This window comes from Quercus suber, unplaced genomic scaffold (genome assembly GCF_002906115.3).
Source record: "Quercus suber isolate HL8 unplaced genomic scaffold, Cork oak 2.0 scaffold_3A:, whole genome shotgun sequence".
NCBI lineage: Eukaryota > Viridiplantae > Streptophyta > Magnoliopsida > Fagales > Fagaceae > Quercus > Quercus suber.
Window position 1 is genome coordinate 338,055 of NW_027071808.1, and position 72,089 is coordinate 410,143.

General features: G+C 36.9%; 2 protein-coding genes and 1 long non-coding RNA gene across 4 annotated transcripts in view; 1 reads left to right on the top strand and 2 right to left on the bottom strand.

Annotated features, from left to right (window-relative positions):
• The first annotated feature begins 1,980 nt into the window (after positions 1 to 1,980).
• On the top strand, positions 1,981 to 27,988 carry LOC112017081 (uncharacterized). The gene is given in 19 exon segments (XM_065770228.1): positions 1,981 to 2,354; positions 3,601 to 3,957; positions 4,048 to 4,150; positions 4,813 to 4,920; positions 6,885 to 7,066; positions 8,142 to 8,355; positions 8,867 to 9,124; positions 9,258 to 9,404; positions 10,916 to 10,994; positions 13,750 to 13,863; positions 13,952 to 14,118; positions 15,175 to 15,293; positions 21,768 to 21,891; positions 21,980 to 22,051; positions 22,126 to 22,252; positions 22,494 to 22,608; positions 26,855 to 27,045; positions 27,153 to 27,265; positions 27,426 to 27,988. Coding segments are annotated over 18 exon segments (2,844 nt in total). The 5' UTR covers positions 1,981 to 2,354; positions 3,601 to 3,625; the 3' UTR covers positions 27,705 to 27,988.
• A 35,073-nt stretch (positions 27,989 to 63,061) lies between these two features.
• On the bottom strand, positions 63,062 to 64,413 carry LOC136066244 (uncharacterized). Of its 2 annotated transcripts, XR_010627705.1 has the most exons (4): positions 64,318 to 64,413; positions 63,468 to 63,545; positions 63,273 to 63,388; positions 63,062 to 63,203 (listed from the first exon to the last, which is right to left on the bottom strand). It is a non-coding gene; the product is annotated as an uncharacterized LOC136066244 (long non-coding RNA). The 2 variants fall into 2 exon arrangements; XR_010627704.1 differs by lacking the exon at positions 63,273 to 63,388.
• Positions 64,414 to 71,879: 7,466 nt separating this feature from the next.
• LOC112017086 (uncharacterized) overlaps positions 71,880 to 72,089 on the bottom strand; it is a 1,293-nt gene continuing 1,083 nt past the window's right edge. The window contains exon 1 of the mRNA XM_024049549.2: positions 71,880 to 72,089. This exon is cut by the window's right edge and continues 1,083 nt beyond it. Within this exon, the coding sequence (XP_023905317.2) occupies positions 71,880 to 72,089 (210 nt within the window).

Consider the following 72,089-nt stretch of genomic DNA (forward strand, 5'->3'; position numbering starts at 1 on the left):
ACAAATGGAGGGCTAGGATCAGGAAAATGGGCATATATATAATGGGAGAGATCCTCCAGGGGAGGGGGATCAGAAAAATCTCTATCAATAACACTGCAGTAAGAAGAACTGAAATTGTATCAAAGTCTAAGAGAATTGTATTCAAAAGCTATTCTCCTTGGACATTGCCAAGTAAGGATTTCTTTACATTGGGCTTGTCTCTTTTTGCTTTCCTATTATCTTTGATTCCCCGTGTGTGTTGTTTGATCCATTGAAACCTAATTTTCAAGCTCATCTTCTACAAATTCATTGTATTGAGCTCTTTGGATTTGAATCCTTCTACCTTTTGGGCTCAAGAACCAAAACACCCCTTACAGTTATTAATTAGTAAATTATATTTTATTGAAAATTGTAGTATTAAATTTCATTTTAGTAATTTGAAGTATTAAATTATATATTTGTAAATTTGTAGGATTAAATTATAATTTTTTAATTATTAAATTCTATTTTATTAATTTGATGAATTAATATTATTTTATTAAAAAAAATCTGTAAAGAGCTTTTAAGGCGAGCTTGATTTTTGCCACAACAAATTATATTCCCGTCATAATAAAGCTTAGCCTACTCTTTCTCCGTTTACTATTGGCTCATTTCCTTAAAGGTTATCCTCAAAAGAATGGTTGCCTTTTCCACAGTATTCTCTAGGCTGCCAAGTTCCAACTTTCCACAATGCTTTCCCGAGGAAGCTTGGCTCCTCGGGAGACACCATTCGTTCGTAATTATTTGTCCTTGTCCTCGACCCATTGACCCCAATACTTATTACACCGTTTGACCATCATCGGGCTCTTATATGTCCTCGAGCATGGCCCACGGCCCAACATTCCTGCTCGGCTCATTAATCCTCACAATTATTATTATTATTATTAAATTAGAATTTTTCTTTTCAAATTATTATTATTATTATTTTTTAAACTAACCTATTCCAATTGTTTGTTTGTCCTCTAAACCAACAAAATAATCGAAATACCCCATTAAACCTAGAAAAAGACCTAAAAAATGACCAATACCTTAAAAAGACCTAAATACTCCTCTAAACCTAGAAAATGACCGAAATACCTCTCTAAACATAAAAATGTTTGAAATATCCCCTGAAACCTAAAAAATAATCGAAATACTTCAGACCCCTAAAATATGACCGAAACACCCTCCTTAAACATACAAATGTTCAAAACAAAACCGAAACCTAAATAATGATCGAAACACTCCCAAAACTTAAAAAATGATCGAAATACCCCAAAACCTCAAAAATGACCAAAATACCCTGAGGTTTCAAGGTGTTTCGGTTATTATTTAAGTTTCAGGGGTGTTTTGGTCTTTTTAAGGCTTCGGGGGTATTTTGGTCATTTTTTAGGTTTTTAAGAGTATTTTAGTCATTTTCTTAGGTTTCGAGAGTGTTTCAGTCATTATATAGGTTTCGGGGGATATTTCGGTCATTTTAAGGCTTTAGGGATATTTTGGACATTTTTATGTTTAAGAAGTATTTTAGTCATTTTTTAGGTTTTAAGGGGGGTGTTTTGGTCATATTTTAGTTTTTGGGAGTATTTCGGGCATTTTTTAAGTTTAGGGGGCATCTTGATCTTTTTCTAAGGCTTAGGGTGTATTTTGGTCATTTTTTAGGTTAAGGGGGTATATTTTGGTTATTCTTTTTGCTGCTTTTTTTTTTTTTTTTAATCACGTTATATGTGGTTGTAATTTGAAGGGTGTATCGGTCATTTTTTTTATTAAATATATATTATTAACAGCATCATTTAAAGTTTTACTAAAATAATTTTAAAATAAATTAATCAAGAAATATATATATATATATATGTATATGTAAGCCCAACTAAAATAAAAAAATAATTTATTGTGGACCTATAAGCATTATTACATACAACCAACCGATATATTATTATAGGTAAAATACATTAGGTAAAGGCAAAAATACACTTTCGGTTCCTGCATTTTAGGCCAATTCTCAATTTAGGTCCTAAAGTCAGTCTCTGATTTTTTAAAATCAATAGAGAGAGATATCAATAGGGAAAAGCTGCTCCAGAAAACTTAAAAAACAATTCGGTCTTAGCGGCTCAAGGGAGGTATTTCCAGGCGGCTCTGGCCACTACTAGGCCGCTCTGGCCAAAACTTGGCTGGGTAAGTTCACAAAATTTTTGGATTTTCCATCTAAGTTTTGGTGTTTCTCTCGATTTGTCTCTGCTTATCGCTCTCCCTCGCTTTGAGGATTGACGACAATAGTGGATGGATGGTGAGTTAACAGAAGATTGAATTAGAGAGAGGGGGAATCTTTCGCCACTGTCTAACTGCCTGAATCGCCACCGGTAACTTGTTTTTCTTTTAAATTATAGATATATTGTGTGAAAAAGCCTTGTTTGTTTTAGTGGGTGTGTGAGATCTTACCTTCATACATATTCGTTGCTCCATGAACTTTCCAATTGATGTGTTTTACTTCACAGACGCCTAGCAAAAAATGTTTTAGACTTTTAGTACAATAAAATCAACAGGGTTTAATTTGTTGATGCGTGTGTTGTATTTCTAGCCTTTGTTTTGTAGGTACGCGCTATCACACACCACCTATTTGTTGAATTGCCTGACTGAAAATACATAATTTTCAGTTCTGTTTGCTCAAAACCATCTTTTGTTCCACAATCCCATTTGTGTTTTTGGTGGAAATAGCCTGGTTTATATAAATGCACGTAATTGAAATACTCTCAAGCCAAGTCTACAAATATTATAATACGTTTGTCTCCTATAAATGTTGAAAACTTGATTGTTCCAACATCATAAATCTAGATTAGTAAAAATAGTTCCACAGTTATAAACCTTTAATTAAGATAATGGTTTTTTTTTTTTTTTTTTTTTAGAATTAAGAAGATTGAGTTTCAAAGCATTTAAAATATTGTGGGAAAACATAAATATTATACAACAAAATGAGTATTATAAATAGGTCTTTAAAAACATAGAAATTATTTTAAATAAATTTGCAAAGTATCCACGCATCACGCGGGATATTTTCTTGTTTGAATTCAATAGGATTGCTTTCATCTTCTCTTGGTAGCCCTTGATGATTTTCTAGGTGGTGTACATATTTGATTAATGTCCCATAAATTTTTCTCTGTAAACATTTGAGGAAAGTGACAAGGGGGAGTAGAAGTTTCTACATTTTGTAGAATTCTCATTTAGTTTCATATTTTCTTGCTTCTACTGCTATTGATTCTTGACACTAATTTCATATTGCTTACAAACTGGCAGAGGAAAATCAATGAGCCTGTGAGCCAAAACGGGGGGCCAGTGTTATTTGATTTTTATAAAACCTCCTCCCCTTGATGTTGAGAGCATCTAGACTATAACACATAATACATTTGTCCCGGCCAATTTTCACAAGGCACATAGGCATGTGCTGCATGCCTCTATGCCTAGAGCATTCTAGATGCCTCAAAAGTCAGACTGTGCATAAGATGAACAGGACTTTCTTATGTTGCCAGTTCACATTGACTATTTTTTATGAATCTTAATGTGTTTGGTATAGATTGCTAATCTTGTTTGGATTTTATTATCTGCTTTCAGGAGGTGAATTTAATATTACATTTAAATGGAGGAAGTGGAAATTGGAATTAGTGAACTTGAAGAGGGTTTGCTTGCTGTTAGCACTAAAGACAACAAGAAAGTAGATGTTGAGAAGGAAGAAGAAGAGGAACAAGAAGGAGAACAACAAGAAGAAGATGATGAGGATGATGATGATGGCAATGAAGACGACAATGAAGGTGAAGGGGAGTATATGTTCAGATTTAAAGACGGGATAAACCCTTTTGATTTTGTGGAAGATAATGTTGATTCTGGTGTCCAACCTTATGAGCAGTTTGAGCGACTTGAGTATGAAGCTCTTGCTGAGAAAAAGCGAAAGTTACTTGCCGATAGTCATTGGTAGAAACTCCATTTCTTTAGTTTTTTCATGTGACTATGAGGTTAGAATTTGTGTTATTTACATTTATTATATCAAACTCTTCCAAATAGTGAAGGATCAATGAAGAAGGCCAGACAAGAAGATACATTTGGAGCAAGCATAGATGAAATAATGGGAGCCATGAATTTTGGTGTTCGAAGGAAATCGAGGAAGGCGGGTTTTTTTTTTAACCACTGTTATCCCTACTTCACCAATCTCATAATGATAAATGGTCACACAATTCACATTATTAGACATGCAAATGGTGCCTCATGTTATTTTTTGATGTCAAGGAGAGCTTCTTATACATTGCTGTCTTCTTGACATTTTCTTTTTAACTTAATGACTTTAACTCTATTATTGTTTGTTATCATTAAAAGTTAATAATTTTGAAAGAATTAGGACTAGAAATATACCTTTATCTCAAAAGATGGTTTAGGAAATTTCATAAGTAAACTACAATAAAATGTTGGTTCAAAGCATTAGCTTTGGTTTGATTTAGCACTCTGGACTTTGAATCTAGCGACCTGGGTTCGACTCCTAGTAGGACCTCAATATTATCATCTACTTTACTAATCAAAAAAGATTTAGTCACACTAGAGCATAATTTAGTTCGCGGGACTTATGAAAGCTTACACTAGAGTTGTTCCCTTATGTCGTGCTTTTCTTTTTAATGAATTGCTTATAAATAAAATTATAAAAAAAATTGCTAATGGTGATTTTATGTGTGTTACTAGTCTAATTTTTTATGTTCGCCCTGCTCCCTTCACAAATAAATTGCAAATGGTGATTTTATGCGTGTTACTTGTCTAATTTTTTTTGTGTGCCTCATGCAGCCTAAGAAAAGAGGTAGGCGGAAAGGATCAAAGAATAAACTCAGCCCTGAAATTACACGGATGCTTGGTGATGCTACCCTTCATTATGCACATGGTCATTATGAAGAGGTAAGATGCTTGATGAATTTTATTTTTAAGCATTAATTTTGGTCACTCACTGAAATTGTTAGTGGGTTCTATGATGTGTTCCTCTAGCATACTAAGACATAGTCCCTGTAGTCTAACGATAGCCATATGTTTTAGTTAATATGTAAGCTTTTAGATTCTTTCTCATTCACTATCCATTTCTTCTGCTTAACACTCTTACAGATTTTTACCACCATAATATGATGCTGGGACCATTGTTTGTGTAGTTATTTTGTGGACATGATTACAATGTTATTTTTCGTCTCTATTGTGCCCTCTACATCTGACTTTGATTTTCCTCATATGCCAAAATTTAGTGTTACATTTTGAATGTATTTGTGGCTCAACGCTACTCAACTCAACCTTCCCCCCACCTCTAAAAAAAGAAGAAAAGATTATGTTATTAGCCTTCTCCCCTTTTCACCCCTTGTGATGGTGGGGAAGATAGCTTTCCTGAATACATTATATGATTGGCTGGAGGCTTTGAGAAGCCATTCTTTTATTAGTATTTTAGACTTTATTTATTGCCGTAATTTTCTTTAACTCTGCTGCACTACTTCTACATTTCCTGTGTACTGGGTAGTGCTGTCATATTTTTCTTTTTCACACACACACACATATATGTATATGTATGTATGTATCTTATAGATCTTGGTGGGGTTAGTTGAGTGATTCTTGATTTTGTTTTGAACTATTTTTAATGGTTTAAATTTTGTAAAATATACTTGCATTAGAAATCTAGTTGCTGCCATAACACATACTGCGTATTCTGTTTGCCATCATTTTGAAAGCTTTTTATTGTGAACCATTGCATTGTGTCCTTGGTTATAATATTATTTTATCGCAGTGATCACCAATTAGAGTTTCCTAAAGTCTAAATGGAAAATTCTATTTTAGGAGTGGGCTCTTTGGCATGGCAGCTTTAGTTTCTTTCAATTTAGTAAAGGTCAATGTTTTGAATTCCGTTCCGTTCTAGCCGAAATGGCCAGAATTTTTCGTTCTGGTGGGTAGTTCGGTGCAAGTGACCCCCTAGTTCCGCGTTGTCCTAAATTCCGGCTAGTGACGGCCTGATCCGGCGTCCCAGGTGAAATTTTGGTATTCTGGGCGAAATGAGCGTTTCGGGCCAAAATATGAATACTGGAAAATTTTCAGGCAGTGAGAGTGAAATCTTGGGGAAGAAAGGATGTGGGAGACAAAATATAAAAGAAAAAAAATTGACAAAAGGAAACTATGAAGTATGAACCTGGATCTGCAACAAGAAAACACAGGCGTGAGAACTTAGAAGAACTGATCTGAAGGTGATAAAGATGGTGGGTGGAAGTAAAGGTGCAGACTGCAGAAGGAAAAAACAAACAAACAAAAGGAAGAAAAAGTAAAGACTAAAAGGAAGAAGAGTGAACGTGCGGTGGGAGGTTGGAGAGAGGAGGAAATGTAAATAAAATAAAATTGTTTGACTTTGATGAGATGTTGAAGTGATAGTTGGCAGGTGAGGGGAGAGGAAATACGTGGGAAATAAAAAGAACAGGAAATATTTTGTTTTGGGTTTGGGCTTAAACTTAGCATTTAGTCCATCTCAATCAACCCAAATTAAAATATAGCCCAAAAAAGATAGTTATTTTATTATTATTATTATTATACAAATAATGGTCAAACAAACTAAAACTAAGAATTTTATTTATATTTTGAGAAGCTATTGTATATAAGTATAACTATTTTTACTATCTTTATATATATAAAAGCTAGTGTGTATATGTGTGTGTGTATACGGTGAGTAACCCCGGAACGGTGCACCGGCACACACCGGTACCGGAATATTCTGTTCCCATGGCCAATCCGGAACAGAATATAAAACTTTAGTAAAGGTTCTTCATCTAAGGTTGTTCTATCTCAACCTTTATCCTTCGATAGCTTTTGATTGCTAAAACTTCTAAAATATATTGTTGCAGGCCATATCAACGTTGCATGAAGTTATTAGGCTAGCACCAAATTTGCCTTATCCGTATCATACACTTGGACTTGTCCATAATCAACTTGGTGAGGATAAGAAAGCCTCAAATTTTTACACGATCGCTGCACATTTAACTCCAAAAGATTCATCTCTTTGGAGGCTGCTTTTTACAAAGTCTATGTAAGTTTCCCCATGCTTGTCCATTCATTATCCATTACCTGATCTTTGTTGATGATGAGAATGGAACAACTTTTCTTTATGATGATAGATGTTCTTGTATTAAAATAACTTAAGGAAAAGTACACAAAATGCTCAGGTGGTTTCCCTACAAAATATGGAACCTCCTGGAAGTTTTGAATGTAACATTTAACCCTCTTGTGATATTGTTTTATATGTAAACCATTAAACATCGATGGAAATAAATAGTGAGTTGCTCATTTGATAAGATGTGTCCATATGTAGAATTGCATTTTCACGTAAAATGGTACCACAGGGTTTTTTGTTACATATAAAACAATAACATTGAGACAGTGTAGTTAAGGGTGAGTGGGGCGCTTGCCTAAGTGGCCCCTGAGAGGCGAGGCCCTGCTAAGGTACCTCAAAGGCCTCAAGGCAATGGGCCTTTAATGTGACACTTGCCTTTGGCGCCTGGTGAAATGGGTCAAAACATTTTTGTTATATGGCATTTTTGTGAATTAACACACATTTCAAGTTTTTACTTTTAACAGTGTGTTTGGTTAAAGGTTTAGGGAGGAAGGGAAAGAGGAGAAAATGTCATTTTCCTCTCTTTGGTAGGGGACAGAGGATGGAAGTAAAATGGGGTTGTGGGAGTTTTTCACTTTGGCCCACAACTCTTTTTCCTCTCCAAAATGGAGAGATTATACCCACTTTTCCATCCCTCTCTTTTATTAAGCTTGGGATTGGCTGCGAACAAAATATATGATACTAAAAACAAATATAAGTGGAGTTAAAAATATCTTATCCAAAAAAACCTCCTTTAATTAAGGTTTTTTTTTTTTTTCCTTGGTTTGTCATTAAGTTAAGGAGTTGTAACTCTAGGACATGGTAAGTTACCCAGTAAGAAATTTCTTTTTAGCAAATAATGTAGTGAGGATACCCTGTTCTTTTTTTCGAGTGATAGCATAGTTTTTGACATGTTCAAATTTTTTGTTTTTTTTGTTTTTTTTGTTTTCTGTGTTTATTCACCTCATTGCTTTTATATGCACGAAAGGAATGGATTGATTATTAATTATAGACATTTTATCAAATGCCGTGAACAAGGAAACATTGGTCAAGCCAGTTATTGCCTTTCTAAAGCAATAATGGCAGATCCTAAAGATGTTACTCTAAAACTTCATCGTGCATCACTCCATGTTGAGCTTGGAGATTATCAGAAAGCTGCAGAGTCATTTGATCAAATATATCAACTTAGTCCTCAGAACATTGAAGCATTAAAAACAGGGGCAAAGGTTTTAACTTTTTCTTTGTGTTTAAAAGGCCTCTTGAATTTGATTTGAATATGAACTTGTATGCCATAAATTGCATTGGTCTTACTTTTTATTTTTATTTTTATTTTTTCTTTTTGATTGATATTAATGGCTCTTTTTGTTCTTTAAATACTATTTTTGGATATTCCCAATGCTATTTTTCATATCTATTTACGTTTTTTTTTTTGTAATTTACTTTTTACCCCTAAATGTTCCCTTCTAAATTTAGCATCAGTGAGATTTTGGATTTCATGTTTTCATTATTGAACTGATTAAATTTGTAAGCATATATTGCCCCTGGTTCTAGAGTTTCACAAAGTTGAATATGTTATTTTGCTTTTCCTTGCAGTAGTGAGTTTTTTCGAGCATTTTTTTGAAGGTGACTGTGATTTGGTAGTTTTGCTCATATCTCATGCCTTTTTTAGGGCATTAATTAGTCTGACATAAGTTTTCTGTTCTATTGATATTAGTTTTTTTCTTGCTTTTCATTCAGTTGTACCAGAAAGGTGGTCAGCTTGAACATTCTATCCGCATTCTTGAGGATTATGTTAAAGGTCATCCAAGTGAAGTTGATACAAGTGTGATTGATCTGCTAGCTTCCATATTCATGGAAAGTAATTCTTATGACAAAGCTCTCCAACTCATTGAGCATGCAAAGCTGGTCTACTATTCAGGAAAAGAGCTGCCCTTGAATTTGACAATAAAAGAAGGAATTTGTCATGTTAACCTTAAAAATATGGAGAAGGCAGAGGTTGGTTGTATGTGTATTTTTCTTTCTTTTTTTACTTTTTAGTCTTAGTTCATAGGTGATCACTTATACTGGACATCTTAAAAGGGATTAAAAGATAATAATGTTTTTCACTGAAGATCTTTTGCATTTATAGGTTCTCTTCAGTATTTTGCAGCGGAAAAGTGTAAATGATCATTCTCATTTGATTGCTGAAGCTGCAGACTCATTAATGAGTCTTGAACATTATGCCTCTGCATTGAAGTACTATCTGATGTTGGAAGGAAGTGCTAAAGGTGACAATGTAAGTAAAACAATGCTTGATATAAGAAACATATGCATCTTTCTTGCTGCATCTTAGGTTGTCTGCTGCTGATAAGGCTTAGTTATTAGATCTCTTCTCTAATGTCCCCACCTCCTCCACCCCAACCACCACCACCATTTTTCCCTTTCTTCCCACCTCTACACTCCCCTCCCTTGTGCTTTCCTCCCCAATTTGGATTTTACCCATATCATTATTCCCCTCCTACATCTCTGCCTACCTCATAAACTGATAAAAAACCTTATACTCTACATTCACAAGTTCTGTTTTGATATTGACTTATAAGTGATCACCTTTCATTGGTCTTTCAATGTCTTTGAGTCTTTTGTATATGGTTTTTTTTTATATTTTTTATAGCAATATAGATTTATTGATATCAAAAAAGAGACACCCAAGTACACAGGGAGTATATAGGGGTGTATAGATCAAATACAAATTACATAAATCAAGTAAATCCAAAATTGAAGAAAAGGACTGGTTCTTCCACACTGATAGCCAGTCCAATAAGGTTCTAAAAAATAATAACTTGAGATCAAGCAGAGAACACTCACTATCTTCAAAGCACCTACTATTCTTTCCTTGCAAATACACCACATCAAACAATGAGGAACAACGATCCATATATATCCATTACAATGACGGCTAGGCCGACCTTGCCACTAAATAACAGACTTTGGCATAAACCAGCATTCTATAAATAAACCCGTAACTCATAGCCCACAAATCCATAGCAACCGGACAATTAAGGAAGAGATGATCAACAATTTCACTATTACACTTGCACATAAAACACCAATCCAAAACGCATACCTTTCGTTTCCTTAAATTGTCAATTCTCAGACTTTTCCCCAAGCCAGAAGTCCATAAATAGAAAGCCACTTTAGAATGAACCTTCTATTTTCAATGCTCTTCCAAGGGTAGAATTGGTCACTATGGCCAGCTAGAAGATGGTAATACGCACAAATCATAAACCCTTTAGTCCTAACAAGTAACCAACACCTCTTATCCTCCCTAATCCTCCATAGGAATGTCATAAATGGTATCCATGAAGCTCGACAAAGCTTCCAATTCCCAGTCATGCACAACCAAGAAAAATGTAAATCCCAATGAAGGACTCCATTGGTGAACTTCATAAGATCAGCCACACTTTTTTTTTTTTTTTTTTTTTTTTTTTAAAGGAAAAAAAAAGGAAAAATCTTAAAAGATCAGCCACACTTGCCTCCTTGTTTCGGCAAATCGTAAATAATTTGGGATAGCAATTGCGTACCCTCTGGGTCTATTTTGAATAATTTCATATATATTACAAAAATTTATGGTTCGTAAACTTTTGGTTACAAGATTAATGAGAAGGCTTTAACTATTCTTACACTGGTATTGGTTGTCTTGGTAGTTTCTTTAGTCAGTTTCCTTGTGTGTTTATATTATTGATCTATTTTGCACATTGACTTGTTGTTAGCTACTGATATATTTATGTTGTATTTCTTTTTGAGTAGGGTTTTTTATATCTGAAAATTGCTCGGTGTTACTTATTCTTGAAAGAAAGAGTGCAAGCAATTTTCTTCTTGTACAAAGGTAAGGTGATGAACTTATGTAAAACTTTTCAATTGAACCTATGAAGGAAATGGATTTGTCACCAAAGTGATGATTATGATAGCTTGATGGGTATTTGACCTGATAACGAGCTATAGGATTGGATTATATGAGCATGTGTATGGGTGTTTCAATTGCCAAATTTTGAATAAAAAAAGTATAAAGAGAAAAGTAAGGTAGGACGAGCATTGTTCCAAGTCTTTAAGCACAATAAAAGAGGTTAGATGACATAGGACAAATTAGAGAACTTGTCTATGTGTGGTTGTGGTTGGGTAAGGTTTAGTAGGATTTTTGGGTTTAGAACTTTATTAGAAAAAGGATTAGGGTTCAAGAGAGAAAGGGCCTGTTTGGTAGCGATATTTTATTATGGGTGATTGAGTTACAATTCCCAAATTAGGGTGTTTAAAACATGTATTTTAGAAAACCCATCCATACCAGTTTTTACTTTTCAAGTGACATTGCTGAATGGTCGTTTTGTAAATAAGTTGAAAATTGTGGGACCCATTGACAAGGCCAAACTTTTTTTTTCTCCCATGGGCCCACCTGTTTGTCCTTCTCTCGTCTTTTTTTTTTTTTTTTTTTCTTCTTTTTCTCTCTCCTTAATTAAAATAGTATTCTTTTACTATACAATCATCACTTTTTTAAAATAGCACACATTCCAAACACACAATTATGTTTTTTCATATTTTAAAATATGTTATTTGAAATATGATATCAAACACTCTTTTTTTGCATTATGAATACTTTAAACATGTTTTTCTACAATACTTTTTAAACCACAGTTTTCACATCATTTTGAACACTTATACTTAAACATTGCTACCAAACAGGGCCAAAATACTTGGTTTATGGTTGAAAAGAGAGAAAATAATCATAAATAGACTTTTTTTTATATAAAAAATGTGTGAACAGTACCCATAAACTAAATAAGACTTAGTTATAAATAAAAGAAAGCCCAAGGCTCATAACTATACCTCATACCGAACAATCATAGAGTACCCTTGACTCTAGAATGACCTAATAAAACATAAAATATAAAAACCTAGTCAGCTACCATGGACTTCTATTCTTATTCTTATGCTTTGCTTTAACCTTAGACTTCCAAAGAGGATTTAAAAAAAAAAAAAAAAAAAAAGATAATCAGAGAAATATTGTTAATGAAAATAGTAAGAAAATAAAACAAGTTGTTCATGATGATGAACATCAGGATAAGGAAAAATCAAACAACAAAAAAAGGAAGGAAATCAGGAAGCTAATCTAAGGGAGAACATAAACTCAAAGAGAGAGGATGAATCAGTAAAACCCCAACAACGAGACCAATCAAAAAGACTGCGCTTGCATAGAACTTTCAACTCTTCCAATGTCTTCTTAGTTTCCTGAAAGGAATGACGATTTCGTTCCAACCAAAAAATCCACATCAAACAACCTAGAATCGAATTCCAAATATCCAAAGTATGATTCCCAAGCCATTGATGCTAGAAAAATAACAATCCCACCACCGAACTTGGCATGACCCAATATCCAAAGAGGATATAGTTTCTCTAATCATGCTATGGTTACGCCATCATGAAATAGAATATATGAGAGGGACAAAGATAGTGACTTATACGCGGTGTAAAAAAGGGAAGAAAAAATAAAGAAGACTCATGTTAATTTGCTTTAAAATAAAGAAGACTTGCGAGTAATAATTATAAGTAGTAAATTCTGTTCACTTGACTAAAAGTGAGGAAAAAAAAAAGAGGAAAGAGAAATTGAAAGTATTGAATTGGAGAGAGAGAGTCATTTTAATTTGCTTCATACATTATGCCTATTATTTTAATACCGGACATTTCTATTCATTGAACTAAAGTTTGGTGTTCATTTCCACTTCATGTAGTGGAAGCCTAGGAGGTGGTAATGGAAACCAAAAAAAGAGTTTCTTGAAAAGTTGTGTTAATTTTGTTTCTATATCATGTCTGAAAACTAATATCTAATAAATTTTATTTGAACTATAATCTCTTCATTGGGATTGAGTCAAGTAAACTGTGTTCTTTGAACTTTTTTTTCTTTTTATAAGTAGTAATAGTTTTATTGAAGATGAAAATTACTCTATTTTCACAATGTTGAACTTTACAAAAGGTAAACTTAAAAAATTACAACCATGTTCTTTGAACTTGAATTGTTGGCTAGCATGCTTTATATTGTGTAGTAGAATTCTAACAAGCTGTAGGAACATTTCTCTTTCATTACTACAGTTGTGATTGACCACTCTCTCCCTATGTTCCTTAACTCTCTCCTTTGTAATTAGTATCTTTTCCTGTCTTTTTTCTTTCCTCTTTTTCTTATCTTTTTGTATTTTGCTCTCTGCCTTATGTTTTTCTGCATAAGGTAGTGTTATTCAATATATATCCTTATTATTGATCAAAAAAAAAAAAAAAAATACTATGCAAAATTAATTGCTACAGTACACTGATAATTAGTGTGGCTATTCCGGGAAAATGCCTACATAAGTTCTGCGGTTTGCTTCGTTAGAAAGCTTGGATTAATGTGATAAAGTTGCATGAGCAGTGAGAAAATGTTTGTCTTTCTTGATGGTGGAGTTTATGTGTTGATTAGCGGAATCTGACATGATCTTACTGATAATATAGAATTGTTCTATCTTCTGCGAGATGTTATGTGTCATTGTATTATTTAGAAATATTTCTATATAAAAAATTATAATCTGTTTTCAACTAACTAATTTTCCAATCCAACTCAGCTCTACAAATGCTTGAGGACAATATTGATGCCTGATTAACTCTGGCTTCCCTCCTTCTAGAAGAAGCTAAAGAAGAAGAAGCAATTTCATTACTTGCTCCGCCAAAAAATTTTGGTATTTAATTTTGAAATGTTCTATTATAATATTTGTTATGACAACACGTTCTTCTTTCCTTATAATGTCTTTTGGCTTATATGTGTAGACTCTATTGAACTACCTCCTGAAAAATCTAAACCCTGGTGGCTAAATGAAAAGGTAAAACTGAAGCTTTGTACCATATATAGAGCTAAAGCGATGGTTGAGGACTTTGTGGATGCTATCTTCCCTTTGGTCCGTGAGTCATTATATGTTGAAACTCTTCATCCTAAGGTAATTATGAGAAACCATTCAAAGCACACACACATGCTCTCTCTCTCTCTCACACACACACACACACACACACACACACACATATACAGACCCACCAAGATGTATATTATTGGTGAAAAAAATAAAGAGTTACCCAATCACTGTTGCCATGTTGGAGAAATGATTCTCCTAAAAGATTAGACTGCCAAGATGTTCACCAACAATGTGTGTCAATCTCAAACCTTGACATGCATGCTTGAATTTGCATATAGATTCTGGAAGGGAAATAGAAACAGAAACTTAAACAAGTTAGGGTTCACAATATACAGATATGAGACTTTGTCCTCAAGGGGAGAAAGGGAAATTTCGAACTAGGCTTCATGAGGCGGGGTCCCTAACCTTGGGGTTTTTCACAATATTCAAATATAGGGCTTTTTAGATAAAAAGGGCTTTCAGACCATGCTGTATAATATCGGAAGTACTTGTCGGCATCATAAATCCTACTCTGAATAGAAATAGTATGAGGAAAGGCTTGACTGAGAAGGAGTGAGAGGAAGAGATCCAACTCTAGGCGATTTTAACTTCTTTGAATCACATTTTAATGGACTTAAAATCACACAGCAAGAGACCCAATTCATTGCAGATTGAGTTGGGCAGAGGCTTCACGTATTCACTTATTGATATCATCTAGTGTTCATATGCACTTTTGTATTTTTTTCATGTATTCATTTGTTTTCAATGAAATTTTATTTTATATGTGTGTGTGTGTGTGTGTGTATTGTGCATCTTAAAAATGATTTATCCCAGTCATTTAGAAATGAAAGCATCTTGTGTTATTAGCATGTTTTTACAAGCAATCTTTCCAGGTAAAACATGCAATATATTATCATTTATGTGATTTTTGGGCTTAATATATGAGGTGTTTGCTGGATTCCTGAAATTTGACACGGGGAGAATAATCCAAACTCATTAATTGTAATTGCCTATTATTTGGAAAAGCTCATTATTATTTTTAATGTCAGATGCTTTATTGGCTTTATTGTTGTTGTCAGTTGCTCATAATTGGTGATTTTTTAGGTTAAAGTAAAAAAGAGGCTCTCAAGAAGAGTTCTGTTTGAAAGGGTTAAAGTACTGAACGATTGTGAAACTGAGAATGTATTTCGTGGATTTAGACCAGTAGCTCATTCATCAGATCTGTGAGTTATGAATTTCATCTTGTTCAGTCTTGTCTACGTATGTGTGTGTGGGCATTTGTAGTACTAGGACTATGGCATTTGGTTGTTTCTGATTTGTTATTTATCAATATTATATAATATACTGTATACATATTTGGCATAATAGGCACCCATCCTTGAATCTCTCCAATTTGATCAATCCAAAACCATCCAAGGGGGAGTCACACCTCTTAGTCTTACGTGGGATAACTTTTGGACATACTCAATATGCTGATGAATTCTTCTCCTTTGAATAAAATTCTTTGAACTTTTATCCCAAAAAAAAAAAAAAAAAAAATCCAGTACACCACAAATGGCTTGTAGTCAGTTTAGGAATAAATATTGTCTGATATTGCAGATTTTACGTATTCTCTAGCTGCTTTTGCTCTAGTATGTCTTGTGATTTCCGGTGCACTGTTTGACATTTGCTAAGTTGACCACTAAGCATGCATCATAACTTAACCCTTTGACTATTTGATCATCTTACAAATTATTTATCATCTATGAATCTCGGGTACCATTTGTTGTGCTTGAATAGCCTTTAATGTGGGAGTACCATTATACCAGCTTTAATGTAGGAGTACCATTATACCAGCTTTAATTGTTTCCTTTTGGATGAGTGTCAGGCTAAGCGCGGTCCAACCTCAGATTGATAGCCTTTTAAAAGTTTACCGAACAAATTACGCTTTAGAATCCTAGGACTATTCTGTATAAGTAATATTTAATAGAAGTATAGAACATGGTAGTACATACCTGATATAGAATAAAAAAAATCGTTCTAGATCTTAAGAGTTTAAGAGTTCAATGAACACCATCAAATTGAGAAGGAAAGAATTGGTAGATACCATTCAATCTTAGTGACCGTTTGGATCCCACATCCATGTTTAGCGTTTAGTGTTTTGCCTTTTTTTTTTTTTTTTTTTCTTTTGGATGAGTGTCAGGCTAAGCGCGGTCCAACCTCAGATTGATAGCCTTTTAAAAGTTTACCGAACAAATTACGCTTTAGAATCCTAGGACTATTCTGTATAAGTAATATTTAATAGAAGTATAGAACATGGTAGTACATACCTGATATAGAATAAAAAAAATCGTTCTAGATCTTAAGAGTTTAAGAGTTCAATGAACACCATCAAATTGAGAAGGAAAGAATTGGTAGATACCATTCAATCTTAGTGACCGTTTGGATCCCACATCCATGTTTAGCGTTTAGTGTTTTGCCTTTTTTTTTTTTTTTTTTGACCAACGCCCATGAACAGTGCATTAAGGCAAATGAACAGTGTTTTCAGCGTGAACAGTAACCTGAAAATTAATTTTTTATTGTTTTCAGTTTTCAGCAAAATAAGCGGTATTCGAACGCACCTGATTGCTTCCCAAATACTGTCTTACAAATGCTGAGCCTTCATATATCACCACTTGGAGTTATATGGGAAGTGCAAAGAAATATTTAGTTTAATTTTAGTTTTGTAAGTCAACTGTATTTTTTATAGGTCAATTACAATTTTATTAGGTATTAGTATTTTTATCCTTAAAGTCAAGGTTATTTGTATAACTCAATTATTAGGATTTCCCCATTCAATTAGAATTAGGGTTTTCTAAGTCAATTAGTATTAGGGTTTACTTTTAGTACTCTATATTAGCATAATTTTGTTTTCCTATGGAGAAGTATATTACATAGTTTGATTATGTTAATTTTTTTTTTTTTTTTTTTAGTTGGCTTTATTCTATGTCAATTTGATTGTAATCCATGCATCTATTTTCTTGTATTTTTTGTGGAATTTAATGTATATGGGTTTAGTCTAGAGTTGGTGAAGAATTGCACATTCAGTGGAACTCGAGACTGACTCACGTGTAGGTTAGGACTACAACACCCGCAAGTTGACATGTGAGGAGCACGTGAGGAATTTCAAAAGTCAGTTACAATTGTGGTAACTTGCAAGTAACTCGCGAGTAGGCCAACCCACGATTTACTCGCAAGTAACTCGCGAGTAGGCCAACCCATGAGTAGTGTTGTTAAAAGAATGATTAAGCTCAAAGCTCAAAGCCCCAAGGCTCTAGCGCTTTTTGCCTCAAAAGCTAGGCTCATTCAAAGAAGCGCGCTTCAGGCGTGCTTTTTTGCACTTTTTGGAGCTTTTTATATTTTTCAAAAAAAAAAAAAAAAAACTAGAACTGAATTAAAACTATAGGATCTTGACATTATTGATATAAGCCATTGATTTTGCATATTTTTAGTTTAACTTACTTATCAAAAAACATGATTTTTTGAGTATAACTTGTCCTAAAACCCTAACCACAACCTCCCAGTTCTTCTCTAGTTTTATTTTTTCTCCTTGAAACAGTAACCCACCTAGCTTCTTGGTACTAATTACCATGTTGCAATGTCCTCATATTCTTAGCTCATTCATAAAAAAAAACGTATGATATAATATATGTGGTAATTGTTTAGTTACTTTAGTGGTTGATGTTGAACATAGTAGACTAATTCTTAACTAATATTACTAATTAGTCATAGCGCATTATGGATATAGGAGATTTAAGAAAGGATGTTACATGGAAGTACTCATATATTTCTTAGTAATAATAATTTTTAAAATTTTAAAATTATTTTTTAAAAATGTGCGCTTCCCTTCAATCAGGCGCGCGCTTGCACTTTGTGCTTTGCGCTTTACGCTTTGCGCCTAGGCTTCAAGAGGCCTTTACACTTAGCCCCTCGCTTTTACCAACACTGCCCACGAGTTACCCACAAGTTACATTGATAGCTCATTTTGTTGGAAGTTGTGCCTCTTTTTCCTCTTATATATATAGATCTATTTTCCACTAATTTTAACCTAGAGATTGAGGGTTTTACAGATTAGAAACACCCACTTTTAAGAGGGAGCTACTCATCCCTTAAGAGAGAATTTCTCGTACTTCCCTCTCCCAATTTTCATTCCTTGAGAGGAGATTTACCCAAACACAACCTACACACAATTTTCATGGATTATTTTCAGTGGTTTGGTGATGACTCCAACCAACATTAGGATTTGTCTCATAGAGGTTTTCACTCTTGGTTGGTGCTAACTCATAGGTTCTCTATCCTTTTTTTAGTGTTGCATCATTTTGGCATGACACATAGAGGTTTTCTCTCTTTGTTGGTGCTAACTCGTAGGTTCTCTATCCTTTTTTTCTTGTTCTTTTTTATTGTTGCATCATTTCAGCTTTGTCATGCATCAAATTCCATATCCTAGCAATGGGATATTGAATCGCTGACAAAGCCATAACTACCAAAAAATGACAAGACCATTGCTGGCAAAAGCCAAACCATCAATAGGTCCCAGCCAAATCCCCAATGCCACTTCCCAGCACAATGTGACCTGATTTGAAAGGCCAAACAATCCAAAATCATCGACTTACAACAACTCCAATAGACTATCTTGTCCCTTGTCCTTGCTCACATCAATGTATCCACTAGACTAGCCACCATGTGTCGCCAATTGCCATTGCAGTTCCAATCGGCACCTGCAGCACCAGGCTCAATCAACATGTGATCCAACGCATGAAGGTCATATGGTAGTCTCTCTTTTGGTATTTAAACAATACAAAGCTCGTAACTTGTGAAGTCCAGGCCCATGCCTAGTGATGGTTTAATCAGCTCTCTAAGTCAGCAAGCTCTGGTTCTTGTTATAATTATTTTCTTAACTTTATTCTAGTGAACCATGGTAATATTTGAGGCACCTACTTTTGTTGGTCATCAAGACACAAGGATTTTCACTAATTGTTTAAGTGGGATGAACTAATTCTTTGCACAAGTAGGTTTATCAAATAACAAGAAAGTTCGGATTGGTGCTACATGTGTAAGAGAAATGGTGAATCGGTTGACCATCTCTTCCTTCATTGTCCTTTTGCTATGGATCTATGGTCTATGGTTTTGGGCCTATTTGGAGTAACTTGGGTTATGCTGCACACTATTTTGGGGCTGTTAGGGTGTTGGCAAGGCAGCTTTGGTCGTCATCGAAATGGTTATATTTGGTCCATCATTCCTCATTGCTTAATGTGGTGTCTTTGGAGGGAGAGAAATAGTAGATGTTTTGAAGATATTGGGAGATCTATTCCGGACCTCAAGCTACTCTTTTTTGGAACTTTAAGGGATTGGTTGTTTGCTTTGCAAAAACAATCATTCCCTTCTTTTATTGATTTCCTAGACTCTTGCAATATTTGTATTTGATTTCTTCCCTTGTTTATTCCCTGTGTACTAGGGTGTTCCTTTTTTATATCAATATAACTTATTACTTATCAAAAAAAGAAAGTTTGGTTTTGGAAATTTGGGAATGAGATCACACATTTATTGAGACGAGCTATACAAATTATGGGGAGGAATGGGAAGGTTGGAGTTCGAAACTGGTCAAAGACATGGGTGTAGTCTATGGAGAAGTATTAGGGAGGGATGGAACCATGTTCTTCAATTTGTGTGTTTCGAGGCGGGGATGGCACCTGGTAAGGTTTTAGCATGATATTGGGTGTGGGAATCATTCTCTAAAAGAGATGTACCTTGATTTATATGCATGCTCACTTGATAAGTATATCTTTGTGGCCTGAACACACCAAATTCTCTTCCAAGCAAGGTTTCTCTTTGGTTGGTTGGTATTGCATGTGCCAATGTAATGGGGAGACGGTGGAGTATTTGATCCATTGCGAGTGCATATGCTTTATGGAGTGTAGTATTTAGAGCTTTTGGGATTCAATAGATGGAGGAATTGTTTCAGGCTTGGAAAGCACTTATCGGATAGTTAGAACTTTGTCCTGTTATGTTTGATGTGGCTATTGTGGAGAGAACAGAATAGTCGTATTTTTGATACATAAACATCAAAGGCTCAGTTTAAATCATTGTTGAATCGAAATCTTTTGGATTGGTCTCGTGTGTGGGGTCTTACAAGTAGATTAAAGGAAAGTCTGAAAAAAAAAAAAAAAAAGGAAAAGAAAAGACTTAAGTAGAAATTTCCTTTTAGATTTCACAGAATCAGTTTAACTCTTATGCATAATTTATTTGTAATTCTTTTAGGTTAGGTTGTGTTCATTATCATGAATATGAAGTAAATTTTTCTATTAATAAAATATCATTACATTTTTATTTTTCTTAAGTTCGGTTTTCAAAGATGAAGCTAATAATTGGAGCCCAGTTTTTCTGGTATGACCTCTTAACAACATTGTTCTCCTATGGAGAAGTATATAAAAGTTTGATTGGATAATGAAATTTCTATTGGAATTTTTCCAATGGTTTGGTGCTGCGTCTGCTGACTCCAACAAACCTGAAGTGTTGACTCCTAGATGTTCTTCCTTGTGTGATACTAACTCCAAGCAAGCCTAGTTCTTATCTCCTAGGTTATCTATCCTTTATTTTCTATTTTCTATTTTATTGTTGCATCATTTTGGTTTGTCCTGCATCATGATGTCTTCTTAACTGTCCCTTTCAGCAAGCCAACCAGTTGATCACCATTCTTGGCATATTCCCAATAATATTGAACAAGCAGAACACGAATTTCTAAAGATCTTTGCTATACTAAATGAATAAGAAGATGATATGTTGCCTCCCTTTTAGCTTTACACTTCCAACACCAATCAGCCACTATAATCCTCCCTTTTTTAAGATTTTCCATTGCTAAAATCTTCCCACTAAGAAGAGTGTCTCATTACTTTGGCACTGGGCAAGAAAGTATTTAGATTTTCGGGGAGAATATAAAGTATTGCCATGTAGTTTTATTGAATTTGGAAAGGAGTTCTACTGTTGTCTACATCCATGTACAAGGGTAGCGGCTTTTTGCATTTTATTATAGAATTCTTATTACTAAAAAATTTTGAATGGAATTCTGAGTGCTTATCTGGCATTGGGTTGGGTAAGAATATAAATGTTTCATAATTGTTTTTGTAGTTTTGAGAAGCCTGTTGGTGGGCTTTATTTTGTGACAAACGGAATATAAGCTTTGCCTGTGTTATCTAGTTAAAGAAAGCCCTTTTCTGGGACTGTAGTGAAAGTTACATTCATGTGGCACTAGAACAGGTGACCTGTGCATGCTGGAATGTAGCTTTTAGTATGTTTGGCTGAAGTTTACATGGACATAATTTTTTAAACCAATCATGCATGATTTTCTTTGGCTTACAAAGACCCATAATACTTAAGGTTGAGTTTTACCCCAAATCCAGTTAATTTGATTGGTGCTATATTTTTTCCAGTGGACTCACAATATTTTAGTGTTAAGTTCTTTTCCTGAACCATTGAATACTATTGTCTACGAAATATATTTATTTTACATAGCTTTCATGTTTTTGTTTAATCTACTATAGTTTGAGTTGTTTTGGCTTTTTTAATTCGTATTTTTATTATGTGTTCATGCTTGCACATGCTATAAAGGTAGGACCATTTTCTCCTTTATTAATCTACTCTGCTCTGCTTTCAACTACTTTTTGTTCAATGCTCTGAATTAGGTCAAAAGCTGCCAGAGCAAAGCGGTTACTTCAGAAGAAGGCAATAATAAGGGAGAAGAAGAAAGTTGAGGCACTGGCTTCTGGTGCTGATTGGCAAAGTGATGACTCAGATGATGACCCTCTGGTAAATTGTGAATTGTATTTAGTTATGTTGTGACTTGCTCGAGGACTCAATATTTTGAGTGATAGAATCTTATATGTGATGCATTCAGCAGGAAGTACACCGAGAACCTCCCCTTCCTAATCTTCTTAAAGACGAAGAGCATCATCGCCTTATAATAGATGTTAGTCATGTTTCATCCCCTGTTCTTTTGTGTACCTTATTACTGCTCTGACTTCTTCGTTGCGTTGTTTATAGTTGTGTAAATCATTGGCTTCTTTGCAAAGGTATTGGGAGGCATTGGAGATTATTAATCTCACTCTAAGATTAGCTCATAGCATGCTGTCTGTGGAGAAGGAGGAAGAGCTTAGATCTCTTGGAGCTCGTAAGTCGTCAACTCCAAAGAACTTGTTCTTTTTTTGAACTCCCCACATTCTCATTTCTTTCTTGGTCTCCCCTCTTCTCCTTTAAATTGATAATTACGTTATTAGTCCAAAATATGTAATCCCATTTAGAAGGATTCCTTCTTTGAAAGATACTTTGATTCATTTGTTCTTTGAAGAAGTAAGATTTGTAATTTTTTTTTACTCTGGCTAAGGTGTAGTACCTTTGTTGATGTTTTACAGAGATAGCTTACAACACCACAGATCCTAAGCATGGATTTGACTGTGTAAGATACATTGTTCAGCAGCATCCTTACAGCCTTGCTGCCTGGAATTGCTATTACAAAGTAATTTCAAGGTACTTCACCTTTATATATGTGCAATATACGTCTATAATAATTTTTCCTCATAGGAAATAGCTTCGTTTTCCATTTAGGTACCCTATATTATTATGTTATTTTCTTGTGTGTTATTTTATGGAGTCATGTCATGAAACTTTGGGAGAGAGTGTTTGTATATAGAGTAGCGTGAAATAACACATAGATAATCAATTTTATTACATGCTATTACATTCAGTTTTGGAAACTATTTTCTTAGTTACTGAATAGAAAAATATTAGAGGAAATGAGTAAAAGATCTTTATATGAATTTTATTGACCTCGAGAAAGGATATTTTATTGGGCTTTGACGGGGAAAAAAGAAAAGTTTCAATGTATTGTGGATTGGTGTTGTATGTGTACTAAAAATGGTGAGATTGTAGATCATTTGTTACTTCACTGCCAAATTTATATGGAGTGATGACCTGCTGTTTTGTGGTTTTTGGAATGAGAGGGGTTATGCCAAAGTGACAGTATGAGTTTTTAGATACATGATAGAATGATGAAGAAGAATACATTTGGTCAACCCTCATTACTTTGGTGAGGATCTATAGCTGACCTCAAAATTTTGGATCTAACTTCATTGTTAAATTAATATGGAGCTATGACCTTTTTCTTGATAGGTAAGAAATTTTATTAGAATTGGGCAAGGCAAGGATTGGAGCTTCGGTTAACTTCCTTTTCAGAAGTTGGAAACTTTCTTAGGCTTCATCAGTCCAAACAAAGGACTTTTGTTTGAGACAATTGGTGAGAGGTGTTGCAATGGTGAACTTGCTAATAAACCTTCTATAGAAGGTAGTAGGGCCATGGAAACTCCTGACCTCATGCACACTAGAAGGTGTAAGCCAATCAACAATTTCCTTATTCTTGTTTTCATCCATGAACACTCCTTTGGAAGACACAACATGCCCCAAGAACATCACTTGATCCATCCCAAAGCTACATTTCTTCATGTTACCATAGAACCTCTCTCTCCTCAAGATGTTGAGCACAAGCTGTAAATGCCCCAAGTGATCCTCCAAACAGTGGCTATACACCAAAATATCTTCAAAATACACCACAACACAAATCCCTAATAACGGTTGCAATATATGTGTCATCACCCTCGTGAAAGTGCTTGGTGCATTTGTCAAACCAAATGGCATAACAAACCATTCAAATAATACACGATGCGTCTTGAAGGCCGTCTTTGCAAATCGATCTTGGAAAACACCTTCAAACCTGCCAAGCAATCTAGCATGTCATCCAATCTAGGAATTGGGAAACGATACTTGATTGTGATTTTCTTGATAGCTCTACTTTCCACACATCCTCTGAGAACCATGTTTCTTAGGAGTCAAGAGAGCGGATACCCCTAAGCAGAAGCTCTCCCCTTAAGGCGAATAACAATTAGCTTCGTTTTCTTTTCATCCATAACTTCTTAATATTCAAACACCCTTTCAATGGTGTTAAGCCAATCTAAAATTCTTTAGGTTTGAGACTCCCTTGCAATTCTGGAATTTCAATCTTAAAGTTGTAGTCAAGCCTTGGCTCATTTCTTTCCACATAAGGCCTACCCTGTGGAGGAACTCCAAAAAGATTCTCAAAATGAGAATGAGAGTCATTGGACTCATTAGTGGCCTCATGAGGTGGCTGCATACACTGCACCACCTCTACAAGTGACGCAATTGTCTCCTTAATTCTGCAATCTCATCTCCTCTCTCTATATTTTGATTTCATCCACCATTCCTCCCAACCGGAGGATTGGCTTCAACTCCTTCCCTAACATTTATTTGATCCCCCCTTATTCCTCCTCTTTTTCCACTCCTTTGGGCCATTAGAAGCTTCACAATCTTTGAAAATTTGTAAATAGCAGTAGCAACATAGATTTGATTGGTATAAGGAACCTAGATCTGAATTCTAGGATCTTGAATGGAGAGAGAAAAAAAAGAAACACAATGAAATCTAGGGCTTAAATGATCAAATTAGTAGGGAAAAAAGTGGACCAGATCTTTGTTCTGATACCAAATGATGAAAAGCAAGGTCAAATAATTGAGAACTTGAACTAGAATTGCCTAAGAATTAAAAATCAAAGTTGGAATTACATAGAAAAACTGGAGAAACGAAGTTTCTGTCTAGGTTTGAACTAAGTTAAGTTACATCAAAAAACCTAATTCTACTCTTACATAAAAAGCCTATTTATAATCTTTAACTATTAGGAAATAAACTAACTAATAGTTACAGCTACGAAGACTATCACAACATAAGTCAAAGCTGAAATTAGTGAGGGTTTTAGATCGATTACTGTCCTTTCAGAATCCTCAAAACACCAGTTGTTCTGCTCCCACCAAATACACCACATCAAACAAGGAGTGCCAACCATCTAGGAAATATTGTTGCGATAATCAAACTTCCCTTGCCAACATGCTAGAAGGTCAACCACACACTTCGACATTACCTAATAGAGACTAAACAATGTGAATACCATAGACCAAAGTTGGAATGCAATAGGACAATGCAATAAAAGATTATCTACTGATTCCCCACTGCATTTACACATGTAACACCAATCTAGAATCCATAATTTTCTCACTCCACTCTTTAGAGCTAGATTTGTGACAATGAACTCTCCCTTCCCAACAGCTTTAGCTTCTAAGCTGCTATCTTTGGCATAACCCAAGATACTCCAAATAAAGTAAAGAGAGCAATGGCTATGGTAGACTGATGTTGCATGTGTAGTAGAAGTGGTGAGATTATGGATCGTTTGTTGTTGATTTCCAATATTGCACATGCATTGTAAAATTTCATCTTCTTGGCATTGGGGTACAATGGATTATGGATCATTTGTTTGGTTTGGAAACACTTTTTTTGTTAGTTTTGAAGATGAAAAAACTTTGGTGAAATTAAAGCCATCATATACTAGAACATTGTTTGAATGGTCTCAGGCTTTGGGCCTTAATGATACTCATTCTATTTGTTATACTTTATATACAGTCGGATTGTAAGTTGTAGCAAACGCTACCTTACTATCACAATGCCAATTCGAAAGTGACTGAACCTCCATTTCTAGCTCATTTAGGAAAGTATTCAACCACATAAGCTCATAAAACACAAATTCTTGCTCTAAACTCATTTTCTTAGCAAGCATATTTTGTTTACTGCATGCCATGACTACTTTAGTTAACTCTTACTAATTGTTATTATGGCGTTTCATTACTTGGTTTTTGGATACCTTGTTCCTTTTAGGTTATGGGTTTGTGAATACTGTAAATATTTGACATGTATAAATTATTTGGTGGTTTGGTGTTGATTTCTTGTTAGTACGTACTTCATTTGTTTGATTCGTTAATGCATGTGATATTGTTAGTATGCTAAAGTAGGTCAGATGTAACTAAAAAGCTATAATACCCCCTAAACAGTCCAATTTTTTTTTAATATATATATAAAATTAAAATTTTTTTTGTTTTACCTCCAAAAATAAAAATTTGAACACCCTGAATTTAAATTTTGTTTAAACCCTACTGGAATGAGCTTGAATATGATCGACTTAGTGCTACTTTCACAATATTTTTCACAATAAATTTACAATAAAGGTTAAATGGCAAGTTGTAACTAGTTTTTATCTAGACCAACAACTTACATCACTATTTTACATACTTTTAACAACTTGCCACCTACATTTTGCTATAAAATTGTTGTGTTAGTAATACTACTCTTAAAATTGCTCATTCATTAAAAATAAATAAATATTCTCTCTAGAAAATAAATAAATACACTTCAAAAGCAAAAACTTATATCAATTATTATTTTTTCTTAGTTTCATGTTTACCCCCAATTCTACTTCCAGGTGTTTTAATATTCTTTTTTATCATATATTTTTATTAAATATAATAAATTATTATTAATTTGACAAAAATATATGATTAGTTAGTTAATTATATTTATTTCTGCATTCAATGGTAGTTGTCTTACCAATGTTTAAACTATTAATAATTTTTTCGACTGTATTGTATATAATATTTAAAATACTATTTTAGATTATTGTATATAATATGAAAGTTGTATATACATAAAAAAATAATCAATTTATTTTTTACTCCCCACAACAAATTTCTAGTTCCAACACTATTGACCCCTTTAGAAAATAATCCTGGAGCCACCACTGTTAGGACCATGGTGGTTTTATTTATTCTTCATAAATTCTTCAACTCTATGTCATCTTTGATGGACTTTCTTAATGTATTGTAGGGTGGACAATCGGGATTCAAGGCATTTTAAGTTTCTTCGTGGTATGCTAAGCAAACTCGTAGATTGTGTACCACCCATTATCATTTATGCACATCAATTTACCATGGCCAGCAATCATCAACATGCCACAACAAAATACCTTAAAGCATATAAACGGTTGCCAGAGAATCCCTTGATTAATCTCTGTGTCGGTGAGACCCTTTATTTCTATTTAAGTTCTTGAGTGCTACATATAAATGAATTTTTATGCTTTTAGTCTACATGTACATGAAGCATGACCTATTGTTTTTTTCTGCAGGAACTGCTTTGATTAATTTAGCACTTGGATTCAGACTTCAAAACAAGCATCAGTGTCTTGCACAAGGCTTGGCTTTCCTCTACAACAATTTGCGGCTTTGTGAAAACAGTCAGGTTCAATTTGGTTGTCATTTTGTGCTTTTGTTTTGTTTTTAGTTTATATGCATGTTTTTGGTAAAAACACACTCTTGCCTTCAGGAATATTAACCCTTACCCACACAAACACACTCATACAATAGTATGTTATAACTGTGCTCTTACAAAATTCGTGCAGGAAGCATTATATAACATAGCCTGAGCATATCATCATGTTGGCCTCGTAACTCTTGCAGCATCATATTATGAAAAGGTGCTTGCAATTCGGGAGAAAGATTACCCCATGCCAAAGCTTCCTTGTGAGAATCCAGACATTGTTGGAAATCAAAAACCAGGGTATAAACTAGGGTATTGTGACCTCCGCAGAGAAGCAGCTTACAATCTTCATCTGATTTACAAAAAAAGTGGAGCACTAGATCTTGCTAGCCAAGTCTTGAAAGATCATTGCACCATTTGAGCATACATCCTATATGCTAACAATTAGCAAAGCTCGAGTACAAGCACGAAAAACTGGATTGTCTTATTTGTAGTTTCACTCAAATATAAAGATAAATTAGCTTAAAATTCGTCATGTTCTATTATTGACCTATTTATGGGAACATAGTTGTACAACTTCACAATTCAAGAGTTAGCATTTATGAAGGATCAGGTTGATAAGTTGGCTATGTTGCCAAGTTTACATTGAAAATTAAAAACAATACTATCATTGGATTAAGTTATTTTTTCAATGGTCTTTGCTAATCCTACTATCTCTGCCTGTTATGGGTGTTGACTGTTGAGATTTATAGTCCCCCATATCCTTCTGTGGAGACTGACTCGTGGGCATGAACATGCAAGAACACAAATAGTATCATCTTTGTATCTATACTTTCTTGTTCTTATGGGCCAGTTGGCATTAACTAGGTGATAGAACCCTATCCTTTACCAATTAGTAGATGGAAAATGTGATTGTTAACGGGTTCTTCCCTATTCTAAATTGTTTTATGCTGTACACGTTCCTGAAAAACTTTATGCTTTAACTAATGTCAATGACACTTCCATTTTGTCTTTTTCCAAATCAATTATTTTTTCTTCTTGAGAAGCAAATCAAATTTTAAAAATGAGATAGCATGACTGGTAAATAAAATTTTTAAATCAATCCTAAGATCTGCTTTTTAATAAAAGTTTCTATTTTTGGGTGTTTGATTTTTAAGTTTTTGGATGTGATTGGTGAAATAGCACGTAGTTATTTCGTGCTTTGGTGAAATTTAATTTCTTATTGATGGAAAACAGTGAATGATGATTAAACTGTATATGGGTTTGGGCTTGGTGGGTATTTCTTGCTCTTTCTTGGTTTAAATTAGCCTTTGATTTGTTCTTCCTAGTTGGAATAGTATTGTATAAGCGCGACAATGTTGTATGTCTTATTTATACATTTATGTTATTGTCACGCCTATATAACCCTAAACCCTAAAAATGTGTGCGCTGAATGTATATAATTGAGTGCATTCTTTAAAAATTGTGTACATTGAACGTCATAATTGAAAAATTACATACGTTGAACAATTATGTATGTTGAACAATTAATTTTATGTATTAAAAATGTTTAGGTTAAGTATATACAAATGGGCCCAATTTTTAGACTTCTATGAAATTTATTTTAGTTCAATTTATTCAACCCTTTTAGCCCAAATTAAGGAGTTTGGCAGTTTTAAAAATTACTTGGGTGTCATATTTTTTGAATTTTTCATATAAAACAGATTGGGCCTCCCTTTTCCTTTTTTTTTTTTAATAAAAAAAAAAAAGGGCCTTCAATATAAACTTAAATTAAGCAACTACTCCACTTATAAATCCATTGGGCCTTCAGAACATAAACTTCCTGGACAAAATACCTCACCACAGGTCACAAAATAAGCCTATTTTTACCACCTATTAAGGATTAAATATCTTGGACAAAATACCCCACCACAACACACAAAATAAACATATTTTTACCACATTTGTTAAGCATCCACACATTGACCACAAAAAATAAACACATCAATATACATTGTAAAACCTGGACAAAGAGCACAACACAACTAACAACACACAAAATCCTATTTTCACCACCTGTGACTTGTTAAACAGTCACACATTGACTACCCAAAAATTAACACAACAAAATAATCTGGACAAAATAGCAAAACACAATACACAAAACCTGCCTATTTTTACCACCTGGCAGTAAGCCAGTAGCTTAACACAAGTCATATATATTCAAGAAAAACCCATAGGCATAAAAGCTAGTCTTAACACCTACGTTAAACAAGCCAAAATACCCTCGATTACTTGAATAAGACTAAAATACCCTATAAGTCTGGTAAATGACCAAAATGCCCCCAGAAAGACAAAAAATGTCCAAAACACACCCGACACCTAGAAAAAGACTGATACACCCCTGAAACACAAAAAATGACCAAATTCCCCCAAAACATCGAAATGACCGAAATACCTCCTAATAGCTAGAAAATGACAAAAGTACCCCCCATACTTGAAAAAGGTGGAAAACCCCTCGACTACTTAAATAATACCAAAATAGCCCTATAAATCGAAAAAATGACCACAATGCCCTTGTAACCACAAAAAATGTCCAACATACACTTGATACCAAAAAAAAAGATCAATGAACTGCAGAAACCAAAAAAAAAGAAAGACCGAATTGCCTCTAAAACCTAAATAATGGCCGAAACACTCTCGAAACTTTAAAAAAAGACCAAACCCTAAAAGCGCATGAAATTACCAAAATACCCTCAAAACATGGAAACCGACCATAAATATCCCCCTATGTTTGGAAAAGACCAAAATACCCCTCGATGACTAAAATAAGACTAATATACCCCTATAAATCAAAAAATGACAACAACGCCTTCGTAATTGTTGGAGCTGTCTAAAATACACTCAGAACCTAAAAAATAACCGATACACCCCTAAAGTGTAAAAAATTATCGATCATTTTTTACACTTGAAGAACCTGTGAATGTAGCGTTATAATGACAGAAAATTAGAGAAATGTTATAGCATGACCGAAATACCCCCCAACACATAAGAAATGATCTCATACCCTTTAAACATTTTAATAATTTTTTAAGTTCCAAGGGCATTTATGTCATTTTTTAGGCTTAGGATGTATGTAACATTTTTTAATGCATAGGGGTATTTGGTCATTTTTTTTTGTGTTCATTTTTTTAGTCATAGAGTGTATTTTTGGTCATTTTTAGGATTTAGGGGAACTTTGGTCCTTTTCAAAGTTTTTAGGGTATTTTGGTCACCTTCTGGCTTAGGGTGTGTAGTGGACATTTTTAATGTGTATGTGGTATTTGGTTCATTTTCAGCTGTCGGGGGTATTTTGGTGTCTCAACCATTTTTTGAGTTTATTGTGGGGTAGGTTGGCCTTTTTTTAGTCTTAGGGGTATTTCTGTCATTTTTAAATGAATATTGAATTATATTTCTTCCAATTTTGGTTTTTTCTTATGATTCAAGGGTATTGTGGTCTTTTTATAGGCTTCAATGGTATTTCAGTTATTTTTCTTATTTTGGGGGTATTTCAGTCGTTTTCACTGACTAATACATTATATTTCCTCCAATTGTGGTGTTTTCTTAGGATTCAAGGGTATTGTGGTCTTTTTTTAGGCTTCAAAGGTTTTTCAGTTATTTTTCTTGCTTTTGGGGTGTTTCAGCCATTTTTTGGGTGGTAGGGGTGTTTCGGTCATTTTCTATGGTTATGGAGGTAAGTTGGCCTTCTTTTAGTTTTAGGGGTATTTTAGTCATTCCAAAGTAATATAAAATTATATTTTAATTTTTTGGTCCTCCAGTCTCATCTTACATTTTTTTTAGTTATTACATTATATTTTAGTAATTTGTAGTGAGAAATTATATTTTATTAATTTGAAGTATTAAATTAAAATATTTTAAATTAGTTTGAAGTATTAAATTAAATTAAATTTTGTTAAATTTAATTATTAAAAAATATTTTTATTAATTAATATATTTCATTTTATTAATTTGTCGTGTTAAATTATATCTTATTAATTTGAAGTATTATATTAAATCTTATTAATTAATAAATTATACCCAATTAATTTGTAGTATTAAAATATATTTACATAATTGGAAGTATTATTTATATTGTTATTGTGGAGTATAGAAATTTAATAAGGTAATGGAGCCACGTGTCATAGCCAAGGCCGCAAAGCCCAATACAGTGTCGAGAAGCCCATACTCTTAGACGGTGAAGCCAGAGGGGCAAGCCATGGCCACGTCGATGGCACATTAACAGAGAAGGGCCATGCTGTTGAGGAGGAACTTCAGAGAAGGGTTTAGTCCTAACGTGATTGGAGGGGTGGTAGCTGCCACCACATTTAATGCATCTCACCAAACCCCCTGGCCGCATTTATGTGGAAAAGACTTTTGAACAGTGCTATCTTGGTTACTGTAACTCACAGGAGACAGGGGAAGTCGTCTAATGGGACAAGCACTCAAGTAATGACCTGCATAATGAACAAATGGAGAGCTAGGATCAGGAAAAGGGGCATATATATAATGGGAGAGATCCTTCAGGGTAGGGGGATCGAAAAATCTCTAGCAATAACATTGTAGTAAAAAGAACTAAAATTGTGTCCAAGTCTAAGAGAATTGTATTCAAAAGCCGTTCTCCTCGGACTTTGCCAAGGAAGGATTTCTTTGCATATGGCCTGTCTCTTTTTGCTTTCCTATTATCTTTGATTTCCTGCGTGTGTTGTTTGATCCATTGAAACCTAGTTTTTAAGCCCATCATCTATAAATTAATTGTATTGGGCTCTTTGGGCCTAAATCATTCTACCTTTTGGGTTCAAGAACCAAAACGCCTCCTTACAATTAGCATCATCTGTGGGAATTACTTGAGCTTCGGTGAGGTCAGCATTCAGTTATGGTGGAACTAGGCCCTGGCCGAGAAGAATCCTTTGGCTCCCCGTGCCAAAATCATTTCCTCAACCTTGAGCATAGGAGAGATTGTGAAGTCATTATACACACTACTCAAACTAGTAGGAGGTAGTCTCAAGGTGGGAGTCATGTCTCTCATGAGGAAAAGACCAAGAGCCTATAGCGAGAAATAGACTATTTGTGAAGGAGATTGCGCCGCGGGCAACACACAGGAACTCCTTCGAATTCTGACCATTCTTCTGGTGATGATAGCGATAATATCTACCGGCCCAGGTCAAGGACTCCTCCCAGTGAGTCTTTTTTGTATGCAGGAAGCGCCACGATAGACGGAGAGGAAAGAGCCTGTCTCACAAAGGCCTGGGCAATGATGCTATGAGTAGGGCTTTGAGCTAGATTTCCAAGTCACATTTTACGCGTAAGATAGAAGCAGGAAGACTTCCTCAGCGGTTCACCCAACCAACGTTCACCATGTATAATGATTGAATGGACCCCGTGGAGCATGTTAGCCACTTTAACCAGAGAATGACTGTCCACTTGAAGAATGGGATGTTGATGTACAAGGTGTTCTCGTCTAGTTTGGGGCCTGTGGCAATGAGATCGTTTGACAGTCTGAAGGAAGGCTCTATCATCTCCTTTAAGGAGCTTACACGAGCCTTTGGCTCTTGTTTCGTGACTTGTAGTAGAGTTCCTCAGCCTCTAGACTCCTTGCTGTCTATGATCATGTGAGAGGGGGAAACCTTGAAAACGTATTCTGATAGGTACTAGGAGATGTTCAACAAAATAGATGAAAACTTTGATGATGTGGCTATAAGGACTTTCAAGGTCGGCTTGCCCATCGAGCACGATTTAAGAAAGTCTTTGACCAGGAAACCAGTTAGGAGTGTGTGTCAGCTCATGGACTGAATTGATGAGTACAAACGGATAGAGGAGGACCTGCAGCAAGGAAAGGGAAAGGCTAAGGTGGTTTCTTAGGAGAGAAGAGATTTTAGGTTGGACAGATATAATAACAACTGACCTCGGAGAGATTTTACGGGGCATTCTGGATCTACTACTCCTTAGGTAGTCAGTACTGTGTTCCGAGAGCTAGTGCACCAAATTCTGGAAAAAAATAAGAATGAGCCATACTTTCAATGGCCAAACAAGACGGGAGGAGGCCTTACGAAGTGCAACTAAAGTTTTCACTGCCAATACCACCAAGACCAGGGGCATATTGTAACGACTTATGGAAAAGCGCTAGCCACATCTACGCTATACTTTAAAAGGATTAGTCACAATTGAGACTCCTTGTAATTGTTAATAAAGCCCAAATCTACCCAGTAAATACCTAATGTGGGACTCATCACACACTCACACATATCACACAATCAATTAAATTGGGACATCACAATCTCTCCCACTTAAATCCCTAACGTCCTCGTTAGGGCTCACTTTGTGGGGCTAGTATCTTCGAGCCCACACGGGGTTAATAGGCCAACTCTGATTCCATATGTAATGACCCAAGAAAAAGTACTAGTCACATCTGCTTGTGATGTCCCAATTTGATTGATTATGTGATGAGTCCCATATCGGGTATTTACTGGATAGATTTGGGTTTTATTAACAATTGCAAGGAGTCTCAATTGTGACTAGTCCTTTTGAGGTATAGTGTACATGTGGCTAATGCTTTTCCTTCTATCATTACATATGGTATTAGAGTTGGCCCGGTAACCCCGTGTGGGCTCAGAGACACTACTCCACAAAGTGGGCCCTAATGAGGACGTTAGGTATTTAAGTGGGGGAGATTGTGATGCCCCAATTTGATTGATTATGTGATGTGTGTGAGTGTGTGATGAGTCCCACATCGAGTATTTACTGTGTAGATTTGAGCTTTATTAACAACTACAAGGAGCTTCAATTGTGACTAGTCCTTTTGAGGTATAGTGCACATGTGGCTAGCGCTTTTCCTTGGGTCATTACACATACCACTGAAGATTGTAGAACGTTGTGGGGCCATTTGGAGCAATTGGTTAAAATTAGGAAATTAAAGCAATTTCTGTATCAACTCAATGGGCAGGGCAGTCAGGCCAGGTCAAGAGCACAAAAAGATGCTTCTTTAAGACCCCTGCTGGGTATAATTAGCGTGATCCTTGCCGCTCCAGGAAGGACTAGCTCCTTTCCATCCGGAGCGATGTCCATAGAACGGCCATTGGTTGAGGACTTGATTCTTGATCCTAAGAGGAACAGAGTGGAGGTTTGACCAGCCTTGAGCTTTTTTGATGAAGTCAAAGTTCGAACCTTACAACCACATGATGATGCCCTAGTGGCCACCTTAAGGATTGGTGGATACGCTGTGAAGAGGGTGCTGGTAGGTCAGGGTAGTGGTGCAGAAATCATGTACCCTAATTTATACAGGAGGCTTAGATTGAGATCGGAGGACTTAGCCTCCTACAATTCTCCTTTGGTAGGTTTCGATGGGAAAACTGTTATCCCAAAAGGTCAAATCAGACTACTTGTGCAGGCAGGATCAGAAGTGGTGGAGATGGATTTCATTGTGGTGGATGCGTACTCCCCTTACACTGCCATTGTAGCAAGGCTTTGGCTTCATACCATGGGGGCCGTTTCTTTCACCCTACATTTGAAGGTGAAGTATCCATCTGGAGGCTAAGTCAAGGAGCTGGTGGGGAGCCAGTCTATGGCCGGACAGTGCTTGGTGGCCGCCATTAGACATAAAATAGGGGTTGAGTCCTCAGCCTCTGCCAGGCAGGATTTATAGCAATCAAATGTGCCAGTGTTATCCACGGACATAGTAGTGGAGCAGGCAAAGTGCGAGCCGCTGAAAAAAGTTGTTATTGGCGACGATGAGGAGTTCTTTTAGGTCGTAGTTCAGTTGCCTCCTCGGGAGAGGCAGGAGCTGATAGACTTTCTTATAAAAAATATTGATGTATTTGTGAGGAGCGCTTACAAGGCCCCTAGGGTGAATCCAAATTTCATTTGCCATCGTCTAAGCGTCAATCCATCTACCATCCCTAAGAAGCAACCGCGCCTCGGCGCTCATCTTGGGAACATTTTGAGGCTGTTAAGGGGGAAGTGCTCAAGCTTAAACGGGCTGGGACCATAAAAGAGGTATTTTACCCTGAATGGCTAGCCAACACAGTGGTGGTGAAGAAGAAAACTGGGAAGTGGCGAGTGTGCATGGACTTTACAGATCTAAATAAAGCTTGCCCAAAGGATCCTTTCCCTTTACCTCAAATAGATCAATTAGTGGACGCCACTGTGGGCCACCCTCGGATGAGCTTTTTGGATGCCTTTCAGGGCTATCATTAGATACCACTAGCTCTGGACGACTAGGAAAAGACTGCTTTTCTTATACCCATTGGGAATGACCACTACAAAGTAATGCCCTTTGAATTGAAAAACGCAGGGTCTATCTACCAGAGGATGATGACTAGGATGTTTGAACCTCAGTTGGGCAAAAATATTGAAGTGTATATAGATGATATGGTGGTAAAAAGTAAAGCAGATTCTGAGCATATAGATGACCTCGAGAATATCTTCAGGATACTAAGGAAACACAAACTGTGCCTCAATGCTGCTAAGTGCTCTTTCGACGTAGGCTTTAGCAAGTTTTTGGGTTATATGGTCACCCACTGCGGAATTGATCTATTCTAAGAGAAGATGGAAGAAGTTTATTAGGGTAGAATAAGATTTATTTATCGATGGGAGGCAGAATCACTTTTTGTTAGGAACCTAGTGGTTCAATAAATGGAAATGTGATTATAAGTAGGTATTTATAGAATCATAAAACTATTCTATTAGCTCACATGACCTTATCCTAATGGTTCTATTATTCCCCATGTGCATTAATAATTCAAACATTTTTAAATGAGATTAACATGTTTGGAGTTGTAACTAACTAAACAACTAACTAACTAAATGCCTAACTAACTAAATGCAACATTACAACAATTATTATCTATATACCGTAGGAGTTCCTAACACTTTGATTAAGAATACTCTTTTTAGCTTATCAACGAATTTCCTTTCTTTGTTTCCCCTGCTTGTTATTGTTGCATGTTGCTATGAAAAGTTGCAATGGAATTTTATGTGTATTATTTCAAATTCCATTCGGTAAATCGGAAGAAAATATACAAACTAGTTCAAAGTGGAGGTTTGGGCATCACAAGCTTGACACGCTTCAATCAAGCTTTACTGGGGAAATACTTTTAGAGTTATGCAATGGAAGCAGAAGCTTTATGGCAAATCGGGGTGGTGATTAATGAACCACATGCCGTTAGCCTTTGGAAACATATTAGTAGTGAATGAAAAAAAATTTCAAGGTTTATTACATTTGTTGTTGACAATGGTATTGGAATTTGTTTTTGGTGTGATTCTTGGTGTTGGGGTATGATACTTAGCGATGCCTTTCTGGATCTATTCTGTATAGCTTGAGCTAAAAAGGCCTCTCTGGCTCATTGTCTGTGTTGGAACATTGGGGATGTTTGTTGGAATATTTTGTTGACTGGGAGTTGGAAGTCCTTTGATCTTTTTTTGATCTTCCTCGTTCCATTAATATCAAGAGGAATAGGGAAGATTGCATATTTTGAACTTCTACTAGAAGTAGCACTTTTGAGGTAAAATTCTTTTATAAGGTTCTTTCTACTAGAGACTCTCAATCCTTTCCTTGGAAGAGTATTTGGAAGGTAAACGCTCGCAGAAAAGAAGGTTTATTTATTTATTATTTTTATTTAAAATTTTTTTATCACATGAACAACAGCTAGGGGAAAAATTCTTATGATGGATAATCTTTGTAAGAGTAGTATTTTTACAGTGGATTGGTGATGCATGTATAAGAGCAGTGGAAAGTTTATAGATCATCTTCTCCTTCATATGCACATAATCTATGGTCACTAGTGTTATGATCAAGTTGCAACTCTTGCTCGTTTAAGGATGCTCAGACACCCCTAGATCATTTGAAATCAATTTGAAATCCTCTTTGATTTGTACCTTCTTTGAGTGGTCTAGGGCTTGGGGCTTTACACATTATACTTTTGCTATTGAGTTTTGTTAAATTACCAATTCTTCCAAAACCTTAAGCTGTTAGGAAATGGTGAATTTAATCACCTAATCATAATTCTAACACTTTTTCTCACGTGTAGGCCTAAAATTCCCCTTAATAAGTGAGGACCCAATATGTGGGATTTTTAACATTTTAAATGGGAGGTAGAGTAAATACATGGATCTAATTCAGGATTTCTTGCTCTAATACTATGTTAAATTACTGATTGTCTTAAAAGTTTAAACAGTTAGGAAATGGTGAATTTAATCACTTAAGCATAATTCTAACAAGTTTTATTGTTCTCTTAGCTTTTCTATTTGAGTTTTTTGCTAGATACTTCGTGTTCATCATTGTGAACATGAAGTAATTAAATTTTTAATAAAACTTTCTACTTATATAAAAAAGGGTGTTATGTTTGTTAGAGATACATTGGGTTGTGCCTAAAATGGTCTTGGATTTGTTGGAGTGTTGGAGAGGAGGTTTTGGAAGATATTATGTTGTTGATATTTGGGCATGCTATTCGTTTGTGCGTTATGTGGACTATTTAGAGAGCACAACAATGGCATGTTTGAAGGGAAATATCATTAAAGGCTTCATAATTATAAGTAAAAGATGAAAAATTAGGATGGAATGAAGGGAGAGAAAGAGTGTCCATCTAGTGCAGCAAATGTTTGAATAAGATCTCTATGTGCCATATCATGCCCATAATGATGAATATATGTGTATGGTAAGTGATGTGAATGACTTTATAGAAAGTATGAGTGGATATATGGAAATATGAAAGAGAGATGAAGTGGTGTTTAGCCCATTTCGGGTATGGTGTAAAGAGGGGCTGTTTATGACTATTTTAAGGTGTTGAGATTTTCTGAGGAGATGGAATGTGATGTTTAAGGGTAAGCGTACATGGGTATTTATGGATCAAAAGCTAATGTATGAACTAAATAACTGATTTATAAGATGAAAATAGCATGATGGGTGATGAATTTTATGAGGAGATCTGGTCCCTTTAATGAGTTGATGGTAGTTCCTTTTATAGTGAAGCTTAAGGGATTGATTAACAAAATTTAGAAGGGACCAGGTCAGACAACAGCAAAATCTCAGAATATCTCCTTTGAGATTTGGCAAAAAATGGTTAGACTTGCTTTTAGAGTGTTTTGCATATTTGGGTAATGTAGCTAGAGGTTGAGATGCTCCTAATCTAGGCATTAATTGTTGGGATTTGGAGATTAATTTCATCCAATAGGATTAGAGCAAGTATGAGGACTAGAGATCTTGCTTGCTGTAACTAGGATTAGAGCTCAAGAGGGTTGGTTAACACTCCAAGCTAGGTGTCAACCATTGATGCCTCTGCTGGACACCCCCTTATGCCATCCAAACCACTTTTCCCTAATTTTCTCCATTTTGGGATTCATGAGCTTGGTTCATGGATCAATTACATACGTTTTTAGTAATAAAATAAACTATTTAGTTGAGGATTTCATGAGCTTGGAGGTCTTGTTATGGCTTCCTTGAGTTGTGACCAAAACTTGAAGAAAAAGGGTATTTATTGCCTATTAGCTTTTAGGTGTCAGCCTAGCCTCTGGTACTGTTCACGTCAAAGTTGGTAATGGTTGAGAGGCTGATGGGATAGGTGGCCAACTCCTAATTTGGTTTGGGAGTTTGGTTGCTTCTTGAGGTGCTCTCCAGCGGAAGGCAGAATTGAAGGGAGTTCTCTAGTTAGGTCAGTTTGCACACATGGGCTGTTTTGGATGAGACTTCATGTTGGGCTTGATCATGAGGGATGAGTACTTTGGTGAGTCTCTGACTTGGTGGTTTTCTCCATTTGGGCTTATCCTTTTGCTTTCTCATTGTGAGCCCTACAAAATGGGCAAAGCTACCATATATTACCGTGGATTTTTATTCCACATGGGCTTTAGTTGTTAGTAAAAATGAAATGTATTCATGAGCTTTAATAAATATTTATGATAGGTTTTGGGTATTAATTTCCATGAGCTTTAAATATTAATTTGTTTAGATTCTCATAATTTTTTTCCATAGATTATTTTGTAAATGATATTTTCTGTGGGACTTTTAAATGGTAACCTCAATTGTTTCTTGTGAATAATATTTACCATGTGTTTTAATAGAGGCAATAACCATGTGTTTCAAATAAAATATGGTAACAACGTTATAATGGAATAATGTGATATTCTCATGAGTTTTTATTTTTTTTTTTATTTTTTTTATTTTTTATTATAGATAATCATAATGGACTTGAAGGATAAATAATTATCATGAGTTTTGGAAATAAATCTTATGAATGTTGTGATATAAGATAAATAGTGATTATGGGTTCTTATTATGTAAATTCCATGAGTTTATAATATAGTATGAAATAAATAAATATCATAGGTCTAAAATAAATAATCATAACTTTCCATGGCCTTTTATATTAGTAACACAAATTCATAATTCTCCTTGGGCTTGATATATGTTTGCAATGGGTTTTGAGAATAGATATTTGTTATAGATTTCATTAGTTTGTAATATTATAGTAATAGATTTAAGAACTTAAACCATTGTTAATCATTAGACTTTAAGTGAAATAATTATGATATAGTATTTTGCCAAGTATTAATAACCTTGGACTTCTGATAAAATAGCGTCAAATAGTTAGCTTGGGCTTTTAATAGTGCCAACGTAAATTGGGATTTTAATAGTGTCAATGTGAATTGGGCTTTTGATATTGTTAATGATAATTGGGTTTTTGATGTTGCCAATGTAAATTGGACTTTTGATGTTGTCAATGTAAATTGAGTTTTTGATGTTGCCAATATGAGTTGGGCTTTTAATATTGCCAATGTAAATTGGGCTTTTGATGTTGCCAATGAGAATTGGGCTTTTGAAAAATAAATTGCCATGGGTTTAAACCTTGGGTTTGGATTATGGATTTGAATTCCATTGATAAAATTGCTTTGCCATGGACTTGAATTATGGGCTTTTGAAATATTGTCAAGCATAAGTAGTCTTGGGTCTTAAAAAGAATGGGATGTGTGCATTGGGCTTAGCTAGATAATGATAATGAAATTGGATAAGATATGAGTTTTTTAGGATGGTTTATATTGTGGCCCAATTTAGATAATGAGATATGAAATATTTGTGAGCCAATGGAATGAGAAATATTCATGGAAACCCAAAATAATTTATGGCTGATATTTTGGTAAATTTTTTTTTTGGTGAATAAATAAAGGTAATTAAATAGGATTGGGGCATGTGGCATGAGTGAAAAAATTGTAACTTAACAAAAGGTTAATCATGTGAGGTAGAACTAAGGGAGCCATGTGAGATTTAACTCAACTGCATTCATGTTAACGTCAAAATGACACATTATCTCACTTAAAAAAAAAGCCAGATGCTACGTTTTTATTAGTGGAGTATGGAGTAAGGCATAATTTATGAGACAGAAGATTGGACTCTTGTTGAATAGGGTGAAGAATTGATAGAATTCATTTCTGAAAATTGATTTGGTTTGAAAATGTTCCTTCAACATTGCTTGAATATGAAATTTTTCTTTATATATGTAAATAAGTTAGGGTTATTCTCCTATTCACCCAAGTGATAATAACATATTTTTGTGCACAAAACCACACTTATTAGACATAATAATAACAAAGTTTATCAATTTGGGGAGGAGTTTCATAGGACGATCGATTCTACTATCCAAACTCTTATTGTACCTAATGGCAATGGGCAAGTCGAATCCTCGACATAAGGAAGACTAAGGACCTTTCCAAGACCCGTTTAAAAAATTAGTTCTCTTAAACATTTATGCGTTGTTTGTAGGGGTGAAGAATTGATAGAATTTAATTCTAAAAATAGACTTGGTTTGAATGTGGCCTCTTCAACATCGCGTGATGAATCTTTTTTTATCCTATCATTCAAAAAAACATATATACAAATAACAAGTTAAGGTCATTCTCTTATTCGTAAGTGACTAGCATATTTTTGGTCACATAATCACTCTTGTTTGACATAAAATAACAAAGTTTATCAATTAGTGGAGGAGTTTCGTTCACAAGATGATTGATTCTACAATCCAAAGTCTTATTATACCTAATGACAAGGGGCAAGTCGGATATTTGAAATAAGGAGGAGTGCAGACTTTTCCAAGACCTGATTTGGATTTAGGGGTTACGGGGTTTAAGGGATACTGTATTTTGAGGTTTGAATGGGCCCAAAAAAAAAAAAAAAAAAAAAAAAAAAAGCGAAGACATATGTTTTCCGCTGGAGGGGTGACTTTGTTAGAACCAAATTTATTTTGACGAGTTCAATCCAGAACTCGACATTGGACTGCATAAACCAATGGCTTTAGGTGCATCTTTAAGCCTATAAAATAGACGAAGCCCAAAGTCTAAGAATCGTGATAATGGTTGAAATAAATAAATAAAATGTTTAGCATAATAGTTTTGATTAAATGATGAGTTGAACATCATTATTATATATATTAAGTGATGTCCAATAGTAGCGAACAATTAATTGAATGTCATATGTCCAACAATGGGATGAGTCCAAAATAGTTCATATCCAGCAGTGGTTCATGGTTCATGTTCAATATAATACGATATGTCCAACAATGGGTTATGTCCAAATAATGTATGTCAAATAGTTTATGTCCTACTATGGTTTATGTCCAAATAATATATGTCTAGCAGTGATTTATGTCTAGCAGTAGTTTATGTCCAGCGGTGGTTTATGTCCGAATAATATATGTCCAGTGGTGGTTTATATCCGAATAATATTTGTCCAGCGGTGATTCATGTCCAAAATTGTATATGTCTTTTTTTTTTTTTTTGGGAAACAAACACACACACACACACACACAGGGGAGAGGGAAAGAGATTGGGTGAGGCAAGTTATACTAAACACAACACACTCTCTTAAGCAATGTGAGATAATTTCCTCTTTTTTTTTGAGAAACAAACACACACACACACAGGAGAGAGGGAAATGGGTTCTAACACAAAAGCACACCACAACTCTACTCAAAAGTCATGGTAACTTTTAAGAGAAGGTGTGATAAGTTATACTATATATAACACAATCTCTTAAGCAATGTGGGACAATTAGCCCCTTTTTTTTAGAAACAAACACACACACAAAGGGGAGAGAGAAAGGAGTTCTAACACAAAGGCACACCAAAATTCAACTCAAAAGCCATGATAATTTTTAATGGAGGGTGAGACAAGTTATACTACACATAACACACTCTCTTAAGCAATGTAATTTCAAAGATAGAGAAATGTTAACTTATCTTACTATGCTTTGTGGTTCCAACTATAGCATCACTTTATATGATTTGTGGCTCCAGCCGTATAGTGTCAGTGAGCTAATAACATTCCAACAACATAATAACTTAAGTCCAGCGGTATAGTGATAATGAAGTAAAATATATTCAATAATGTAAATTTAGAGATAAGGACATAATGATTTATCTTTATGTGGTTTATGGCTCCAGCTATATAATATTAATGGACTTCTAACATTTTGGTGGCATAATAAAATGAGTCTAGCGGTACAGTATGATATTATGAATCATTTCATGGTGACTTCATGATTGAAGGGGGAAAATGGTTGCAACTGGAGGGAGAGAGAATATGTCCAACCGTGTGCATAGGTTGGTTAAGTTTATCCTCTTTATCATGCACTTAAATGATTTTTCCCAAGTAACATGAAACTATAACCTCTAATTCCAAAATTCACAAAACATGTTATACAACTTGAAATTGAAAACTTGGCTATGATACCATTTGATGGAAAAATGCATGTGCGCAGCGAAAAATTAACGGATCTACATCATTCACAATTGATAACATGCACTATGTAAATTTCAGAATACAAGAACAAGAGAGTGTACCTTGGTGTGATGAATTTCTAAACAAAGATTGTAAGCACTTGGGAATACTTTTAATCTTCACTCCAATTCCACTAACGCCCAAGATGTGTGGTCTCTCAATCAGGTATATGAAGTGTTCAAGAGAGAATTCAAGAGTGTCCAACACTCACATACACCATTTCATGTAAGTTGTTAGTTGTTAAAAATTTTGTACGTTTCTCTTCTTATAATTGATTATCTAATTGGGCTAGCCTTTTGGGCATTTCCAATTGGGCTCTAGTACGGCTTGGAGTGGGACCAAAAGGGACCAATAAGACACTAGCTCCAATGGGCCTTAGGCTTTTCTGTCAACTCTTGACAAGTCCAAAGTTACCATTAACTATGTTTAATACCACTCTATAAATATAATTGTACTCTAGGCCTTATTAATAAATTATATCCCAAGACTTTATTGTACATGAAACCCTTCATAAAATATTTGTAGTAATACAAAGTCATAAATGTAAACTACCAATTTGTAAATTACTACATCTTAATCCTTGAGTACCCGATTTAATCTTTTTAAGTTATTCATCATATATTTATGAAATTCAATTCCATAAATATATACTTTAGTGATTTCTTACTAAAGTGGTTAGGCCTAACTCTCTGAATAACAAACCCATTAAACTTATCTCAAGGGAATATTTTGTATCTCCATTAAGAGACTATGAATTCCATATTGAAAATATGTGTTTCATTAACACTAAATGTGGCTGCCCAATATACTGAGGTTTTGACGATTACTTTAGATCTCAATCGAAATATATCAAAGCAACCTACACCTTATGATCAGGTCTACTATTCTCTCAGGATTAAGAGTTCATGCAAATATAAGTCATGAGATTTATTATTCACTTGACAGTCTTTAGGAGAATAATAAATCTCATAGCGGTCCAGTTCAATATGTTTTAACTCTTAAAACATATCAACACATCAACTAGAATTCTCCACTTCCATGATCAAGACAAATCATCTTAGTTGATATGTTATAGTCTTTATAGATGAAATGCCCAATTTCATCACCGGACAAACCAACAGAGAGTCAGATCGGTGCTTGACTGGAGCTCGTGGGTCTTGATTGGTGCTTGTGGAACGATCGGAGCTTATGGGTCTTTCTTGAACGGAGCTCGTGGGTCTTGCTTGATCGGAGCTTGAACGAGATGGGTTTTGCTGGAGATCAGAGCTTGACCGAGATGGGTCTTGTTGGAGATCGGAGCTTGACCAAGATGGGTCTTGCTCGTGGGTCTTGCTTGATCGGAGCTTAACCGAGATCGGAGCTTGATCTGTGTTGGTAGAGAGATGGGTCTTGCTAGAGATCAGTGCTTGTTTGGAGATTGGGTCTTGTTTGAGGAGTGAAGTTGTCTATGAAGATCTAACCAGGTATAGAGATGGATGGAGATGGGCAGAGAGATAGGTGCATAGAGAGAGCAACAAATCAGAAAAATAAATGGGTGGAGAGAGAGAGCGCATGTATGTAAATGGGGGATAGTTGAGAGAAATAATAAAAAAATAGAGAAGAATGAATATTTTATTGAAATATTTTGTAAAATAGATAAACTGATGCGAATGTTTTGTAAAAATGATAGTGTAAAATAGAAAAAGTAGGTTTTAAGTATAAAATAGACGAAATCTTATGCACAACCTGATGTAATTGCTCTTAGAATAATGGTTAAGTGCTTAGATTTAAGCTTTCTTAATAGTTTAAACTTTTGAGATAATTGGTACTTTATCATGGTATTAGAGTAGGCAGTTTGGAGTTTGAACCCTATCTTTGCATTATCTTCTATTTAAACAGTTAAAAATCTCATGTGTTGGGCCTCACTTTTTAATAGGATCTTGAGCCCACGTGTGAGGAGAAGTGTTAGAAAAATGATTAAAAGATTTACCAGTTCCTAATAGTTTAAGTTTTTGGGATAATTGGTAATTTATAAAATATATTCAATTGGTTTCAATCTAAATGTAACAAAATATGCAAAAAAAGAAAAAGAAAAAAGGGTTTGATGAGCTCTTTGATAGATAGTCAAAATAGGATGAGGAAATTGAATACTATTTCTAGCTGCAAAAATTACACATTCTAATGAATGTGGACATTTTTGTCAAGAATTTTTTCTAACAAAATGAAAATCGAGTTTCAATCAAGAAAAATTCCATAAGTTGAAACTTGTTTCCTTTCAAGTTCCATCATTAAATATAAGATGATAAAGAAGCAGGTCAACCTTAAAACTTGTTAGGCTGTTTGGTTCAAGAAATCCCAAATTCAAATTAAATCAAATCATATTCTAGATATGAGCAATCTAGATTATTAGAAGAAAACCCTTGGGCTGGCTTAGCAGATAAGTTCAAATTCTATCTTGTTAATTGGAACTCTGTTTGTTATCCCATTTCTAGGTTTGGGGATTAGGAGCTTGATGAGTTTTAATCAATCACTATTGGGGAAACGGCTATGGCGTTTTGGGGTGGGTACAGATTACTTATGGCATAGAGTGATCACAGCTAAGAGTATTAGCTTTGGGTGTATTAAAACATCCAAAATGCTATTTTAGCACACCAAACAGCAAAAATCCTGCTATAACCGGTGTGCTAAACCTAATAAAATTTGGCATTGTACTACAATAGTCTGCTACTAGTAGCTGTAGCTCAAATGCTAAATACTAAATAAATTTTTTATCACTCTCTACTCTTGCCTCTGTTTATCTGAATCTCACTCTCTCATCCCTCTCCTTTCTCAAACTAAACACCAAAAAACTTGCTACAAAAGGTTTGCTAAACCTAAAAAAATTTGGCATTGTACTACAATAGTCTGCTACTAGCAAATGTAGCTCAAATGCTAAATACTGAATATATTTTTTTTATCACTCTCTACTCTCCCTTCTGTCTGACTTCACTTTGATGCAGTTCATTTTTAAAGCTAGCTGTAACTAGCTTATGTTGTATAATAAGTAGTTTCCTTTTACTTTTAATAGCTTTTATCACTTGTAACAGAAATTAGTTAGCTGATAGGTTGTTAGTGATAAGTGCAATAGCCTATTAGTTAGTTAGACTTAGGCCAATCACATGGTAGCCACATGGTGGGTTCTTGTAACTAACTTAGCAGTTTGCTTATGTAACTATAAATAAGTAAGCTACCCTCATTGTAACTAGTTGAATTTGAATCCAAGAAATCTACCTATGAGGTATTATTCCAAGAGTGTGTCTCTTGAAGAGCTAGTTCATTCATTTTTTTCTCAAAGCAGCTATCTAAAGCATCTTTCGTTTTCATCATTTTTCCTCCATCACACTCTTTCATCCCTCTCCTCTCTCAAACCAACCCTTAATCTTAACCTCTCACTGCCATCAACACTGCCACCATTGAAACTCACCCTTTCTCTAGATTGTGGTCTCTCTAGATCGGAACTCACCCTTTCTCTAGATTGTGGTTTGGTTTGATTCGTTCCTTGTAGGGGTGTCCAACCAGACCCGTTAGCCGACCTACCCGCCCAACCCAGCAGACCCGGATCGAGAACCGACCGACCTGAAGCTGACGACGGTTGGCATCGGATCTTGGCTCCCAAAACCTGAGATTGGCGGGTCGGTTGACGGGTTAAAGCATGGAAAACCGATCTTCAACCGACCCAACTGAAAAACCCACCGGAAATAGCTTTTCGCACCCATTGAAGTAGTTCGCCGGTCTATTTTGTCTGATCTGCTGAGATCCGGCAAGATCTCGTCGAGATCTGGCCTGATCTCTTCGAGATCCACTAAGATCTCGTCGGATCTCTTCGAGATTGAGCCTGATCTAGTTGGGATTTGCTGAGATTTCTTCAAGATTCGGCCTAATCTCATTGAAATCCGCCAAGATCTCTTCAAAATCCGGTCAATCAAGCAAAAATAAGCTGATTTTGGCAAAATTTGGTGACAATTCGTACAGTCCGAGCTCGACCAAAAACTGACCGAAAAATGACGACTTTTGACCCCCTGAACCATTGCCTCCGGCGGGTCAACGATGGGTCCAAGTTTAGGAGACCCAAAGCGATCGGGTCGATTCCAGGTTGGGCACAAACCCCACCCGGGCCGACTCATGGACAGGCCTAGTTCCTTGGGTTCGAGCACCGTCGTTCCTCATTCTAGGTTGTGAGTTTGCTAGGTCACAGTGGAGTTTGATTTGGGTTATGGTAGTTTTCGGTTGATCTGCAGTTTGATTTGGCAGGTCACGGTTGATCTAGATTTCGGTTGTAGTGCTTTTTTTTTTCCCTTCTTGTTGGTGGTGAGCTTTTTGAGGTTATTTTAATGGGTTGGTATCTTAAAATAAGAGATGAGATGTAGGAAGTATTGTTAAATGGTGTGTTATAGTAGTGAAATTATCTCTTTGGTGTGCTAATTCACTATCTTTTTTAGCATTTTGGATGCAGATGCTCTAAGTATGTAATTTCGTAGGGTGGTTGGTGTATAGCTCCTGCAAGAAGGACGTATGGAATTAGCCTTTGGAAGTATATTAGTAAGGGTTGGGCAAAGTTTGCAAATTTTGTTAAATGAGGTAGGGATAAGGATAAAATTCAGTTTTGGCATGGACATTGGTGGGGTGATTAGCTTTTCAGGGATCGTTATCTGGACTTTTCCTAATTGCTAGAGACAAAGAGACAAAGGTGGCTAATTATTTGACTACATTAGTTGACTTCCTTGGCACCTGGTATTTATTTGAGCTATGCATGATTGGAAATTGGAATTCTGGGGTTTTATTTTTGGATTACACCAGTCTCTGGAGAATAGGATAACCTAGAAGGCAAGATTTTAACAACATATAATTTACGGAAGTGGGGTATTGTTATCCTTGACTAGTGCATGTTTAATTCTAATAGGGAGACAATTGACCATTTATTTATCCATTTTTAGGTAGCTAGATAGCTATGCAGTTTCTGTGGTGTCTTCTTTGTATAATTGGGTGATGCCTAGACAAGTGTCAAATTTTATGTCGAGTTGGGTTGGTGACGTAGGACAACCACACTATTTCAATGGGATAATTAATCAACAACAAAACAAAGGATAAACCCTAGGAGTTAGCACTTAAAGGTTGCTTGTAGTTAGCACCAAGAAAAACTGGAGTCGACACCAGTGTAAAAGAAATACACGTTTATTATAATTCTCAAAGCTGTCTTACAATAATCAGAAAAAGTGCTTAAACAGCAAACAACAAGATGCATAAAAAAAAAAAAAACCGTAATTATTAAATGCTCGGGCTTGCTTAATCTTCAAGCCCAATTACTAGCAGGCTTTATCCATAAGGCCATAGGTTGGGCCGTCTTCTTTTTGCTTTTCCTCCTATACATGCGGGGCATCAATAGGATCAAGCAAAGGCTCATCAAAAGGGGTATCAGGAATAACTGTGGGGTTTTTATAAGCAACTAGATCCTCTATATTAAAGGAGAAGCTAATACCATAATCATGAGGAAGGTTAATGACATATGCATTTAGGCCCATCCATTTCAATACCTTAAATGGTTTGGCACTACGAGCTTGCAATTTCTTAATGGTCCCAAAGGGAAACTGTTCAGATCGAATTTGGATGATGACATAATCTCCTACCTAAAACTCTGCATGACGTCGATGAGTGTCAGCATGAATTTTATATTAAGAATTACTTACCTGAATTTTATTGCGAATCTCATTATGCAAATCATGAATATGTCGTGCAAATGCCTCAGAAGATTAAGTAATTCTAACATATGGGGACATGGGCAAAAGATCTAAAGGCTTCCTAGGTGTATACCCATGCATAAACTCAAAAGGAGTAGCGCCTATAGACCTATTGATAGAGCTATTATTTGCAAGTTAGACTATAGGAAGAATTGAATCCCAATTCCGATTAGCTTCACCCATTAGACATCGAAGGAGGTTGCCTAGACTACAATTAACCACCTCAATTTGACCATTAGTTTGAGGATGAAACGCAGTGGAAAATTTCAATTTGGTGCTTACTTAATGCCACAAAGTCTTCCAAAAATAACTCATGAAGCAAACATCCCTATCAAATACTATGGTTTTGGGAAGACCATAAAATTTGACAATCTTATCAAAGAGAGCTTTGCAATCTTAGAAGCATTAGAGGTCTTAAAACATGGTAGGAAATGAGCCATCTTAGAGAAGCGATCAACAACTACTAGAATAGAATCATGCTACCTAAAGGTGGGGGGCAATCTTAACACAAAGTCCATATTCACATTCTGCCACAAGCAATCTGGCACAGGTAGAGGTGTATACAAGCCAGTGTTTTGCTTGCAATGTTTGGCTAGTTGACATGTACGACATTGACCAACTATCTTGGCAACGCCCCTCTTAAGACCATGCCAATAGAATTGACATTCCACTTCCTCAATTGTTTTGTCTCGGCCAAAATGACCTGCAAGGCCTCCTCCATGTGTCTCCCAAACTAGGAAATCTCTCACTAAAGACCGAGGGATACATAACTTGTTGGCTTTGAACAAGTAACCATCTTGAATAGTATAATCATCTGGGATTGGCTGTGAGGCATTACTTAGGCTAATGTAAAGCTCTCCAAAATCTAGGCATGACTCATAGTCATCCTTGAGTCATTCAAACCCAGTAACCTTAACACTCATGACTGATAGTGAAGATACCATTCGACTTAGCACATTAGCAGCCTTATTCTCAACTTTCGCCCTATGTTTTACCACAAAGAAGTAGCGTTGTAGAAATTCAACCCAATTACCATGCCTAAAATTCAGCTTCTTCAGGGAATGGAGATAGCGCAAGGCTTCATGATCAGAGTAGATAACAAATTTTGGAGACAACAGGTAATGGTGCCAACGCAAAGTGCTCGAATAATGGCATAAAATTATTTGTCATATGTGGAGTAATTTTGCTTAGCATCATTCAATTTTTCACTAAAATAAGCAATTTGGTGGTGCTCTTGACTAATTACTCCACCTATGCCAAGACCTAAGGCATCACATTCTACTTCAAAAGGCTTGGTAAAATCAGGGAGACACATGGTAGGTGCCTTAGTCATCTTTTGTTTTACTTCATTGAAAGCCTTAGCAACAGCTTTTGTCCAATTAAACTCCCCTTGTTTCATGCAGTCAGTGATGGGGGACAAAATGGTATTAAACCCTTTAATGAATCGGCGATAAAAGGAAGCAAGCCCATGAAAGTTTTGAATTTCATGAATATTTTTGGGTGGAAACTCCCTTTAAGGATACTATGAAACCTAGGAAAATGACTTTATCGGTAAAGAAGAGCACTTCTTGAGGTTGCCATATAAGCTCTCCTTCTTAAGGGTATTACAAACTTGAGTTAGGTGGTTAAGTGTTGCTCCCTAGATTTGCTATAGATGAGGATGTCATCAAAGTACATAACCAAGAATTTTCCCATAAAAGGCTTGAGCACTTGAGTCATCACCCTCATAGAGGTATTAGGAGCATTGGACAATCCAAAAGGCATAACCATCCACTTATATAAACCATCTTTCGTCTTGAAGGCAGTTTTCCACTCATCGCCAGGACGAACCCTAATTTGATGATATCCACTTTTCAAGTCTATCTTTGAGAAGATTGTTGCTCCAGCCATCATATCCAACATGTCATCCCACCGAGGGATAGGGAAACGATATTTCAGAGTGATCTTGTTGATGGCATTACTATCAACACATATCCTCCAAGTTCCATCTTTCTTTGGAGTCAAGAGTGCAAGGATTGCACAAGGACTCATACTTTCATGAATAAATCCCCTTCTAATTAGTTCTTCTACTTGCCTTTGCAACTTGGCATGCTCTGCACGGTTCATCCTATAGTGAGGCAAGTTTGGTAGGGTCGCTTCAAGCGCAAAATCTATGGCGTGTTGTATGTCACACATGGGTGGTAAATGATCGGGGAATTCCTTAGGGAACTCACCTTTAAATTCCTGGAACACTGACTTCACTTCTTTATGTTGCTCCTCTCGAGCCTCCCCATGAAGTTCCCTGGCAACTAAGGCAAACACAACTGATTCTTAAATCGCTACCCTTTCAAATGCCTTTGAGCTTATGATGTTCAAACCTTTTGCCTTTGCTACTTCTTTCTTCTTGCTCAAGTCGATTACCTTGGGTTTCAAAGGATTGAGCACAATTTTCTTACCTTCAAACATGAATGAACAAGAATTGGATAGCCTATGAAGGGTGACATCTAAATCATAAAGCCAAGGTCTACCTAAGATAATATGCCCTACATCTATGGGAATCATGTCACACCATATTTCAACCTTGTAGGTGAGGAATTGAAGTGGAACAACACATCTTTCTTTTATGACTATGGAGGAGGTATCTACCCAAGACACTTTATATGGGTTAGGGCGTGTGATCAATTTCAAGCATAGGTGGGAAGCAATGTTAGAGGACATCGCATTAATACAACTCCCACTATCTACAATAACCTTGCAAGTTTTGTCCCCACACTTGGTGTAAAATTGGAAGATGACACTTCTTCACCAATTATCAATGTCTCTCTGTTCTACCAATGCACATCTTACCACATTCACTCTGGGACACCAAAGATGTCCTTGAAATCATCAACTTAAGGAGAGATGACTCTAATGCACACGAGGTAGCTAGGATCATCTTCCCATTCTGCTTCAACATCTTGGATTTCTTCAACATTTAGGTCATACACAAGCTCCTCAACATCTTCTACCTTTTCATCATCCTCTTGAATGACAATGGTTCTAAAGGGACATTTAGCTGCAATATGTCCAACCCCATTGCATTTGAAACATTGGAGGCGAGAACCTAATCTTGAAGGCTCATTGACCACACCTTTTCCCTTGTCCTCTTTTCCTATTGGGGTGCTATTGGGGTTGACCTTAGGAGGGGGTAAGGCAAGTCTAGATTTGCTACCAAAAGGTTGAGGGTTGGTAGGGATACTTCGAAGTTCAAAACGTCACCAAAAGATAGATTTGGATGCTAATTCACAATTCCTAGCAAGGTCATATGCTTGGTCTAAGGTAGTGGCGCATCGGGTGATAATCTCGCCTAGTAGGTTAGCATTTAAACCTTTCTTGAACCTATTGAGTGTGACAACCTATTCCTTGACTATTCGAATGCACCTCTTGAACTCCTTGAATTTCTCTATATATTCAGCCATAGGAGTAGTGCCTTGCTTCAAGTGATCCCATTCCTCAAGGAGGGAGCTCCTATAAGTTGGAGGAAGATAATCCCTCGAGTGTACATCCTTCATCTCAAGCCAATCAGTAATAAGGGGTTCACGTTATTGCCTAAGGGTATCCTTAAGGTCCTCCTAGAAAATGTCGGCTTTTCCAATTAACTTCATCTTGGTATTTCTCACTTTCTTATCCTCAACCCAATGGTAATAGTCAAAGAATTTCTCCATCTGACATACCCAATTAGTGAAAACCCATGGGTTTAGGCAGCTATCAAAGGTGGGTGCTTCTATCTTTTCCTTGGACATCCTATCATCATAATCCCTGGGACCATGATGATTTTGTTTAAGCATGTTATCTCCTTCATGGTTAATAGTCTCTTTTTGAGATGCTTCAACTCGCTCTACCCTCTCTAGTAAAGCATGGACTATTTTTGCTAGGCTTTCCATGGTTTGCTCTAAGGAAGACTTAGGCTCAGAAGTGGATTGATTTTCAATGTTTGACATGATGCAACCACTACATAGATGCATGCACCACTATATTTATGAATTTAGTTGAGATTCCCAAAAATTCGAGTAACCAATTCTCAATATACAATCAAGGTCAAACAAGAGTGCATGTAGAGACTAGATCAATGAATCAAAGGAATAAATTGCAGTCAAGTAGTGACAGTGTTCACAAAATTGAGAGATAGCCCAAATGAATTGAAACTTCCACAAAATAGAAATCTCAACAATTAATAAAGAGAATCGGATTCTTCAAAGGCCACTTTTTTTTTTTTTTTTTGGCTTTGGCTAATCAAACGAAACAGATAACTTTTTTTTTTTTAATGGGTATTGAAAGAAACAGATGGCCAACACAGCAATTAGCTAACAAAGCAAAGGTAAATTAAATAAACCAATGGTGGGGTATGCATGTTAAGAAACTAGCGATGTATTTAAAATGACAAATTGAGTCTACCAAAGCAACAAAGAAAGAAAACCTGATCCTTGTAACGGAAGCCCACTTGGATGACATGCTTTTGGGCTTATGCTAGTTTGTCACGGGTTTGGGCTCTTTTACTGCTTGGTTAAATTTTTTATTTTTTGCGAAATAATAAAATACACTACTCAAATACAATATTAAAGAAACTTAAAATGAAAAACTCTTTGTGATGGACTTTGACTGGCACTAGAGATCAACTACTGGTGGCGGTGCGAAGATGGGGAAGATAGCGGCGACACGAAACATGGAGGAATGGTGGCTGTTTGTCTCAGGTCTTGGTATCAGCAGTGGTTTGACGACCTCAGCAGCGGCAGTCAAGGTTGATGATGGGTCTCGGTGGCTAGTGGGCTGATGGGTCTTGCGTGGGTGACTTTTATTTGTTTATTTATTTATTTATATTTTTTGGTGGTTTGTGGGTCTTGTGATTAAAGGCAAGCACGGATGATGGTCACCGGCTTGGAAGGGGTTGCTGGCTTCTCTGTTGGTTTGGAGATGAAAAACTCACGGGGAAGATAGCGGCGGCACGAAACATGGAGGAATGGTGGCTGTTTGTCTCGGGTCCTAGTATTGGCAGTGGTTCGACAACCTCAGTAGCGGCAATCAAGATTGATGATGGGTCTTAGCGGCTAGTGGGCTGATGGGTGTTGCATGGGTGACTTTTATTTATTTATTTATTTTGTGGTTTGTGGGTCTTGTGATCAAAGGCAAGCACGGATGATGGTCACCAACTTGGAAGGGGTTGCTGGCTTCTCTGTTGGTTTGGGGATGAAAAACTCATGTGGGTAAAGAGGGTATATACGGACTGCAGGGACTGGTTTGGGATTGTTCAAGATCTCATAGGGTAAAAACTTGAAGGGTAATGTCATATTTGGTTGGCTTGCTCTTTGATGGTTTTGCTTCTTCAACTGGTTGTCTACGGTTGTGTTCCTTGGACCAGAAACCTGGTTCTAATACCAAAACTGAAAAAAACAAAGGATAAATCCTAGGAGTCTGCAGAGATTGGTTTATTATAATTCTCAAAGCTGCCTTACAATAATCAGAAAAAGTGCTTAAATAGCAAACAACAAGATGCATAAAAAAAAACCCTAATTATTAAATGCTTGGGCTTGCTTAATCTTCAAGCCCAATTACTAGCAAACTCCATCCATAAGGCCACAGGTTGGGCCGTCTTCTTTTTACTCTTCCTCCCATTTATGCGTATAATTGGGAGCTTGTACCTTGTGTCCGCACTAGTTGGTTTGCATGCTAAAAAGGACAGGGGCAGGTTGTCTGTCTAGAGTGTGATTTCTTTTTGTTTGATGTGGAATACTTGGAGAGAGGAATTCGCACATCTTTGAAGATAAAGAACTTTGGTGGATCAGCTTAAGTTGCAGTTAGTGCGCACTTTATTTGCTTGGAATCAGGCTTTCTCATGTTTCCCTTCTGTAGTTATGGATAGTTATCCTTCTAGATGGCATGTCTCTTTCTTAACTTGTTTCTCTTATTTTTTATTGTTCGAGTGTTTTGTAGCATACTCTACCTTTGTACTTGGACCCCTTTTTTTCCCATTTAGGCTGTGTTTGTTTCGTGTAAAACATTCTCCGGAAAATACATATTTTCCGGAAATGCTATTTTCCAGAAAAGGAAAATATTTTTAAGTGTTTGGTTGAATTATGAAAATTGGTGTGGAAAATATTTTCATGTGTTTGGATGTATTCTAAAATGCTATTTTTCGGAAAATTTTTCACATTATTACAAAAAATTTCAACATCACATCCAATTGAACAACAATTTCCGGTAGCAAAATCTGGCAACAACAACAACAACAACAATCAGTTCATCCAAAAAAAAAAACAACAACAACAATCAAATTAAAAAAATCCCCCCCCCCCCCCCCCCCCATGGGTTGAAGCTCTTCTCCCTCATCAAATGTGTAGTTTCTTGGCACTACCAAAAAAAAAATCCTAATTTTTCATGTTTTCTATTCAAACTTCAAAGCCTTGGTAAACAGTCTTCTTCGTGGAGAAAGAAAATTTTCTTTGATTCTCAATCCTTTCTTTGAAAGTTGCAATGGAACACTTTTTCCTCTTAGATTGTGCAATCACTTCTAGTTTTGGGGCCACCTCAAGAACTGATTTTCATTTTCAACATTAGTTTTTATTATTTATTGATTCCATCAAAACTAGAAGGTTTAATTCACATCCAATAAATTATCCATTTATAGTTTTTTGGTAGTTTTTATTATTTATTGATTCCATCAAAACTAGAAGGGTTGAATTCACGTCCAATAAATTATCCATTTATAGTTTTTTGGTAAATTTTGTTTCACCAAAAAAGTTTTTACTTTGAAGATATTTAAGGCCCCTCAACTATATTTATGATGAGAATCAGAATACTAGGAACACTTCGGCCTATTCACTTGACTACCCACTCTAAGTCTCAGTCTTGCGTCCTGATAATGAGAGAATTGTAAGGACTCCGAATAATATGTATATCAGTTTATCATCCATGCTTGCATGGACTTGACCATACACAGAGCATCTATAGTTGCCGTAATAAGTTATGGAAAACCACATCAAAGTGAAAAGAGAAAATCAGTAAACAATTCTAATTTGCCTAAACGACCTCTATAGCAATGGAAGAAGACACACCACGACATTGGGAGACAATTATACAATTGGAAGCAACATTTTAATAGCAAAGAAAATGTCCAAAGAGTTGAATAATTAAAAGGAAGCCAATAGGGTATTAGCTTAGTTATGGGAATAATTTCTTCAATGTTACAAAGCAAAGTCCAATGAGCAATAGTGAGGGTTTAGGAATTACACTTTCTAACTAAGGCTGTGTTTGTTTCGTGTAAAACATTCTCCGGAAAATACATATTTTCCGGAAATGCTATTTTCCGAAAAAAGAAAATATTTTTAAGTGTTTGGTTGAATTATGAAAATTGTTGTGGAAAATATTTTCATGTGTTTGGATGTATTCTAAAATGTTATTTTCCGGAAAATTTTTCACATTATTACAAAAAATTTCAACATCACATCCAATTCAACAACAATTTCCGGCAGCAAATTCCGGCAACAACACAACAACAACAACAACAACAACAACAATAATCAGTTCATCCAAAAAAAAAAACAACAACAACAATCAAATTAAAAAAAAAAAACGGAGAGATCGAGGAAGAGAGAGTGTGGAGGCGACATGGCACCGTCGGCGACGAGGTCGAGGTTCGTGGGTTGCTCTGGGTCGAAGGCGATGGGTTGCACTGGGTCGAAGGCGATGGGTTGCTCTGGCGGTTGCTCTGGGTCGTGCGATTGCTCCGAGCTTGCGATTGCTCTGGGTCGTGCGATTGCTCTGGGTTGCGCTGGGTCGAAGGTCGCCGGCAGTTGCTTGTGCGAAGGTTTGGTCTGGGTCGCTGGAGCGGATCGGAGCTTGGAGCGGAGGTCTGGACCGGATCGGAGGTCTGAACTTGTTGCTGAGCTTGGAGCTTGGAGCTTGTAGCTTTGGTCTGGACTGGATCGGAGTACTGCTGAGTGCGTGTGAGAGAGCTTTGTGTTGCTGTGTGAGAGAGAGTTGCTGCGTGAGAGAGCTTGGAGAGTTGAGAGAGTTTTTTCCGGAAATTGGTTTAAGGGAAAATAGAAGGTGAAAAGCATTTCCGCCTGGTTTGGGGTTATTTTCGGTCAAAGGGGAAATTATTTTCCGTTGACCCAATTTTCCTAAGCAGCCAAACACCCTTATTTTACGGAAATTGATTTCCGGAGGTAGTTTGAAGTCGAAACAAACGCAGCCTTAATGTAAAGCTTGCCAACAATAGCATGAATTTGATGCTAAGCTAGTATCCACTATTAGTGGTTCTATGGACTAGTGAGATCTGTATAGAGAACTTTGGATTTGTTGAATTTCTTTTAGTTCATTTCCCTCCATCAAAACCTTTCTAGAACAAAGCTTTGAGTGCTGCTCTTGCTTCTGCTATAAAGGGACCATCCATCCTTATTATCTTAATACAAACCAAATAATGCCATTCTTATGGTCATGGCCATCTGTCGCAAAACATGTTTGGTTGTTTGTTAACACTGCATCAAAATTAACTTTGACAAAAGGGGGATGAAGAGGTGTTCATGTTCTGGTACCTTTGTGACTCAGTAGTGGATTCCCATGCTTGCAAATGAGTTTTTGTAGGTTGAGATGCGCTCCCTAGATTGGATCAGTCATAGTCCTACGTACCATCTGACTATTCCTTTGCATCCAGATCACATCACAACATATGGTAGCATACATTGATAAATTTCTGCCTTTTCTAGTGGGACCTTGATGGAGCTTTTTGGATTGAACACTATTTGGATCCATCCTCCATAGATGATAGGTTGAGCTCTTCAATTCTAAAAGTCGTTGGACAACCACAAATTCCGAGTCACTAGGCACTTTAAGAACGGGTGCTCTATGGACTCTTGGGCTGCATTACACATCATGCGGTTTAGGTCTTCTATTGAAAATATCAGGTTTAGCATCACTTTTGTTATGGAATGAATTTCCAGAGTTTTAATTGTCATGAATTTTAAGTCTCCACGACTTCTTCCATTTTACTTTAGGCATAGGACCACTCTCTCTAGTTGTGTTGGCCGGTCCACTAAACAGTTCTTGTTGAGAAGTCTCCACTCTAATTAGGGTCTAGAAGTGCTTGAGTGAGCTGAATCTTCAGCATGTTTTTGCAGTTACTGATTCAAATAGCCAGTAAACTTCTTGTCTATTCCATCTTCACGGTTTGTCAAGATGAGCTCAAACACCTACTTAATCGCCTGGCTCATGTGTTGAGGTGAGCCGTTAAATCCAGTAAGGAATCCACGAGGAGTTCAAACATCCACTCCTACTCCAATTTTTCAACAAATTCCGAAAGGTATCTCTACCGCCCAGGATTGATTTCCACACCCATGACCCCATACTAGAAGAGGGAACCCAACATTAAGGTTATCGTTATTAGTTCTTACCCCATTTCTATCTTTGTCTGTCAGTATGCTCCCATTCCATTTTTCTATCATTGTTCTGTTGATGTACTCCATACGTCTAAGCCCAAGTCCCATAACAAGTTTAGGCTTCCCCCCCCCCCCTCTCCTCTCTTCTCTCAAGGGCTAAATCTAGTAAGCTTGGATCAGAGATGAAGTTGGAGAAGTCTCACGTAGCTGGAGAAGAATTTCTAGTCCATTTATCAGTTGTAGGGAGGTGAGGAACTAAAGGTGGCAATAGTACTATTCCAAGGTAGACTAGTGGGGTATAATAGGGATGCTGCTAAGAACCCTTATACCAGATCTATTGCAAACCGTTGCTACTAGTTTGGTGAGCCTGGTCATAATTCAAGTGTACGTCTAGCATATAAGCCTTGTACGTCTTGCAGATTAGGATGAATATGGTGGAGAATTAGGAGAATAGGATTATGGTGATGATGATTTACTAGATTCTGAAATTGCAGATGAAGAGGGTGAACATGTTTCCTGCATGGTGCAGAGATTATTTTACACTCCAAAGCAGGAGAAGTCGTCATAGCTCATTTGTTATAGTATTGAATTCCGTTGCTATTTTGTGAGTGCTAATGTTACCTTTTTTGAGTCCACCCCATTTCCTCTCCACCTAGTCAGTGTCTATCACCTGATCTCATCTCCAATCATGAAGGAGAGGTTTCCATCCCGTCTCCTACACTTCCAATACCTTTATCTCCTCCTCCTCCTCCAAGACCATTGGCTTCCCATCCTACTAATCCTCCTTTATATGTTTATCGACGATCTTCAGATCAGCATGTTGTGTCATATAGCACCAATGCTACATCTTCTTCATCTAAGGTTCATGCTTCATTTGCCTCTCTCCCATTGAATAATGATTTGCTGATTGCTTTAGGATGAGGTAAACTCTCTCCCACTGACTAATGATTTGCCTATTGCTTTAGGACAAGGTAAACGTACTTGTACTCAGCACCTGATTGATCATTTTTTTGTCCTATAGTCATGTTTCACCTTGCCTGCATTCACTTGCTTGTACAATTTCCTCTATTTCTATTCCCTCATCTTATAAGCAGGTCTTGTATTCATTCGGATAGAAACATGCTATTGATGAGGAAATTAGTGTTCTTTATAAGAATCAGACTTAGGAGCTCACTACTCTTCCCTCTAGGAAACAAAAAAACAGTAGGTTGTCATTGGGTATACATTGTCAAGTACCTCCCTGATGGTTTTGTTGAGCGCCATAAGGCATGGTTGATTGCCAAAGGGTACACATGAACATATGAAGTTGACTGTCTAGAGACATTCTTTCCTATGGCACGAGATTTTTTAGAAAATAACTATAAAACTCAAACAGTATTATTAGTTAGCCAAGGTTTGAAACTATTTTGCTTTCTAACGAATTGAGTACAGAGGGATCGATTTCCCATCGCACCAGAAGCTGAGCTGGTGTCCACGTAGGCCGGAAATCGAGCCCAAAGAAGTCACTTTTCCTTCATTGAAGTCAAGTCTAGAGGACTCGGTTTAGCTTAATGGAAACCGAGTCCACTGAACTCGATTTCAGTTAAGCCAAAGACAACTCAAACTTACACGGATTTTTTTCTTGTTCTTCCGTTTCCTTTTTTTTTTCCCCAAATGCTGCCTAGGTTTCTCCACTTCCAAGCCCCAAAAACCCATGAAAAACTCAAATCCAAAACAATTCAAACTCACTCTCCAACGTGTTCTTCTCCTTCACTAGAGCGGCAGTGAGAAACCACACATCTGATCCGATTTGCTGCCTAGGTTGCTGGGTTTTTATGTCATTGATTCTTTCTTCCACTGAAGCAGCGCCGAGAAACCACATCCGATCCGATTCCATCGCCTGAAGCTTTCGCCGGGGTTTGGTCAGAATCGGTGCCTGGGTTGCTGGGTTTGCATTGTTGTTCTTCGTTGAAATCGAGTTTGTTCTTCGTTTGCTGGGTTCTATGTTTGTTCTTTGTTTTTGTTGAAATCGTGCTTCGTTCATCGGTATTGCTAGGTATTGGGTTGAACTGAAATCGAGTTCAGAGGACTCAGTTTCTGTTAAGCTAAACCGAGTCCTCTGGACTCCACTTCAATGAAGGAAAAGCAACTTCTTAGGGCTCAATTTTCAGCCTACGTGGACACTTTATCCAGCTCAGCTTTTTGTGCGATGGGAAATTGACGCCTCTATACTCGAATCGTTAGAAACCAAAATAGTTTCAAACCTTGGCTAACTAATAATATTGTTTGAGTTTTATAGTTATTTTCTAAAAAAATCCTATGGCACGTCTGAATTTGGTTTGGATCCTACTATCTGTTGTTCTTGGCCTTTGTATAAACTTGGTATCAAGAATGCCTGTCTTCATGGAGAACTTTGGTAGGAAGCATACGTGGATCAACTCCTTGGATATGTTGTTTCTGGTAGTGAGCATCTTGTTTGTCGATTACGAAGTGCGTTGTATGGTTTGAAGCAATCTCCTTATGCATGGGTTTGATCGATTTAGTGCCGTTGACTTGGATATGGTTTCCAGCGATCTATTTCTAATCATTATGTCTTTGTTCGTCACTCTTCCACTGGCACTATTATTTTAATTGTTTATGTGGATGACATTATTATCTCTAGAACTGAATCCGTTGGTATCGCTGACTTGAAGATGTTGGTTGATACCGCCGCTTCATTGGGAAGTTACCATACTATGATCGTCCTAGCATTACTTTTATTTTTGTAGTTGGTACAGTTAGTCAATTTATGCAGGTTGCTCGCCATCCTCACTTTTCGTACCTTGCATTATTTGAAGGGGGCTCTTGGACTAGGACTTTTGTACAAGTTGTTTCCTCTGTATGTCATTGGTTTTAGTGATGCTAACTGGGCTGGTAGTCTTTCTAATCGTCAGTCCACCTCTGGCTATTGTACATTTGTTACTGGAAATCTTGTTACTTGGCGCAATAAAAAGCAGAATGTTGTTGCTTGTTCTAGTTTTGAAGCAGAGTATCGAGCTATGGCTCATACTACTTCTAAGATGTTATGAGTTCCGTCTCTCCTTCGTGACTTTGTGTTGATATTCCGGGATTTTTTAGAAAATAACTACAAAACCCAAACAATATTATTAGTTAGGCAACGTTTCAAACATATTGTATTTCTAACAATTCGACTTCAGAGGAGTCGATTTTGCTGTTCATATCTATTTTTTGCCAGTTGAGTAGATAAAGAAATCGAGTCCTTTGTACTCATTTATTATACATAGAAATCGACTTCAGTGGAGTCGTTTTCAATACAAAGAAAACGACTTCACTGGAGTCGTTTTCTTTGTATTAAAAACGACTCCACTGAAGTCGATTTGCCAATAAACACAGCAACACCAACTCCACACAACTAGCTCTTCAGTTGTGTTAAAAAACCCCATGCCGTCACAGAAGAACCCAGCAAACGAACCCAGCAACACCGACGAGCAAACGAACACAGGCGCCGACAAGCGTCAACACCGATGAGCAAACGAACACAGGCGCCGACGAACCCAGGCACCAACGAGCGTGTTCTTCTCCTCCACTGATCCGATCTGAGCGTGTTAGACATTTGCTGTCGGTGTTGCTGGGGTTCGTCGGGGTTTGGTGAATCGGTGCCTGGGTTCTTCGTTTGCTCGTCGGTGTTGCTGGGTTCGTCGGTCAGAATCGGCGCCTGGGTTCGTCGGCAAGAAACCCAGGCGTTGGTGTCGCCTGGGTTCGTCGGTCAGAATCGGTGTTGCTGGGTTCGTTCTTCGTTCTTCGGTCACGGTAAAGGACTGGGTTTTTACAGAACGAAGAACGAAGTTGTGTTCGCGTTGCTGTGTTTTTTGGATACAAAGAAAACGACTCTAGTGGAGTCGTTTTCTTTGTATTGAAAACGACTCCACTGAAGTCGATTTCTATGTATAAAAAATGACTCCAAAGGACTCGATTTCTTTATCTACTCAACTGGCAAAAAATAGATATGAACAGTAAAATTGACTCCTCTGAAGTCGAATTGTTAGTAATGCAATATGTTTGAAACGTTGCCTAACTAATAATATTGTTTGAGTTTTGTAGTTATTTTTAAAAAAATCCCTGATATTCCTATTCCTATGCAGAGGTATTGTGACAATCAGACCACCATCTTTATTGCTAACAATCCCGTGTTCCATGATCGTACCAAATATATTGTAGTTGATTGTCACTTCATTTGGGATTTATTGATGAAAAAACAAATTGTCACTCACTTTGTTCATTAGGATGATAAATTGGGTGATATTTTCACCAAGCCTTTAGCTCATGACTTCTTTTTGCGAGTGTCTTCCAAGAATTGGCATGTTAATAAGGGCATTTTTGTAATCATGATATAAACCCTAATATAAATATATGCTAAGGTGTGGGCTTCATGAGTTATGCCCTTACATTTTCTTAATTTTTAATGTCTCTCTCGTTTCTTCTCTTCCTCATTATTCTCACTTGATCCTAAATCTTCATATTTTGCGACTCAATAAAGTTGTTATTGCTCCGCACTCTTTTTGACTGGATGGCTGCATTGAGTAGCCATTCATTTTCTAATTTTCTGGAAATTTAAGACTTTTGTACTCTGCTTTGATCTTTATTACCCTCTGTTCACTCCCTGTGTACTGTGGTTGTAATTTTTTTCTCATTTGAATAGAAGTTTTATACTTACCTATAAAAAAAAAAAACGATCTTCATTATATATTATAAAAGAATGAGCTTCTCATTATGCAATGTAGATGTCTGACAATAACTTTCATTTTAACTACTCAAGCTTTATTTTTTTTATTTTTTTATTTTTTAGTTGTATTATCATGGAATATAAAATAATAAATTTGGGCAAGTAATACAATCATTAAGAAATAATTTTTTCAAACATTCTACAAGCTCACCCCTGCATTATAAAGATGCTGAATAACACGAATAGGAGCTGCAATCACATCTTCAGATTTGTACATTGTCCATCGGGAGATTTTGTTCCAGAATCTATAACAATAAAAATCCTTTTAGTAATTGACTGAAGCAAAAATATAGGGAGGAAATGAAAGCTCTTACAACTATGTAGGCCACTGTCCCTTTTGGCCAACTGGAATTTACCCTACTTGATGAGGTCCAAGCCATGGTTCAACCCCTTGTGGGTTGGGTTTATGTGGTTACAGTTCTTCAACCAACTGGGTGGAGAAAGAAAAAGTGAAAAAAGAGAGAGAAGAAATAGAGGATCTATAGTGAAAAACAAATATACAAGAGTACCCTTAAATTATCGCCAAAGAGTTGAAGTTGAGCAGTTGCTTTGTCATCCCGAACTCCAATAAATGCTTCAAATGTTTCCTGCAATTAGATGCAATAATGTGCTACATAGTACAGTGAACAAAGAATGGGAAGAATAGCCATATATTCCTGCTTCAGAAAAAATATAAAGCAGGATTAATGCTTTCTAGAAAGTTTACATTTTGTTGTAGACTGCTCTCACCATTTGCCTCAGAAACTGTAACAATATCCTTGCTTAAGCAGTCATTTCACCTATCGTCAGAAAATTAATAAGAATACTACCTGTTGTGCATATCTAGTGTACATGGGTTGCGCCCCTTTGTGCTTAATTAATGCGTTATTACTTATCAAAAAGAATATACCAAAGGTTCATCTCTTCAGCTATCACAACACATCAGGAAAATATTTCCTTTAAAGTAGTGACGCATATATACACATACAGGTTTGTGAAGTTAGATTTCCTTAAGTCCTCTAGGATAGAGAAAGCATGAAACGGACTGTCTATCATGCAATACATCCTCAATGTGCAAAGGTCCTTTTTCATCTACACAAATGAGTCAATGGGATATTGAATAATTTGAGACTACCAAGGCAAACCAATATCAAGTAAGCGCTGAAGTTCACATGTTTCGCTCCACAAATATTTGGCTTGTAATGCAGATTTCACGTTTAAGGCAGTTTTACTTTCATCCCCATTCTTATGGGTGGAGATGCCTAAAGTGGATTGGCATATGCACTTTACCAGATTGATGTTCATAAACCATCTCAATCTTACACTACAATTAAAGATGATGAGCATGAAAGAAGCTCAACAGATCCCTGTAAATAATACCTTGTACCCAAAAAGCGCATCTTCATATGTCTCATAGGGACCGATAGTAACATCCAACTTGGAGTCCTACAACCAAAAAAAAAAAAAAAAATAAAAGATCAATGAAAAATTGTTAGTTCTTAACAGTTGCAAATATTTAAAGTACCATTAATAGTGAAACCAAAAAGCTCTTACAAAGAGCTGTTTCAAAAAAGCGAAATAGCAATTGCAGAACCGGTTACTATTCAGAGAATAGCTACAATGAAGTATCAACAACTGAGCTTTTGAATTTTCTGTATCTTTATACTTCTTTGTTCCTATATCCACATATAAATTCATTTTATAACTTAAAATGCATGTAGAAGTTCAATCAGATGAATTGACTAAACTCTTGTAGCTTGATAACTGCTAATAGACACACATTCCTTTTGTGCTTTCTCCTCAGCCTAGCCAATCAGTTTTTTTTTTTTTTTTTTTTTTTTTTTTTTTTTTTATAACTGGATAAAATGAATTGTTAAAAAAAAAAAAGGTAAAATAGGAGTGCACGATCTTCAAACAAGAAACTAAACAAGGGGAAGAAAAAAAAAAAAAAAAATATATATATATATATATTCATGATTTGAGTTAAGGTTTCCCCTAAAACGCCAGTTTGAAAACACTACCGTGACTTTTTGCCCAAAAATGCTGAACCAAACAGGCACTTTAAGAGGTCTAAGGGTCTCTCATTGTCTTCAAAAATGCGAGTATTTTACGTTCCAGCCAAACAAACCACATTATACATGCTGGGACCATATTTCATATGGTTGATAGGTGCTTTCCAAACCAATTTCTCCAAGCAAAGAGAAGAGAGCTAACTGTCTTTGGCGTTACCCATTGAATCCCAAACACCTCAAAAACTTCATTCCATAAGGCATGAGAAAAATTACAATGAAGTAGAAGATGATCCACAAATTCTCCATCACAACAACATAAGCAACACCTATCTACCGACTCCCCACATCTCTTACACATATAGCACTAGTCAAGCACTATCACACGTCTTTTACGAAGGTTGTCCGTTGTTAAGATCTTACCTAAGGAAGTAGACTAAGAAAAGAAAGCCACCCTTGGAGGAACTTTCGATTGCCATATCATTCTCCATGGGAATGAAACAAGAGTAGGAGGGTAGAAGGAGCTATAATATTCTTTAACCTCAAACGTGGAGGTGCTCTTCAACCATTTCAATTCCAGGCAAGATTTTGAACTCCTTTCAAAGAAGAGCTTTTCCAACAACAACTCCTCATCTCTCTCTTAAACTTGTGGGTCAGTTAGTGATGATATCGAGAAATTCACCAGTGAGCCACACGATACCTAGCGCTTGAACGTGAACCTGCACAATACAAAGAAGGAAACCTAACACAGAGCATCGGTGTGGTGCCGGCCAACTACCCTCTTAAGGTTAAGTCAGAAATATTCTCACAACTTTAGAGTGCTAGAGAGGGTAAATTATGCGTACCTTGGTCTATGAGGGTATTGCGGCTTTTATAGTAGTAGAGGGATGAGCTCCCTAACTTGGCACGGAAGTCTTTTCCTTATAGGACTCTTCTCGCAGAATCCTAAACGTGATGGACAAGATATTTCCCTGTAGGAAGATTCATATTAATGTATGTATCTTCTAGAATTCTACTCATGTTGGGACTCTACAAACCAGGGCTAATCGTGTGTTGCAAGTATTTTCCATTTAAGGTTCCTTGGAGACCACATAATAATGGGCTGGATGTTACGTGGCCGTTCGGTTCGTACATACCACGTCTGTCTGTGCCACCTCTGTCCAGATAGCTTTGTCATGCATAATTTTTCCTCTTTAGTTGCCCTCTTCACCCTATGGGTCCGTGATCTCAGAGTGAAAGGACCCGTGGGGTGACGATTCGTTTTGGATCCTAAAAGACTTGTCAGTCTTTGACAGGCTGGCCTGAAATTATTTATAGCGCAAGGGACCCAAATTTTGACCAAGGCACTTTTTGATCAATTTTCTACCAAGACACTTGTGAGTGACTTGGTCCGTCCTTCCACCCGCAGGTAGTAGGACTTAAATTTTGTACCAAGGCACTTGTGAGTGACTTGGTCCATCCTTCCACCCGTAGGTAGGATGACTTGAATTTTGTACCGAGGCACTTGTGAGTGACTTGGTTCGTCCTTCCACCTGTAGGTAGGAAGACTTGAATTTTGTACCAAGGCACTTGTGAGTGACTTGGTCTGTCTTTCCATCCGTAGATAGTAGAACTTAAATTTTGTACCAAGGCACTTGTAAGTGACTTGGTCCGTCCTTCCCCCCGTAGGTAGTAGGACTTAAATTTTGTACCAAGGCACTTGTGAATGACTTGGTCCGTCCTTCCACCCATGGGTAGTAGGACTTAAATATTGAACCAAGGCATTTGTGAGGGACTTGGTTCGTCCTTCCACTCGTAGGTAGGAAAATTTGAATTTTCTACGAGGCACTTGTGAGTGACTTGGTCCATCCTTCCACCCACAGGTAGTAGGACTTAAATTTTGTACCAAGGCACTTGTGAGTGACTTGGTCCATCCTTCCACCCGTAGGTAATAGGACTTAGATTTTGTACCAAGGCACTTGTGGGTGACTTGGTTCGTCCTTCTACCCATAGGTAGGAAGACTTAAATTTTGAATCAAGGCACTTGTGAGTGACTTGGTTCGTCCTTCCATCCGTAGATAATAGGACTTAAATTTTGTATGAGAATTAGGTGCCGTTGGCATCCTTGATCATCGATATCCTTGGTTGTTGATCCATCCAATTGGGATGACGAGTAGGTATCTGTCGGCTTCATTTTGTAGTGTTTAGCCTTGAGGTCTTGCTGTTGGCATTTGTCTTATGCTTATACGTAGGATTGAGCATCCTTCTACACAGTAGGCCATTGACACATTGCCCCGGGACGCGTGATGAAACTTTCAATCCTCACGGACATGCATCCATCTCTCTCTTTTTTCTTTTCTTTCTTTTCTTTTCTTTTTTTTCTTTTTTTTTTTTTTTGGCGTACATTCATCCGTCACTTTTTTTTTTTTGTTAATGGACATGGGGTGTCAGTCCACTTCTTTTCATGGACGTGCATGTCCGTCCATTTCTTTTCATGGACGTGCATGGACCTCCATCCTTTTTTTTTTTTTTTTTTAATGGATATGGGGTGTCCGTCCACTTCTTTTCATGGACCTGCATGTCCGTCCATTTCTTTTCATGGACGTGCATAGACCTCCGTCCTTTTTATTTTTATTTTTTATTTTTTATTTGGGTGTATGTTCATCCGTCATTTTTTTTTTTGTTAATGGACATGGGGTGTCCGTTCACTTCTTTTCATGGACGTGCATGGACTTCTGTTCCTCTTNCCCAAATTTTGACCAAGGCACTTTTTGCTGACATGGTTCGTCTGTCCTCCCGTAGGTAAGAAGACTTAGAATTTTTCACCAAGGCATTCGCGGGTGACTTGGTTCGTCCTTCCACTTGTAGATAGTAAGACTTGAATTTTATACCAAGGCACTTGTGAGTGACTTGGTTTGTCCTTCCACCCGTAGGTAGGAAGACTTATATTTTGTACCAAGGCACTCGTAAGTGACTTGGTCCGTCCTTCCGCGCGTAGGTAGTAAGACTTAAATTTTGTACCAAGGCACTTGTGAGTGACTTGGTTCGTCCTTCCCCCCGTAGGTAGTAGGACTTAAATTTTGTACCAAGGCACTTATGAGTGACTTGGTCCGTCCTTCCACCCGTAGGTAGTAGGATTTAAATGTTGTACCAAAGCACTCGTGAATGACTTGGTCCGTCCTTCTACCCGTAGGTAGTAGGACTTAAATGTTGTACCAAGGCACTCGTGAGTGACTTGATCCGTCCTTCCACCCGTAAGTAGGAAGACTTGAATTTTGTACCAAGGCACTTGTGAATGACTTGGTCCGTCCTTCCACCCGTGGCTAGTAGGACTTAAATATTGAACCAAGGCACTTGTGAGGGACTTGGTTCGTCCTTCCACTCGTAGGTAGGAAGATTTGAATTTTCTATGAGGCACTTGTGAGTGACTTGGTCCATCCTTCCACCCGCAGGTAGTAGGACTTAAATTTTGTACCAAGACACTTGTGAGTGACTTGGTCCGTCCTTCCATCCGTAGGTAGGAAGACTTGAATTTTGTACCAAGGCACTTGTGAGGGACTTGGTTCGTCCCTCCACCCGTAGGTAGGAAGACTTAAATTTTGAATTAAGGCACTTGTGGGTAACTTGGTCCGTCCTTCCACCCGTAGGTAGTAGGACTTAAATTTTGTACCAAGGCACTTGTGAGTGACTTGGTCCGTCCTTCCACCCGTAGGTAGGAAGATTTGAATTTTTGATGTAGAACAGACAACACATGCCTTCTTGGAGCAGCAAGAGCGCAGGAAGTTACAACGCAAGATCAAAGGGGGTGCCAGTAGGGGCCATCAGAGGTAACAGTGTCGGAATTGCATGAAATTTGGCAAGTTGAAGGGAAACGGCGTTCTGATCTAGATTCATGATAGATGCCATAAACGTCGCCAAATTTTAGGCAAATTCCTTCGTTAAGGCCCCGAAAACAATGTTTTTGCTATTTATAGTAATATTTGTTTTTCCTTAATAACTTTTAGTTTAAAAGTCAGAATAAGGTTCCGTCTGTTTTGGGACGACCCTTAAGGTCAGTAGTTTATGATTCTGCATTTAACTCAATTTTGCCATTTTTGGTAAAATTCGTAATTTTGTCACCTAATCGCTTAATTAGTGCGAATTAGGGTTTTAAACGTTTTTGCTCAGTATTTATATGTTTTGTAGCCGTCAGAGGCAAATCAGACTATTATCAATAAACACAGACTTTTGTCAAATTTTCTTTTCTGGTGGATTCCAGTTTTATCTCCTTGTGGATTCAGGGAAACTCCTCGTGGATTCGAGGTTTACTACCAGGAACTAACAGTTTAGTTTCTGTTCCATCAAGGGAGCATCGTGTGTGCTTCTCTTTAGGCTTCCGCGACATCAATTTTCTACCAAGACACTTGTGAGTGACTTGGTCCGTCCTTCCACCCGCAGGTAGTAGGACTTAAATTTTGTACCAAGGCACTTGTGAGTGACTTGGTCCATCCTTCCACCCGTAGGTAGGATGACTTGAATTTTGTACCGAGGCACTTGTGAGTGACTTGGTTCGTCCTTCCACCTGTAGGTAGGAAGACTTGAATTTTGTACCAAGGCACTTGTGAGTGACTTGGTCTGTCTTTCCATCCGTAGATAGTAGAACTTAAATTTTGTACCAAGGCACTTGTAAGTGACTTGGTCCGTCCTTCCCCCCGTAGGTAGTAGGACTTAAATTTTGTACCAAGGCACTTGTGAATGACTTGGTCCGTCCTTCCACCCATGGGTAGTAGGACTTAAATATTGAACCAAGGCATTTGTGAGGGACTTGGTTCGTCCTTCCACTCGTAGGTAGGAAAATTTGAATTTTCTACGAGGCACTTGTGAGTGACTTGGTCCATCCTTCCACCCACAGGTAGTAGGACTTAAATTTTGTACCAAGGCACTTGTGAGTGACTTGGTCCATCCTTCCACCCGTAGGTAATAGGACTTAGATTTTGTACCAAGGCACTTGTGGGTGACTTGGTTCGTCCTTCTACCCATAGGTAGGAAGACTTAAATTTTGAATCAAGGCACTTGTGAGTGACTTGGTTCGTCCTTCCATCCGTAGATAATAGGACTTAAATTTTGTATGAGAATTAGGTGCCGTTGGCATCCTTGATCATCGATATCCTTGGTTGTTGATCCATCCAATTGGGATGACGAGTAGGTATCTGTCGGCTTCATTTTGTAGTGTTTAGCCTTGAGGTCTTGCTGTTGGCATTTGTCTTATGCTTATACGTAGGATTGAGCATCCTTCTACACAGTAGGCCATTGACACATTGCCCCCGGGACGCGTGATGAAACTTTCAATCCTCACGGCAATGCATCCATCTTTCTTTTTCTTTTCTTTTTTTTCTTTTTTTCTTTTTTTTGCTTTTTTTTTTTTTTTTTTGGTGGATGTCCGTCCACTTTCTTCATGGACATGCATCCGTCCATTCTTTTTGTTAATGGACCTGCATCCGTCCTTTTTTTTTTTTGTTAATGGACATGCATCCGTCCATTTTATTTTTTTCTTTTGTCCGTCCACTTTTTGGGTTGTCATTTTTTGGTCACGGACTTGTTGAGGCGACTAAGTGTTACCTCGTCACCTTGTTGGTCGTCCACTTGGGGTCATGAACTTGTTGAGGTGACTAAGTGTTATCTTGTCACCTTAATGGTCGTCCACTTGGGGTCGTGAAGTTTGTTGAGGTGACCTGTTACCTCGTCACTTTGTTGGTCGTCCACTTGGGGTTGTGAAGTTGCTGAGGTCGTGAAGTTTGTTGAGGTGACCTGTTACCTCGTCACTTTGTTGGTCGTCCACTTGGGGTTGTGAAGTTGCTGAGGTGACTAAATGTTACCTCGTCACCTTGATGGTCGTCCGCTTGGGGTTGTGAACTTTGTTGAGGTGACCGTGTTACCTCGTTACCTTGTTGGTCGTCCACTTGGGGTTGTGAACTTGTTGAGGTGACTAAGTGTTACCTTGTCACCTTAATGGTCCACTTGGGGTCGTGGACCTATTAAGGTGACTAAGTATTACCTCGTCACCTTGTTGGTCGTTCACTTGGGATTGTGGACATTGTTAAGGCAACTAAGTGTTACCTCGTCACCTTGTTGGTCGTCCACTTGGGGTTATGAACTTGTTGAGGTGACTAAATGTTACCTCGTCACCTTGTTGGTCGTCCACTTGGGGTCGTGAACTTTGTTGAGGTGACCGTGTTACCTCGCCACCTTGTTGGTCGTCCACTTGGGGTTGTGAACTTGTTGAGGTGACTAAGTGTTACCTCGTCACCTTGTTGGTCGTCCACTTAGGGTTGTGGACTTGTTGAGGTGACAAAGTGTTACCTTGTCATTTTGTTGGTCGTCCACTTGGGATTGTGGACTTGTAATTTTCATCCTCTTGGGATGATCCGTCCACTTTGTGGACTGCAATTTATATCCGTCCACTTTGTGGGAGTGTTTACCCTCTTGAGGTGATCCGTCCATCTTGTGAACTTTGTAGGAATGCAGGTAGGAAAACATAGTTGTGTCTGAATATTCCTCTTATTACTTAAAAAATCATGCATTTGTAGAAAAGTACTTGCCCCCTTGGGCTTAAAAACATATTGTAGCAAAAGATTGACTAAATGAAACTAAAAAACTAAATAAACTGGGAAATTAGGGAGCGCCATTGTTCTTCATATTATCTCTAGGTAGTATTTTCGTAGGTTCTCCATGTTCCATAGGTGCTGTATATTATGCCCGTCCAACATTTTGAGGTGGTAGGTTCCCTTCCTTGGCCATGGTCCGTTGCTCTTCTATGCACATGGTCTGTTGTTGATCTTCCATCTCCATTATGGCAATGTAGCACTCACGTGCGGCCACCTGATTTCCTCGTAGCTCTCCAACCCCGTACTCTATAGGAAATTTGATCATTAGGTGGTCTGTTGACGTTACTGCCTTTCATGAATTAAGGGTGGGTCATCCGATAATAGCATTATAAGCGGATAAGCAGTCGACCACAAGAAAAGTCACATCCTTAGTGATCTGTTGAGGATAATCACGTAATGTTACCGAAAGCGTGATCACGCCCAATGGGAATACCCTCGTACCTCCAAAACCAACCAGCGGAGCATTTGTCGGTATTAACTGTTTTCTATCAATCCTCATTTGTAGGAACGTCGGGTAGTA